This window comes from Schistocerca americana, unplaced genomic scaffold (assembly GCF_021461395.2).
Source record: "Schistocerca americana isolate TAMUIC-IGC-003095 unplaced genomic scaffold, iqSchAmer2.1 HiC_scaffold_13, whole genome shotgun sequence".
Lineage (NCBI taxonomy): Eukaryota > Metazoa > Arthropoda > Insecta > Orthoptera > Acrididae > Schistocerca > Schistocerca americana.
In genome coordinates this window covers 17,529,347-17,601,435 of record NW_025725371.1, presented here as the reverse complement: position 1 = coordinate 17,601,435, position 72,089 = coordinate 17,529,347, and positions in this window count along the sequence as shown.

The following is a 72,089-nucleotide window of genomic DNA, read 5'->3' as shown; positions in this document are numbered from 1 at the left end:
GTAGCGGACACTAATACTGGTCTCACAGGGAATGCTCAAAGCACCGACCGTAAGAAGAGTCTCTATTCTTGTACTCATGGTGGAATTGTGCCTTTTGTATTTAATTCCGATGCGATATCTGTGTTTCATCGTCAATGTGAAGGTCCAAGGAATACATTGAACCTGCAGTGGTGTATCGGAAACCAATACTGGTCTCACAGGGAATGCTCAAAGCACCGACTGTAAGAAGAGTCTCTATTCTTGTACTTAAGGCGGCATTGTGCCTTTTGTATTTAATTCCTATGCGACTTCTGTGTATCATAGTCAATTTGAAGGTCCAAGGAATACATTGAACCTGCAGTGGCGTATCGGAAACTAATACTGGTCTCACAGGGAATGTTTAAAGCACCGACTGTAGAAAGAGTCTCTATTCTTGTACTTAAGGCGGCATTGTGCCTTTTGTATTTAATTCCGATGCGATTTCTGCGTTTCATCGTCAAAGTGAAAGTCCAAGGAATAAATTAAAACTGCAGAAGTGTAGCGGAAACTAATACTGGTCTCACAGGGAATGCTCAAAGCACCGACTGTAAGAAGAGTCTGTATTCTTGTACTTAAGGCAGCATTGTGCGTTTTGGATTTAATTCCGATGCGATTTCTGTGTTTCATCGTCAATGTGAAGGTCCAAGGAATACATTGAACCTGCAGTGGTGTATCGGAAACTAATACTGGTCTCACAGGGAATGCTCAAAGCACCGACTGTAAGTAGAGTCTGTATTCTTGTACTTAAGGCAGCATTGTGCGTTTTGGATTTAATTCCGATGCGATTTCTGTGTTTCATCGTCAATGTGAAGGTCCAAGGAATACATTGAACCTGCAGTGGTGTATCGGAAACTAATACTGGTCTCACAGGGAATGCTCAAAGCACCCACTGTAAGAAGAGTCTCTATTCTTGTACTTAAGGTGGCATTGTGCCATTTGTATTTAATTGCGATGCCATTTCTATGTTTCATCGTCAATGTGAAGGTCCAAGGAATACATTGAACCTGCAGTGGTGTATCGGAATTCAATATTGGTCTCACAGGGAATGCTCAAAGCACCGACTGTAAGAAGAGTCTCTATTCTTGAACTTAAGGCGGCATTGTGCCTTTTGTATTTAATTCCTATGCGATTTCTGTGTATCATAGTCAATTTGAAGGTCCAAGGAATACATTGAACCTGCAGTGGCGCATCGGAAACTAATACTGGTCTCACACGGATTGTTTAAAGCACCGACTGTAGAAAGAGTCTCTATTCTTGTACTTAAGGCGGCATTGTGCCTTTTGTATTTAATTCCGATGCGATTTCTGCGTTTCATCGTCAATGTGAAAGTCCACGGAATAAATTAAAACTGCAGAAGTGTAGCGGAAACTAATACTGGTCTCACAGGGAATGCTCAAAGCTCCGACTGTAAGAAGAGGCTCTATTCTTGTACTTAAGGCGGCATTGTGCCTTTTGTATTTAATTCCGATGCGATCTCCGTGTTTCATCTTCAATGTGAAGGTCCAAGGAATAAACTGAACCTGCAGAGGTATAGCGGAAACTAATACTGGTCTCACAGGGAATGCTCAAAGCACCGACTGTAGGAAGAGTCTGTATTCTTGTACTTAAGGCGGCATTGTGCCTTTTGTATTTAATTCCGATGCAATTTCTATGTTTCATCGTCAATGTGAAGGTCCAAGGAATAAACTGAGCCTGCAGAGGTGTATAGGATACTATTACTAGTAGCACAGGGAATGCTCAAAGCACCGACTGTAAGAAGAGTCTCTATTCTTGTACTTAAGGCGGCATTGTGTATTTTGTATTTAATTCCGATGCCATTTCTGTGTTTCATCGTCAATGTGAAGGCCCAAGGAATAAACTGATCCTGCAGAGGTGTAGCGGAAACTAATACTGGTCTCACAGGGAATGCTCAAAGCACCGACTGTAAGAAGAGTCTCTATTCTCGTACTTAAGGCGGCATTGTGCCTTTTGTATATAATTCCGATGCCATTTCTGTGTTTCATCGCCAATGTGAAGGTCCAAGGAATACATTGGACCTGCAGTGGTGTATCGGATACTGTTACTGGTCTCACAGGGAATGCTCAAAGCACCGACTGTAAGAAGAGTCTCTATTCTTGTACTTAAGGCGGCATTGTGCATTTTGTATTTAATTCCGATGCGATTTCTGTGTATCATCGTCAATTTGAAGTTCCAAGGAATACATTGAACCTGCAGTGGTGTATCGGAAACTTATACTGGTCTCACAGGGAATGCTCAAAGCGCCGACTGTAAGAAGACTCTCTATTCTTGTACTCATGGCGGAATTGTGCCTTTTGTATTTAATTCCGATGCGATATCTGTGTTTCATCGTCAATGTGAAGGTCCAAGGAATACATTGAACCTGCAGTGGTGTATCGGAATCCAATACTGGTCTCACAGGGAATGCTCAAAGCACCGACTGTAAGAAGAGTCTCTATTCTTGTACTTAAGGCATCATTGTGCCTTTTGTATTTAATTCTTATGCGATTTCTGTGTATCATAGTCAATTTGAAGGTCCAAGGAATACATTGAACCTGCAGTGGCGTATCGGAAACTAATACTGGTCTCACAGGGAATGTTTAAAGCACCGACTGTAGAAAGAGTCTCTATTCTTGTACTTAAGGCGGCATTGTGCCTTTTGTATTTAATTCCTATGCGATTTCTGTGTATCATAGTCAATTTGAAGGTCCAAGGAATACATTGAACCTGCAGTGGCGTATCGGAAACTAATACTGGTCTCACAGGGAATGTTTAAAGCACCGACTGTAGAAAGAGTCTCTATTCTTGTGCTTAAGGCGGCATTATGCCTTTTGTATTTAATTCCGATGCGATTTCTGCGTTTCATCGTCAATGTGAAGGTCCAAGGAATAATTTAAAACTGCAGAGGTGTAGCGGAAACTAATACTGGTCTCACAGGGAATGCTCAAAGCACCGACTGTAAGAAGAGTCTCTATTCTTGTACTTAATGCGGCATTGTGCCTTTTGTATTTAATTCCGATGCGATATCCGTGTTTCATCGTCAACGTGAAGGTCCAAGGAATAAACTGAACCTGCAGAGGTGTAGCGGAAACTAATACTGGTCTCACAGGGAATGCTCAAAGCACCGACTGTAAGAAGAGTCTCTATTCTTGTACTTAAGGCGCATTGTGCCTTTTGTATTTAATTCCGATGCCATTTCTGTGTTTCATCGTCAATGTGTAGGTCCAAGGAATAAACTGAACGTGCAGAGGTGTAGCGGAAACTAATACTGGTCTCACAGGGAATGCTCAAAGCACCGACGGTAAGAAGAGCCTCTATTCTTGTACTTAAGGCGGCATTGTACCCTTTGTATTTAATTCCGATGTAATTTCAGTGTTTCATCGTCATTGTGAATGTCCAAGGAATTAATTGAACCTTCAGTGGTGTATCGGAAACTAATAATGGTCTTACAGGGAATGCTCAAAGCACCGACGGTAAGAAGAGTCTCTATTCTTGTACTTAAGGTGGCATTGTGCCATTTGTATTTAATTGCGATGCCATTTCTATGTTTCATCGTCAATGTGAAGGTCCAAGGAATTAACTGAACCTGCAGAGGTGTAGCGGACACTAATACTGGTCTCACAGGGAATGCTCAAAGCACCGACTGTAAGAAGAGTCTCTATTCTTGTACTCATGGTGGAATTGTGCCTTTTGTATTTAATTCCGATGCGATATCTGTGTTTCATCGTCAATGTGAAGGTCCAAGGAATACATTGAACCTGCAGTGGTGTATCGGAAACCAATACTGGTCTCACAGGGAATGCTCAAAGCACCGACTGTAAGAAGAGTCTCTATTCTTGTACTTAAGGCGGCATTGTGCCTTTTGTATTTAATTCCTATGCGATTTCTGTGTATCATAGTCAATTTGAAGGTCCAAGGAATACATTGAACCTGCAGTGGCGTATCGGAAACTAATACTGGTCTCACAGGGAATGTTTAAAGCACCGACTGTAGAAAGAGTCTCTATTCTTGTACTTAAGGCGGCATTGTGCCTTTTGTATTTAATTCCGATGCGATTTCTGCGTTTCATCGTCAAAGTTAAAGTCCAAGGAATAAATTAAAACTGCAGAAGTGTAGCGGAAACTAATACTGGTCTCACAGGGAATGCTCAAAGCACCGACTGTAAGAAGAGTCTCTATTCTTGTACTTAAGGCGGCATTGTGCCTTTTGTATTTCATTCCGATGCGATTTCTGTATTTCATCGTCAATGTGAAGGTCCAAGGAATACATTGAACCTGCAGTATTGTATCGGAAACTAATACTGGTCTCACAGGGAATGCTCAAAGCACCGACTGTAAGTAGAGTCTGTATTCTTGTACTTAAGGCGGCATTGTGCGTTTTGGATTTAATTCCGATGCGATTTCTGTGTTTCATCGTCAATGTGAAGGTCCAAGGAATACATTGAACCTGCAGTGGTGTATCGGAAACTAATACTGGTCTCACAGGGAATGTTTAAAGCACCGACTGTAGAAAGAGTCTCTATTCTTGTACTTAAGGCGGCATTGTGCCTTTTGTATTTAATTCCGATGAGATTTCTGCGTTTCATCGTCAATGTGAAAGTCCAAGGAATAAATTAAAACTGCAGATGTGTAGCGGAAACTAATACTGGTCTCACAGGGAATGCTCAAAGCTCCGACTGTAAGAAGAGGCTCTATTCTTGTACTTAAAGCGGCATTGTGCCTTTTGTATTTAATTCCGATGCGATCTCCGTGTTTCATCTTCAATGTGAAGGTCCAAGGAATAAACTGAACCTGCAGAGGTATAGCGGAAACTAATACTGGTCTCACAGGGAATGCTCAAAGCACCGACTGTAGGAAGAGTCTGTATTCTTGTACTTAAGGCGGCATTGTGCCTTTTGTATTTAATTCCTATGCCATTTCTGTGTTTCATCGTCAATGTGAAGGTCCAAGGAATAAACAGAGCCTGCAGAGGTGTATCGGATACTATTACTGGTCCCACAGGGAATGCTCAAAGCACCGACTGTAAGAAGAGTCTCTATTCTTGTACTTAAGGCGGCATTGTGCCTTTTGTATTTAATTCCGATGCCATTTCTGTGTTTCATCGTCAATGTGAAGGCCCAAGGAATAAACTGATCCTGCAGAGGTGTAGCGGAAACTAATACTGGTCTCACAGGGAATGCTAAAAGCACCGACTGTAAGAAGAGTCTCTATTCTCGTACTTAAGGCGGCATTGTGCCTTTTGTATATAATTCCGATGCCATTTCTGTGTTTCATCGTCAATGTGAAGGTCCAAGGAATACATTGGACCTGCAGTGGTGTATCGGATACTGTTACTGGTCTCACAGGGAATGCTCAAAGCACCGACTGTAAGAAGAGTCTCTATTCTTGTACTTAAGGCGGCATTGTGCCTTTTGTATTTAATTCCGATGCGATTTCTGTGTATCATCGTCAATTTGAAGTTCCAAGGAATACATTGAACCTGCAGTGGTGTATCGGAAACTTATACTGGTCTCACAAGGAATGCTCAAAGCACCGACTGTAAGAAGACTCTCTATTCTTGTACTCATGGCGGAATTGTGCCTTTTGTATTTAATTCCGATGCGATATCTGTGTTTCATCGTCAATGTGAAGGTCCAAGGAATACATTGAACCTGCAGTGGTGTATCGGAATCCAATACTGGTCTCACAGGGAATGCTCAAAGCACCGACTGTAAGAAGAGTCTCTATTCTTGTACTTAAGGCGGCATTGTGCCTTTTGTATTTAATTCCTATGCGATTTCTGTGTATCATAGTCAATTTGAAGGTCCAAGGAATACATTGAACCTGCAGTGGCGTATCGGAAACTAATACTGGTCTCACAGGGAATGTTTAAAGCACCGACTGTAGAAAGAGTCTCCATTCTTGTACTTAAGGCGGAATTGTGCCTTTTGTATTTAATTCCTATGCGATTTCTGTGTATCATAGTCAATTTGAAGGTCCAAGGAATACATTGAAACTGCAGTGGCGTATCGGAAACTAATACTGGTCTCACAGGGAATGTTTAAAGCACCGACTGTAGAAAGAGTCTCTATTCTTGTGCTTAAGGCGGCATTATGCCTTTTGTATTTAATTCCGATGCGATTTCTGCGTTTCATCGTCAATGTGAAAGTCCAAGGAATAAATTAAAACTGCAGAAGTGTAGCGGAAACTAATACTGGTCTCACAGGGAATGCTCAAACCACCGACTGTAAGAAGAGTCTCTATTCTTTTACTTAAGGCGGCATTGTGCCTTTTGTATTTGATTCCGATGCGATTTTTGTATTTCATCGTCAATGTGAAGGTCCAAGGAATACATTGAACCTGCAGTGTTGTATCGGAAACTAATACTGGTCTCACAGGGAATGCTCAAATCACCGTCTGTAAGTAGAGTCTGTATTCTTGTACTTAAGGCGGCATTGTGCGTTTTGGATTTAATTCCGATGCGATTTCTGTGTTTCATCGTCAATGTGAAGGTCCAAGGAATACATTGAACTTGCAGTGGTGTATCGGAAACTAATACTGGTCCCACAGGGAATGCTCAAAGCATAGACTGTAAGAAGAGTCTCTATTCTTGTACTTAAGGTGGCATTGTGCCATTTGTATTTAATTGCGATGCCATTTCTATGTTTCATCGTCAATATGAAGGTCCAAGGAATTAACTGAACCTGCAGAGGTGTAGCGGACACTAATACTGGTCTCACAGGGAATGCTCAAAGCACCGACTGTAAGAAGAGTCTCTATTCTTGTACTCATGGCGGAATTGTGCCTTTTGTATTTAATTCCGATGCGATATCTGTGTTTCATCGTCAATGTGAAGGTCCAAGGAATACATTGAACCTGCAGTGGTGTATCGCAATCCAATACTGGTCTCACAGGGAATGCTCAAAGCACCGACTGTAAGAAGAGTCTCTATTCTTGTACTTAAGGGGGCATTGTGCCTTTTGTATTTAATTCCTATGCGATTTCTGTGTATCATAGTCAATTTGAAGGTCTAAGGAATACATTGAAGCTGCAGTTGCGTATCGGAAACTAATACTGGTCTCACAGGGAATGTTTAAAGCACCGACTGTAGAAAGAGTCTCTATTCTTGTACTTAAGGCGGCATTGTGCCTTTTGTAATTAATTCCGATGCGATTTCTGCGTTTCATCGTCAATGTGAAAGTCCAAGGAATAAATTAAAACTGCAGAAGTGTAGCGGAAAATAATACTGGTCTCACAGGGAATGCTCAAAGCTCCGACTGTAAGAAGAGGCTCTATTCTTGTACTTAAGGCGGCATTGTGCCTTTTGTATTTAATTCCGATGCAATCTCCGTGTTTCATCTTCAATGTGAAGGTCCAAGGAATAAACTGAACCTGCAGATGTATAGCGGAAACTAATACTGGTCTCACAGGGAATGCTCAAAGCACCGACTGTAGGAAGAGTCTGTATTCTTGTACTTAAGGCGGCATTGTGCCTTTTGTATTTAATTCCTATGCCATTTCTGTGTTTCATCGTCAATGTGAAGGTCCAAGGAATAAACTGAGCCTGCAGAGGTGTATCGGATACTATTACTGGTCCCACAGGGAATGCTCAAAGCACCGACTGTAAGAAGAGTCTCTATTCTTGTACTTAAGGCGGCATTGTGCCTTTTGTATTTAATTCCGATGCCATTTCTGTGTTTCATCGTCAATGTGAAGGCCCAAGGAATAAACTGATCCTGCAGAGGTGTAGCGGAAACTAATACTGGTCTCACAGGGAATGCTCAAAGCACCGACTGTAAGAAGAGTCTCTATTCTCGTACTTAAGGCGGCATTGTGCCTTTTGTATATAATTCCGATGCCTTTTCTGTGTTTCATCGTCAATGCGAAGGTCCAAGGAATACATTGGACCTGCAGTGGTGTATCGGATACTGTTACTGGTCTCACAGGGAATGCTCAAAGCACCGACTGTAAGAAGAGTCTCTATTCTTGTACTTAAGGCGGCATTGTGCCTTTTTTATTTAATTCCGATGCGATTTCTGTGTATCATCGTCAATTTGAAGTTCCAAGGAATACATTGAACCTGCAGTGGTGTATCGGAAACTTATACTGGTCTCACAAGGAATGCTCAAAGCACCGACTGTAAGAAGAGTCTCTATTCTTGTACTTAAGGCGGCATTGTGCCTTTTGTATTTAATTCCTATGCGATTTCTGTGTATCATAGTCAATTTGAAGGTCCAAGGAATACATTGAACCTGCAGTGGCGTATCGGAAACTAATACTGGTCTCACAGGAAATGTTTAAAGCACCGACTGTAGAAAGAGTCTCTATTCTTGTACTTAAGGCGGCATTGTGCCTTTTGTATTTAATTCCTATGCGATTTCTGTGTATCATAGTCAATTTGAAGGTGCAAGGAATACATTGAACCTGCAGTGGCGTATCGGAAACTAATACTGGTCTCACAGGGAATGTTTAAAGCACCGACTGTAGAAAGAGTCTCTATTCTTGTGCTTAAGGCGGCATTATGCCTTTTGTATTTAATTCCGATGCGATTTCTGCGTTTCATCGTCAATGTGAAAGTCCAAGGAATAAATTAAAACTGCAGAAGTGTAGCGGAAACTAATGCTGGTCTCACAGGGAATGCTCAAACCACCGACTGTAAGAAGAGTCTCTATTCTTGTACTTAAGGCGGCATTGTTCCTTTTGTATTTGATTCCGATGCGATTTCTGTATTTCATCGTCAATGTGAAGGTCCAAGGAATACATTGAACCTGCAGTGTTGTATCGGAAACTAATACTGGTCTCACAGGGATGGCTCAAAGCACCGACTGTAAGTAGAGTCTGTATTCTTGTACTTAAGGCGGCATTGTGCGTTTTGGATTTAATTCCGATGCGATTTCTGTGTTTCATCGTCAATGTGAAGGTCCAAGGAATACATTGAACTTGCAGTGGTGTATCGGAAACTAATACTGGTCCCACAGGGAATGCTCAAAGCATAGACTGTAAGAAGAGTCTCTATTCTTGTACTTAAGGTGGCATTGTGCCATTTGTATTTAATTGCGATGCCATTTCTATGTTTCATCGTCAATGTGAAGGTCCAAGGAATTAACTGAACCTGCAGAGGTGTAGCGGACACTAATACTGGTCTCACAGGGAATGCTCAAAGCACCGACTGTAAGAAGAGTCTCTATTCTTGTACTCATGGCGGAATTGTGCCTTTTGTATTTAATTCCGATGCGATATCTGTGTTTCATCGTCAATGTGAAGGTCCAAGGAATACATTGAACCTGCAGTGGTGTATCGCAATCCAATACTGGTCTCACAGGGAATGCTCAAAGCACCGACTGTAAGAAGAGTCTCTATTCTTGTACTTATGGGGGCATTGTGCCTTTTGTATTTAATTCCTATGCGATTTCTGTGTATCATAGTCAATTTGAAGGTCTAAGGAATAAATTGAAGCTGCAGTTGCGTATCGGAAACTAATACTGGTCTCACAGGGAATGTTTAAAGCACCGACTGTAGAAAGAGTCTCTATTCTTTTACTTAAGGCGGCATTGTGCCTTTTGTAATTAATTCCGATGCGATTTCTGCGTTTTATCGTCAATGTGAAAGTCCAAGGAATAAATTGAAACTGCAGAAGTGTAGTGGAAACTAATACTGGTCTCACAGGGAATGCTCAAAGCACCGACTGTAAGAAGAGTCTCTATTCTTGTACTCATGGCGGAATTGTGCCTTTTGTATTTAATTCCGATGCGATATCTGTGTTTCATCGTCAATGTGAAGGTCAAAGGAATACATTGAACCTGCAGTGGTGTATCGCAATCCAATACTGGTCTCACAGGGAATGCTCAAAGCACCGACTGTAAGAAGAGTCTCTATTCTTGTACTTAAGGGGGCATTGTGCCTTTTGTATTTAATTCCTATGCGATTTCTGTGTATCATAGTCAATTTGAAGGTCTAAGGAATACATTGAAGCTGCAGTTGCGTATCGGAAACTAATACTGGTCTCACAGGGAATGTTTAAAGCACCGACTGTAGAAAGAGTCTCTATTCTTGTACTTAAGGCGGCATTGTGCCTTTTGTAATTAATTCCGATGCGATTTCTGCGTTTCATCGTCAATGTGAAAGTCCAAGGAATAAATTAAAACTGCAGAAGTGTAGCGGAAAATAATACTGGTCTCACAGGGAATGCTCAAAGCTCCGACTGTAAGAAGAGGCTCTATTCTTGTACTTAAGGCGGCATTGTGCCTTTTGTATTTAATTCCGATGCAATCTCCGTGTTTCATCTTCAATGTGAAGGTCCAAGGAATAAACTGAACCTGCAGATGTATAGCGGAAACTAATACTGGTCTCACAGGGAATGCTCAAAGCACCGACTGTAGGAAGAGTCTGTATTCTTGTACTTAAGGCGGCATTGTGCCTTTTGTATTTAATTCCTATGCCATTTCTGTGTTTCATCGTCAATGTGAAGGTCCAAGGAATAAACTGAGCCTGCAGAGGTGTATCGGATACTATTACTGGTCCCACAGGGAATGCTCAAAGCACCGACTGTAAGAAGAGTCTCTATTCTTGTACTTAAGGCGGCATTGTGCCTTTTGTATTTAATTCCGATGCCATTTCTGTGTTTCATCGTCAATGTGAAGGCCCAAGGAATAAACTGATCCTGCAGAGGTGTAGCGGAAACTAATACTGGTCTCACAGGGAATGCTCAAAGCACCGACTGTAAGAAGAGTCTCTATTCTCGTACTTAAGGCGGCATTGTGCCTTTTGTATATAATTCCGATGCCTTTCCTGTGTTTCATCGTCAATGTGAAGGTCCAAGGAATACATTGGACCTGCAGTGGTGTATCGGATACTGTTACTGGTCTCACAGGGAATGCTCAAAGCACCGACTGTAAGAAGAGTCTCTATTCTTGTACTGAAGGCGGCATTGTGCCTTTTTTATTTAATTCCGATGCGATTTCTGTGTATCATCGTCAATTTGAAGTTCCAAGGAATACATTGAACCTGCAGTGGTGTATCGGAAACTTATACTGGTCTCACAAGGAATGCTCAAAGCACCGACTGTAAGAAGAGTCTCTATTCTTGTACTTAAGGCGGCATTGTGCCTTTTGTATTTAATTCCTATGCGATTTCTGTGTATCATAGTCAATTTGAAGGTCCAAGGAATACATTGAACCTGCAGTGGCGTATCGGAAACTAATACTGGTCTCACAGGAAATGTTTAAAGCACCGACTGTAGAAAGAGTCTCTATTCTTGTACTTAAGGCGGCATTGTGCCTTTTGTATTTAATTCCTATGCGATTTCTGTGTATCATAGTCAATTTGAAGGTCCAAGGAATACATTGAACCTGCAGTGGCGTATCGGAAACTAATACTGGTCTCACAGGGAATGTTTAAAGCACCGACTGTAGAAAGAGTCTCTATTCTTGTGCTTAAGGCGGCATTATGCCTTTTGTATTTAATTCCGATGCGATTTGTGCGTTTCATCGTCAATGTGAAAGTCCAAGGAATAAATTAAAACTGCAGAAGTGTAGCGGAAACTAATGCTGGTCTCACAGGGAATGCTCAAACCACCGACTGTAAGAAGAGTCTCTATTCTTGTACTTAAGGCGGCATTGTTCCTTTTGTATTTGATTCCGATGCGATTTCTGTATTTCATCGTCAATGTGAAGGTCCAAGGAATACATTGAACCTGCAGTGTTGTATCGGAAACTAATACTGGTCTCACAGGGATGGCTCAAAGCACCGACTGTAAGTAGAGTCTGTATTCTTGTACTTAAGGCGGCATTGTGCGTTTTGGATTTAATTCCGATGCGATTTCTGTGTTTCATCGTCAATGTGAAGGTCCAAGGAATACATTGAACTTGCAGTGGTGTATCGGAAACTAATACTGGTCCCACAGGGAATGCTCAAAGCATAGACTGTAAGAAGAGTCTCTATTCTTGTACTTAAGGTGGCATTGTGCCATTTGTATATAATTGCGATGCCATTTCTATGTTTCATCGTCAATGTGAAGGTCCAAGGAATTAACTGAACCTGCAGAGGTGTAGCGGACACTAATACTGGTCTCACAGGGAATGCTCAAAGCACCGACTGTAAGAAGTGTCTCTATTCTTGTACTCATGGCGGAATTGTGCCTTTTGTATTTAATTCCGATGCGATATCTGTGTTTCATCGTCAATGTGAAGGTCCAAGGAATACATTGAACCTGCAGTGGTGTTACGCAATCCAATACTGGTCTCACAGGGAATGCTCAAAGCACCGACTGTAAGAAGAGTCTCCATTCTTGTACTTATGGGGGCATTGACATTTTGTATTTAATTCCTATGCGATTTCTGTGTATCATAGTCAATTTGAAGGTCTAAGGAATAAATTGAAGCTGCAGTTGCGTATCGGAAACTAATACTGGTCTCACAGGGAATGTTTAAAGCACCGACTGTAGAAAGAGTCCATATTCTTTTACTTAAGGCGGCATTGTGCCTTTTGTAATTAATTCCGATGCGATTTCTGCGTTTTATCGTCAATGTGAAAGTCCAAGGAATAAATTGAAACTGCAGAAGTGTAGTGGAAACTAATACTGGTCTCACAGGGAATGCTCAAAGCTCCGACTGTAAGAAGAGGCTCTATTCTTGTACTTAAGGCGGCATTGTTCCTTTTGTATTTAATTCCGATGCAATCTCCGTGTTTCATCTTCAATGTGAAGGTCCAAGGAATAAACTGAACCTGCAGAGGTATAGCGGAAACTAATACTGGTCTCACAGGGAATGCTCAAAGCACCGACTGTAGGAAGAGTCTGTATTCTTGTACTTAAGGCGGCATTGTGCCTTTTGTATTTAATTCCGATGCCATTTCTGTGTTTCATCGTCAATGTGAAGGTCCAAGGAATAAACTGAGCCTGCAGAGGTGTATCGGATACTATTACTGGCCCCACAGGGAATGCTCAAAGCACCGACTGTAAGAAGCGTCTCTATTCTTGTACTTAAGGCGGCATTGTGCCTTTTGTATTTAATTCCGATGCCATTTCTGTGTTTCATCGTCAATGTGAAGGTCCAAGGAATAAACTGATCCTGCAGAGGTGTAGCGGAAACTAATACTGGTCTCACAGGGAATGCTCAAAGCACCGACTGTAAGAAGAGTCTCTATTCTCGTACTTAAGGCGGCATTGTGCCTTTTGTATTTAATTCCGATGCCATTTCTGTGTTTCATCGTCAATGTGAAGGTCCAAGGAATACATTGGACCTGCAGTGGTGTATCGGATACTGTTACTGGTCTCACAGGGAATGCTCAAAGCACCGACTGTAAGAAGAGTCTCTATTCTTGTACTTAAGGCGGCATTGTGCCTTTTGTATTTAATTCCGATGCGATTTCTGTGTATCATCGTCAATTTGAAGTTCCAAGGAATACATTGAACCTGCAGTGGTGTATCGGAAACTTATACTGGTCTCACAGGAAATGCTCAAAGCACCGACTGTAAGAAGAGTCTCTATTCTTGTACTTAAGGCGGCATTGTGCCTTTTGTATTTAATTCCGATGCGACTTCTTATTTCATTGTCAATGTGAAGGTCCAAGGAATACATTGAACCTGCAGTGGTGTATCGGAATCTAATACTGGTCTCACAGGGAATGCTCAAAGCACCGACTGTAAGATGAGTCTCTATTCTTGTACTTAAGTCAGCATTGTGCCTTTTGTATTTAATTCCGATGCGATTTCTGTGTATCATCGTCAATTTGAAGGTCCAAGGAATTCATTGAACCTGCAGTGGCGAATCGGAAACTAATACTGGTCTCACAGGGAATGCTCAAAGCACCGACTGTAAAAAGAGTCTCTATTCATGTACTTAAGGCGGCATTGTGCCTATTGTATTTAATTCCGATGCGATTTCTGCGTTTCATCGTCAATGTGAAGGTCCAAGGAATACATTGAACCTGCAGTGGTGTATCGGAAACTAATACTGGTCTCACAGGGAATGCTCAAAGCACCGACTGTAAGGAGAGTCTGTATTCTTGTACTTAAGGCGGCATTGTGCCTTTTGTATTTAACCCTGCTGTTCTGTTCGGGTCTATATGACCCGAAACGAATATGAACGTTATTTTACATTATGTAAATACCAATATATATTTATGAAACTTTGTGACTTTGTCTGAAAATGGATGAGCAGCATGTGTTTTAAAAGGTTTTAAAAAAGTTTAAGAAGTTTGGGCTTCAACTGTAATAGTTGCATATGTAATGTTCGGGTCATAATGACCCGACACAAATATGTTTAGTGTAACTCGTATTTATTTCTAAAATCTGGAAATGGCGAAAATTATTTTTGTTGTGTTGTGTGGGAATAGTGACTGCATCATTCCAACTTACTCTCAACAATCACCTAAAGCTCCATGCGTTCACAACAATGGGCTTGTTTGTTGCTTTCCCCAGGAAATAATAATTGGCAGTTCTCAATAATTGGAATGCTTTGTTTCTGCCCAGTTTGACTTGTGACACCATGGCGATGAGACCATTGAATGATCGTGAGTTGGAAGAAATAGTAAATGCCTCACCAGATGAAGGATCACTTTCTGAGTTTGAAGATCACATCAGCAATGCATCTGAAAGCGAGTGTTCCGATGACAGTTACGACAGTCCACAGCCCATACAAAATAGTGTAGAGACTTTTCTTTCTAAAAATGGGAATATAGAATGGCAGTTGCATCCACCAGCACAACATGGTCGCCTACCAGCTTCGAACATCATCAAGAGTACCCCAGGAGTTACCAGGTATGCAGTCAGCAGAATATCTGATGTAAAATGTTCATTTGAAGCAGTATTTCACACAGCGCTTCAAAATGAAATAATAGAGATGACAAATATTGAAGGGCAGCGAGTTTATGGTGAACAGTGGACAGATATTGATGGTTCTGTTTTCCATGCATACTTAGGACTCTTACTCCTAGCGGGTGTATATCGATCTCATGGGGAGTCTACAAAAAGTTTGTGGGATAAAGATACTGGGCGAAACATATTTCGAGCAACCATGTCTCATGAAACATTCTGTAAGATATCACGTGTCCTGCGATTTGACAAGAAATCTACTAGAGAGGAAAGACGACGTACTGACAAACTTGCCGCAATTCGTAGTATTTGGGAGAAGTGGGTAGAGGTCCTTCCTAAACTGTATAATCCAGGAGAAAATGTTACTGTTGACGAGCAGTTAGTAGCATTTAGAGGTCGCTGTCCATTCAAGCAGTATATCCCAAGTAAACCGGCAAAATATGGGATCAAAATATGGACCATGTGTGACAGCAAAACTTCATACGTACTGAAAGCCCAAATTTATACAGGAAAGGTGAGTGGAGCGGCACCAGAAAGAAATCAGGGAATGAGGGTGGTATCTGATCTCACTTCTGAGTTACGTGGTCAGAATATCACGTGTGACAACTTTTTTACGTCGTACAATTTGGGGCAGCTGCTTCTGAAAAGGAAATTGACTATGTTGGGAACTATACGGAAAAATAAGCCGGAGCTTCCACACAAAATGACCAACAAGGAGGTACACAGCTCTTCATTTTACTTCACAAATGACACTACTGTGGTTAATTATATTCCTAAGAGACACAAGAATGTTGTACTTATGAGCACTCTCCACCATGATGCGGAAATCAGTGACAGGGCTGATAAGAAGCCAAAAATGATTTTGGACTATAATTCAACCAAAGGTGCTGTAGACACGCTTGATCAGTTATTAGGTACATATACATGCAAACGAAAAAGTAATAGGTGGCCAATGATAGTTTTCTACAATATTCTTGATGTTTCTGCTTATAATGCATACGTTTTGTGGATTTCGGTTGACCCTAATTGGAATGCAAGCAAATTGACTAGAAGGAGAATATTCTTGGAGGAACTTGGAAAGTCACTGATAAAAGAACATATTGCATCAAGAACGCATTTCCCAAGAACAGAAGATTCTTTGAGAATGGTCACAAGCATCCAAAACCCGAATGATGTGGGTGGTGTGTCAGAATCGGTAACAACAAGAAAATCTACAAAACGTGCACGCTGTAAGTTCTGTCCATCAAGTAATGACAATAAAACAAACATGGTGTGTGGAAAATGTAGTAAACATATTTGCAAGAAACATGTAACCTACTTGTGTCCACAGTGCAAGCAGTAAGAAAAGAACTGTAGTATTTTATAAGATGATTGTATTGAAAATTCTGTTGTTTCAAATTTATGTGAATACTTGTGCCTAAACTACAATCAGTAAGAAGAGAGGATTCTAAAGTTGTAGTGCTTTCTATGTTGGAATGTAATAAAAAAACTGTAGTGTGTTCTGTACTGTAGTGTGCTCTAAGATGAATATCTGTAATGACAACTGTCTGTTGTTAGAAAATGTCAATACTTACGTCTAAACTGTCAACAATAAGAATAGAAGTATGGAAAAACTGTAGTGCTTTCTAAGTTGAATGCCTGTAATGGAAACTGTCTGTTGTTTCAAATTTATGTGCATATTTAAATGAAAAATATCCCTCAATAAAGTTGTATGCATTGTTATTATTATTATTATTACCATTATTATTATTATTATTATTATTATTATTATTACTAACAAGGTACTGGAATAGAACAACAATGTCGATAGCTAAAACTGTACCAAAATTTATGTTTCTAAAGCATTTTGATATGTCGGGTCATATTGACCCGAACAGTATATATGTCAAGTAAAAGTGAACAGAACAGCAGGGTTAATTCCGATGCGATTTCTGTGTTTCATCGTCAATGTGAAGGTCCAGGGAATACATTGAACCTCCAGTGGTGTATCGGAACCTAATACTGGTCTCACAGGGAATGCTCAAAGCACCGACGGTAAGAAGAGTCTCTATTCTTGTACTTAAGGCGGCATTGTTCCTTTTGTATTTAATTCCGATGTAATTTCAGTGTTTCATCGTCAATGTGACGGTCCAAGGAATAAACTGAGCCTGCAGAGGTGTATCGGATACTATTACTGGTCCCACAGGGAATGCTCAAAGCACCGACTGTAAGAAGAGTCTCTATTCTTGTACTTAAGGCGGCATTGTGCCTTTTGTATTTAATTCCGATGCCATTTCTGTGTTTCATCGTCAATGTGAAGGCCCAAGGAATAAACTGATCCTGCAGAGGTGTAGCGGAAACTAATACTGGTCTCACAGGGAATGCTCAAAGCACCGACTGTAAGAAGAGTCTCTAATCTCGTACTTAAGGCGGCATTGTGCCTTTTGTATATAATTCCGATGCCATTTCTGTGTTTCATCGTCAATGTGAAGGTCCAAGGAATACATTGAACCTGCAGTGGTGTATCGGAATCCAATACTGGTCTCACAGGGAATGCTCAAAGCACCGACTGTAAGAAGAGTCTCTATTCTTGTACTTAAGGCGGCATTGTGCCTTTTGTATTTAATTCCGATGCGATTTCTGTGTATCATCGTCAATTTGAAGTTCCAAGGAATACATTGAACCTGCAGTGGTGTATCGGAAACTTATACTGGTCTCACAGGGATGCTCAAAGCACCGACTGTAAGAAGACTCTCTATTCTTGTACTCATGGCGGAATTGTGCCTTTTGTATTTAATTCCGATGCGATATCTGTGTTTCATCGTCAATGTGAAGGTCCAAGGAATACATTGTACCTGCAGTGGTGTATCGGAATCCAATACTGGTCTCACAGGGAATGCTCAAAGCACCGACTGTAAGAAGAGTCTCTATTCTTGTACTTAAGGCGGCATTGTGCCTTTTGTATTTAATTCCTATGCGATTTCTGTGTATCATAGTCAATTTGAAGGTCCAAGGAATACATTGAACCTGCAGTGGCGTATCGGAAACTAATACTGGTCTCACAGGGAATGTTTAAAGCACCGACTGTAGAAAGAGTCTCTATTCTTGTACTTAAGGCGGCATTGTGCCTTTTGTATTTAATTCCTATGCGATTTCTGTGTATCATAGTCAATTTGAAGGTCCAAGGAATACATTGAACCTGCAGTGGCGTATCGGAAACTAATACTGGTCTCACAGGGAATGTTTAAAGCACCGACTGTAGAAAGAGTCTCTATTCTTGTGCTTAAGGCGGCATTATGCCTTTTGTATTTAATTCCGATGCGATTTCTGCGTTTCATCGTCAATGTGAAAGTCCAAGGAATAAATTAAAACTGCAGAAGTGTAGCGGAAACTAATACTGGTCTCACAGGGAATGCTCAAAGCACCGACTGTAAGAAGAGTCTCTATTCTTGTACTTAAGGCGGCATTGTGCCTTTTGTATTTGATTCCGATGCGATTTCTGTATTTCATCGTCAATGTGAAAGTCCAAGGAATACATTGAACCTGCAGTGTTGTATCGGAAACTAATACTGGTCTCACAGGGAATGCTCAAAGCACCGACTGTAAGTAGAGTCTGTATTCTTGTACTTAAGGCGGCATTGTGCGTTTTGGATTTAATTCCGATGCGATTTCTGTGTTTCATCGTCAATGTGAAGGTCCAAGGAATACATTGAACTTGCAGTGGTGTATCGGAAACTAATACTGGTCCCACAGGGAATGCTCAAAGCATAGACTGTAAGAAGAGTCTCTATTCTTGTACGTAAGGTGGCATTGTGCCATTTGTATGTAATTGCGATGCCATTTCTATGTTTCATCGTCAATGTGAAGGTCCAAGGAATTAACTGAACCTGCAGAGGTGTAGCGGACACTAATACTGGTCTCACAGGGAATGCTCAAAGCACCGACTGTAAGAAGAGTCTCTATTCTTGTACTCATGGCGGAATTGTGCCTTTTGTATTTAATTCCGATGCGATATCTGTGTTTCATCGTCAATGTGAAGGTCCAAGGGGAACATTGAACCTGCGGTGGTGTATCGCAATCCAATACTGGTCTCACAGGGAATGCTCAAAGCACCGACTGTAAGAAGAGTCTCTATTCTTGTACTTAAGGGGGCATTGTGCCTTTTGTATTTAATTCCTATGCGATTTCTGTGTATCATAGTCAATTTGAAGGTCTAAGGAATACATTGAAGCTGCAGTTGCGTATCGGAAACTAATACTGGTCTCACAGGGAATGTTTAAAACACCGACTGTAGAAAGAGTCTCTATTCTTGTACTTAAGGCGGCATTGTGCCTTTTGTAATTAATTCCGATGCGATTTCTGAGTTTCATCGTCAATGTGAAAGTCCAAGGAATAAATTAAAACTGCAGAAGTGTAGCGGAAACTAATACTGGTCTCACAGGGAATGCTCAAAGCTCCGACTGTAAGAAGAGGCTCTATTCTTGTACTTAAGGCGGCATTGTGCCTTTTGTATTTAAATCCGATGCAATCTCCGTGTTTCATCTTCAATGTGAACGTCCAAGGAATATACTGAACCTGCAGAGGTATAGCGGAAACTAATACTGGTCTCACAGGGAATGCTCAAAGCACCGACTGTAGGAAGAGTCTGTATTCTTGTACTTAAGGCGGCATTGTGCCTTTTGTATTTAATTCCGATGCCATTTCTGTGTTTCATCGTCAATGTGAAGGTCCAAGGAATAAACTGAGCCTGCAGAGGTGTATCGGATACTATTACTGGCCCCACAGGGAATGCTCAAAGCACCGACTGTAAGAAGAGTCTCTATTCTTGTACTGAAGGCGGCATTGTGCCTTTTATATTTAATTCCGATGCCATTTCTGTGTTTCATCGTCAATGTGAAGGTCCAAGGAATAAACTGATCCTGCGGAGGTGTAGCGGAAACTAATACTGGTCTCACAGGGAATGCTCAAAGCACCGACTGTAAGAAGAGTCTCTATTCTCGTACTTAAGGCGGCATTGTGCCTTTTGTATTTAATTCCGATGATATTTCTGTGTTTCATCGTCAATGTGAAGGTCCAAGGAATACATTGGACCTGCAGTGGTGTATCGGATACTGTTACTGGTCTCACAGGGAATGCTCAAAGCACCGACTGTAAGAAGAGTCTCTATTCTTGTACTTAAGGCGGCATTGTGCCTTTTGTATTTAATTCCGATGCGATTTCTGTGTATCATTGTCAATTTGAAGTTCCAAGGAATACATTGAACCTGCAGTGGTGTATCGTAAACTTATACTGGTCTCACAGGGAATGCTCAAAGCACCGACTGTAAGAAGAGTCTCTATTCTTGTACTTAAGGCGGCATTGTGCCATTTGTATTTAATTCCGATGCGACTTCTTGTTTCATTGTCAATGTGAAGGTCCAAGGAATACATTGAACCTGCAGTGGTGTATCGGAAACTAATACTGGTCTCACAGGGAATGCTCAAAGCACCGACTGTAAAAAGAGTCTCTATTCATGTACTTAAGGCGGCATTGTGCCTTTTGTATTTAATTCCGATGCGATTTCTGCGTTTCATCGTCAATGTGAAGGTCCAAGGAATACATTGAACCTGCAGTGGTGTATCGGAAACTAATACTGGTCTCACAGGGAATGCTCAAAGCACCGACTGTAAGGAGAGTCTGTATTCTTGTACTTAAGGCGGCATTGTGCCTTTTGTATTTAATTCCGATGCGATTTCTGTGTTTCATCGTCAATGTGAAGGTCCAAGGAATACATTGAACCTCCAGTGGTGTATCGGAACCTAATACTGGTCTCACAGGGAATGCTCAAAGCACCGACGGTAAGAAGAGTCTCTATTCTTGTACTTAAGGCGGCATTGTTCCTTTTGTATTTAATTGCGATGTAATTTCAGTGTTTCATCGTCAATGTGTATGACCAAGGAATAGATTGAACCTGCAGTGGTGTATCGGATACTATTACTGGTCTCACAGGGAATGCTCAAAGCACCGACTGTAATAAGAGTCTCTATTCTTGTACTTAAGGCGGCATTGTGCATTTTGTATTTGATTCCGATGCGATTTCTGTATTTCATCGTCAATGAGAAGGTCCAAGGAATACATTGAACCTGCAGTGTTGTATCGGAAACTAACACTGGTCTCACAGGGAATGTTTAAAGCACCGACGGTAAGAAGAGTCTCTATTCTTATACTTAAGGCGGCATTGCACATTTTGTATTTAATTCCGATGTAATTTCAGTGTATCATCGTCATTGTGAATGTCCAAGGAATTAATTGAAACTTCAGTGGTGTATCGGAAACTAATAATGGTCTTACAGGGAATGCTCAAAGCACCGACGGTAAGAAGAGTCTCTATTCTTGTACTTAAGGCGGCATTGTTCCTTTTGTATTTAATTCCTATGTAATTTCAGTGTTTCATCGTCAATGTGTATGTCCAAGGAATAGATTGAACCTGCAGTGGTGTATCGGGTACTATTACTGATCACACAGGGAAAGCTCAAAGCACCGACTGTAAGAAGAGTCTCTATTCTTGTACTTTAGGCGGCATTGTGCCTTTGGTATTTGATTCCGATGCGATTTCTGTATTTCATCGTCAATGTGAAGGTCCAAGGAATACATTGAACCTGCAGTGGTGTATCGGAAACTAATACTGGTCTCACAGGGAATGCTCAAAGCACCGACTGTAAGTAGAGTCTGTATTCTTGTACTTATGCCGGCATTGTGCGTTTTGGTTTTAATTCCGATGCGATTTCTGTGTTTCATCGTCAATGTGAAGGTCCAAGGAATACATTGAACTTGCAGTGGTGTATCGGAAACTAACACTGGTCTCACAGGGAATGCTCAAAGCACCGACTGTAAGAAGAGTCTCTATTCTTGTACTTAAGGCGGCATTGTGCCTTATGTATTTCATTCCTATCCGATTTTGTGTATGATCGTCAATTTGAAGATCCAAGGAATACATTGAACCTGCAGTGGTGTATCGGAAATTAATACTGGTCTCACAGGGAATGTTTAAAGCACCGACTGTAAGAAGAGTATCTATTCTTGTACTTAGGGCGGCATTGTGCCATTTGTATTTAATTCCGATGCGATTTCTGCGTTACATAGTCAATGGGCAGGACCAAGGAATACATTGAACCAGCAGAGGTGTAGCGGAAACTATTACTGGTCTCACAGGGAATGCTCAAAGCACCGACTGTAAGAAGAGTCTCTATTCTTGTACTTATGGGGGCATTGTGCCTTGTGTATTTACTTCGGATGCCATTTCTGTGTTTCATCGTCAATGTGAAGGTCCAGGGAATACATTGAACCTGCAGTGGTGTATCGGAAACTAATACTGGTCTCACAGGGAATGCTCAAAGCACCGACTGTAAGAAGAGTCTCTATTCTTGTACTTAAGGCGGCATTGTGCCTTTTGTATTTAATTCCGATGCCATTTCTATGTTTCATCGTCAATGTGTAGGTCCAAGGAATAAACTGACCCTGCGGAGGTGTAGCGGAAACTACTACTGGTCTCACAGGCAATGCTCAAAGCACCGACTGTAAGAAGAGTCTCTATTATTGTACTTATGGCGGCATTGTGCCGTTTGTATTTAATTCCGATGTAATTTCAGTGTTTCATCGTCAATGTGAATGTCCAAGGAATTCATTGAACCTCCAGTGGTGGATCGGAAACTAATACTGGTCTCACAGGGAATGCCCAAAGCACCGACGGTAAGAAGAGTCTCTATTCTTGTACTTAAGGCGGCATTGTGCGTTTTTTATTTAATTCCGACGCCATTTCTGTGTTTCATCGTCAATGTGAAGGTCCAAGGAATACATTGAACCGGCAGTGGTGTATCGGAAACTAATACTCGTCTCACAGGGAATGCTCAAAGCACCGACTGTAAGAAGAGTCTCTATTCTTGTACTTAAGGCGGCATTGTGAGTTTTGTATTTAATTCCGATGCGATTTCTGTGTTTCATCGTCAATGTGAAGGTCCAAGGAATACATTGAACCTGCAGTGGTGTATCGGATACTATTACTGGTCTCACGGGGAATGCTTAAAGCACCGACTGTAAGAAGTGTCTCTATTCTTGTACTTACGGCGGCATTGTGCCTTTTGTATTTAATTCCGATGTAATTTCAGTGTTTCATCGTCAATGTGAAGGTCCAAGGAATTCATTGAACCTCCAGTGGTGTATCGGAAACTAATACTGGTCTCACAGGGAATGCTCAAAGCACCGACGGTAAGAAGAGTCTCTATTCTTGTACTTAAGGCGGCATTGTTCCTTTTGTATTTAATTCCGATGTAATTTCTGTGTTTCATCGTCAATGTGTATGTCCAAGGAATAGATTGAACCTGCAGTGGTGTATCGGATACTATTACTGGTCTCACAGGGAATGCTCACAGCACCGACTGTAAGAAGAGTCTCTTTCTTGTACTTAACGCGGCATTGTGCCTTTTGTATTTAATTCCGATGTAATTTCAGTGTTTCATCGACAATGTGAAGGTCCAAGGAACTCATTGAACCTCCAGTGGTCTATCGGAAACTAATACTGGTCTCACAGGGAATGCTCAAAGCACCGACGGTAAGAAGAGTCTCTATTCTTGTACTTAAGGCGGCATTGTGCCTTTTGTATTTAATTCCGATGTAATTTCAGTGTTTTATCGTCAATGTGAAGGTCCAAGGAAAACATTGAACCTGCAGTGGTGTATCGGAAGCTAATACTGGTCTCACAGGGAATGCTCAAAGCACCGACGGTAAGAAGAGTCTCTATTCTTGTACTTAAGGCGGCATTGTGCCGTTTGTATTTAATTCCGATGTAATTTCTGTGTTTCATCGTCAATGTGTATGTCCAAGGAATAGAATGAACCTGAAGTGGTGTATCGGATACTATTACTGGTCTCACAGGGAATGCTCTAACCACCGACTGTAAGAAGTGTCTCTATTCTTGTACTTAAGGCGGCATTGTGCCTTTTGTATTTAATTCCGATGCGATTTCTGTGTTTCATCGTCAATGTGAAGGTCCAAGGAATAAACTGAACCCGCAGAGGTGTAGCGGAAACTAATACTGGTCTCACAGGGAATGCTCAAAGCACCGACGGTAAGAAGTGTCTCTATTCTTGTACTTAAGGCGGCATTGTGCGTTTTGGATTTAATTCCGACGCCATTTCTGTGTTTCATCGTCAATGTGAGGGTGCAAGGAATACATTGAACCGGCAGTGGTGTATCGGAAAATAATACTCGTCTCACAGGGAATGCTCAAAGCACCGACTGTAAGAAGAGTCTCTATTCTTGTACTTAAGGCGGCATTGTGCCTTTTGTATTTAATTCCGATGCGATTTCTGTGTTTCATCGTCAATGTGAAGGTCCAAGGAATACATTGAACCTGCAGTGGTGTATCGGATACTATTACTGGTCTCACAGGGTATGCTTAAAGCACCGACTGTAAGAAGTGTCTCTATTCTTGTACTTAAGGCGGCATTGTGCCTTTTGTATTTAATTCCGATGTAATTTCAGTGTTTCATCGTCAATGTGAAGGTCCAAGGAATTCATTGAACCTCCAGTGGTGTATCGGAAACTAATACTGGTCTCACAGGGAATGCTCAAAGCACCGACGGTAAGAAGAGTCTCTATTCTTGTACTTAAGGCGGCATTGTTCCTTTTGTATTTAATTCCGATGTAATTTCTGTGTTTCATCGTCAATGTGTATGTCCAAGGAATAGATTGAACCTGCAGTGGTGTATCGGATACTATTACTGGTCTCACAGGGAATGCTCACATCACCGCCTGTAAGAAGAGTCTCTTTCTTGTACTTAAGGCGGCATTGTGCCTTTTGTATTTAATTCCGATGTAATTTCAGTGTTTCATCATCAATGTGGAGGTCCAAGGAATTCATTGTACCTCCAGTGGTCTATCGGAAATTAATACTGGTCTCACAGGGAATTCTCAAAGCACCGACGGTAAGAATGGTTTTTATTCTTGTACTTAAGGCGGCATTGTTCCTTTTGTATTTAATTCCGATGTAATCTCTGTGTTTCGTCGTCAACGTGTATGTCCAAGGAATAGATTAAACCTGCAGTGGTGTATCGGATACTATTACTGGTCTCACAGGGAATGCTCAAAGCACCGACTGTAAGAAGAGTCTCTATTCTTGTACTTAAGGCGGCATTGTGCCCTTTGGATTTAATTCCGATGCCATTTCTGTGTTTCTTCTTCAATGTGAAGGTCCAAAGAATAAACCGAATCTGCAGAGGTGTAGCGGAAACTAATACTGGTCTCACAGGGAATGCTCAAAACACCGACTGTAAGAAGAGTCTCTATTCTTGTACTTAAGGCGGCGTTGTTCCTTTTGTATTTAATTCCGATGTAATTTCTGTGTTTCATCGTCAATGTGTGTGTCCAAGGAATACATTGAACCTGCAGTGGTGTATCGGATACTATTAATGGTCTCACAGGGAATGCTCAAAGCACCGACTGTAAGAAGAGTCTCTATTCTTGTACTTAAGGCGGCATTGTGCGTTTTGGATTTAATTCCGATGACATTTCTGTGTTTCATCGTCAATGTGAAGGTTCAAGGAATACATTGAACCTGCAGTAGTGTATCGGAAACTAATACTGGTCTCACAGGGAATGCTCAAAGCACCGACTGTAAGAAGAGTCTCTATTCTTGTACTTAAGGCTGCATTGTTCCTTTTGTATTTAATTCCAATGTAACTTCTGTATTTCATCGTCAATGTGTATGTCAAAGGAATAGATTGAACCTGCAGTTATGTATCGGAAACTAATACTGGTCTCACACGGAATGCTCAAAGCACAGACGGTATGAAGAGTCTCTATTCCTGTACTTAAGGTGGCATTGTTCCTTTTGTATTTAATTACGATGTAATTTCTGTGTATCATCGTCAATGTGTATGTCCAAGGAATAGATTGAACCTGCACTGGTGTATCGGATACTATTACTGGTCTCACAGGGAATGCTCAAAGCACCGACTGTAAGGAGAGTCTGTATTCTTGTACTTAAGGCGGCATTGTGCCTTTTGTATTTAATTCCGATGCGATTTCTGTGTTTCATCGTCAATGTGAAGGTCCAAGGAATACATTGAACCTCCAGTGGTGTATCGGAACCTAATACTGGTCTCACAGGGAATGCTCAAAGCACCGACGGTAAGAAGAGTCTCTATTCTTGTACTTAAGGCGGCATTGTTCCTTTTGTATTTAATTGCGATGTAATTTCAGTGTTTCATCGTCAATGTGTATGACCAAGGAATAGATTGAACCTGCAGTGGTGTATCGGATACTATTACTGGTCTCACAGGGAATGCTCAAAGCACCGACTGTAATAAGAGTCTCTATTCTTGTACTTAAGGCGGCATTGTGCATTTTGTATTTGATTCCGATGCGATTTCTGTATTTCATCGTCAATGAGAAGGTCCAAGGAATACATTGAACCTGCAGTGTTGTATCGGAAACTAACACTGGTCTCACAGGGAATGTTTATAGCACCGACGGTAAGAAGAGTCTCTATTCTTATACTTAAGGCGGCATTGCACATTTTGTATTTAATTCCGATGTAATTTCAGTGTATCATCGTCATTGTGAATGTCCAAGGAATTAATTGAAACTTCAGTGGTGTATCGGAAACTAATAATGGTCTTACAGGGAATGCTCAAAGCACCGACGGTAAGAAGAGTCTCTATTCTTGTACTTAAGGCGGCATTGTTCCTTTTGTATTTAATTCCTATGTAATTTCAGTGTTTCATCGTCAATGTGTATGTCCGAGGAATAGATTGAACCTGCAGTGGTGTATCGGGTACTATTACTGATCACACAGGGAAAGCTCAAAGCACCGACTGTAAGAAGAGTCTCTATTCTTGTACTTTAGGCGGCATTGTGCCTTTGGTATTTGATTCCGATGCGATTTCTGTATTTCATCGTCAATGTGAAGGTCCAAGGAATACATTGAACCTGCAGTGGTGTATCGGAAACTAATACTGGTCTCACAGGGAATGCTCAAAGCACCGACTGTAAGTAGAGTCTGTATTCTTGTACTTATGCCGGCATTGTGCGTTTTGGTTTTAATTCCGATGCGATTTCTGTGTTTCATCGTCAATGTGAAGGTCCAAGGAATACATTGAACTTGCAGTGGTGTATCGGAAACTAATACTGGTCTCACAGGGAATGCTCAAAGCACCGACTGTAAGAAGAGTCTCTATTCTTGTACTTAAGGCGGCATTGTGCCTTATGTATTTCATTCCTATCCGATTTTGTGTATGATCGTCAATTTGAAGATCCAAGGAATACATTGAACCTGCAGTGGTGTATCGGAAATTAATACTGGTCTCACAGGGAATGTTTAAAGCACCGACTGTAAGAAGAGTATCTATTCTTGTACTTAGGGCGGCATTGTGCCATTTGTATTTAATTCCGATGCGATTTCTGCGTTACATAGTCAATGGGCAGGACCAAGGAATACATTGAACCAGCAGAGGTGTAGCGGAAACTATTACTGGTCTCACAGGGAATGCTCAAAGCACCGACTGTAAGAAGAGTCTCTATTCTTGTACTTATGGGGGCATTGTGCCTTGTGTATTTACTTCGGATGCCATTTCTGTGTTTCATCGTCAATGTGAAGGTCCAGGGAATACATTGAACCTGCAGTGGTGTATCGGAAACTAATACTGGTCTCACAGGGAATGCTCAAAGCACCGACTGTAAGAAGAGTCTCTATTCTTGTACTTAAGGCGGCATTGTGCCTTTTGTATTTAATTCCGATGCCATTTCTATGTTTCATCGTCAATGTGTAGGTCCAAGGAATAAACTGAACCTGCGGAGGTGTAGCGGAAACTACTACTGGTCTCACAGGCAATGCTCAAAGCACCGACTGTAAGAAGGGTCTCTATTATTGTACTTATGGCGGCATTGTGCCGTTTGTATTTAATTCCGATGTAATTTCAGTGTTTCATCGTCAATGTGAATGTCCAAGGAATTCATTGAACCTCCAGTGGTGGATCGGAAACTAATACTGGTCTCACAGGGAATGCCCAAAGCACCGACGGTAAGAAGAGTCTCTATTCTTGTACTTAAGGCGGCATTGTGCGTTTTTTATTTAATTCCGACGCCATTTCTGTGTTTCATCGTCAATGTGAAGGTCCAAGGAATACATTGAACCGGCAGTGGTGTATCGGAAACTAATACTCGTCTCACAGGGAATGCTCAAAGCACCGACTGTAAGAAGAGTCTCTATTCTTGTACTTAAGGCGGCATTGTGAGTTTTGTATTTAATTCCGATGCGATTTCTGTGTTTCATCGTCAATGTGAAGGTCCAAGGAATACATTGAACCTGCAGTGGTGTATCGGATACTATTACTGGTCTCACGGGGAATGCTTAAAGCACCGACTGTAAGAAGTGTCTCTATTCTTGTACTTACGGCGGCATTGTGCCTTTTGTATTTAATTCCGATGTAATTTCAGTGTTTCATCGTCAATGTGAAGGTCCAAGGAATTCATTGAACCTCCAGTGGTGTATCGGAAACTAATACTGGTCTCACAGGGAATGCTCAAAGCACCGACGGTAAGAAGAGTCTCTATTCTTGTACTTAAGGCGGCATTGTTCCTTTTGTATTTAATTCCGATGTAATTTCTGTGTTTCATCGTCAATGTGTATGTCCAAGGAATAGATTGAACCTGCAGTGGTGTATCGGATACTATTACTGGTCTCACAGGGAATGCTCACAGCACCGACTGTAAGAAGAGTCTCTTTCTTGTACTTAACGCAGCATTGTGCCTTTTGTATTTAATTCCGATGTAATTTCAGTGTTTCATCGACAATGTGAAGGTCCAAGGAACTCATTGAACCTCCAGTGGTCTATCGGAAACTAATACTGGTCTCACAGGGAATGCTCAAAGCACCGACGGTAAGAAGAGTCTCTATTCTTGTACTTAAGGCGGCATTGTGCCTTTTGTATTTAATTCCGATGTAATTTCAGTGTTTTATCGTCAATGTGAAGGTCCAAGGAAAACATTGAACCTGCAGTGGTGTATCGGAAGCTAATACTGGTCTCACAGGGAATGCTCAAAGCACCGACGGTAAGAAGAGTCTCTATTCTTGTACTTAAGGCGGCATTGTGCCGTTTGTATTTAATTCCGATGTAATTTCTGTGTTTCATCGTCAATGTGTATGTCCAAGGAATAGAATGAACCTGCAGTGGTGTATCGGATACTATTACTGGTCTCACAGGGAATGCTCTAACCACCGACTGTAAGAAGTGTCTCTATTCTTGTACTTAAGGCGGCATTGTGATTTTTGTATTTAATTCCGATGCGATTTCTGTGTTTCATCGTCAATGTGAAGGTCCAAGGAATAAACTGAACCCGCAGAGGTGTAGCGGAAACTAATACTGGTCTCACAGGGAATGCTCAAAGCACCGACGGTAAGAAGTGTCTCTATTCTTGTACTTAAGGCGGCATTGTGCGTTTTGGATTTAATTCCGACGCCATTTCTGTGTTTCATCGTCAATGTGAGGGTGCAAGGAATACATTGAACCGGCAGTGGTGTATCGGAAAATAATACTCGTCTCACAGGGAATGCTCAAAGCACCGACTGTAAGAAGAGTCTCTATTCTTGTACTTAAGGCGGCATTGTGCCTTTTGTATTTAATTCCGATGCGATTTCTGAGTTTCATCGTCAATGTGAAGGTCCAAGGAATACATTGAACCTGCAGTGGTGTATCGGATACTATTACTGGTCTCACGGGGTATGCTTAAAGCACCGACTGTAAGAAGTGTCTCTATTCTTGTACTTAAGGCGGCATTGTGCCTTTTGTATTTAATTCCGATGTAATTTCAGTGTTTCATCGTCAATGTGAAGGTCCAAGGAATTCATTGAACCTCCAGTGGTGTATCGGAAACTAATACTGGTCTCACAGGGAATGCTCAAAGCACCGACGGTAAGAAGAGTCTCTATTCTTGTACTTAAGGCGGCATTGTTCCTTTTGTATTTAATTCCGATGTAATTTCTGTGTTTCATCGTCAATGTGTATGTCCAAGGAATAGATTGAACCTGCAGTGGTGTATCGGATACTATTACTGGTCTCACAGGGAATGCTCACATCACCGACTGTAAGAAGAGTCTCTTTCTTGTACTTAAGGCGGCATTGTGCCTTTTGTATTTAATTCCGATGTAATTTCAGTGTTTCATCATCAATGTGGAGGTCCAAGGAATTCATTGTACCTCCAGTGGTCTATCGGAAATTAATACTGGTCTCACAGGGAATTCTCAAAGCACCGACGGTAAGAATGGTTTTTATTCTTGTACTTAAGGCGGCATTGTTCCTTTTGTATTTAATTCCGATGTAATCTCTGTGTTTCGTCGTCAATGTGTATGTCCAAGGAATAGATTAAACCTGCAGTGGTGTATCGGATACTATTACTGGTCTCACAGGGAATGCTCAAAGCACCGACTGTAAGAAGAGTCTCTATTCTTGTACTTAAGGCGGCATTGTGCCCTTTGGATTTAATTCCGATGTCATTTCTGTGTTTCTTCGTCAATGTGAAGGTCCAAAGAATAAACCGAATCTGCAGAGGTGTAGCGGAAACTAATACTGGTCTCACAGGGAATGCTCAAAGCACCGACTGTAAGAAGAGTCTCTATTCTTGTACTTAAGGCGGCGTTGTTCCTTTTGTATTTAATTCCGATGTAATTTCTGTGTTTCATCGTCAATGTGTGTGTCCAAGGAATACATTGAACCTGCAGTGGTGTATCGGATACTATTAATGGTCTCACAGGGAATGCTCAAAGCACCGACTGTAAGAAGAGTCTCTATTCTTGTACTTAAGGCGGCATTGTGCGTTTTGGATTTAATTCCGATGACATTTCTGTGTTTCATCGTCAATGTGAAGGTTCAAGGAATACATTGAACCTGCAGTAGTGTATCGGAAACTAATACTGGTCTCACAGGGAATGCTCAAAGCACCGACTGTAAGAAGAGTCTCTATTCTTGTACTTAAGGCTGCATTGTTCCTTTTGTATTTAATTCCAATGTAACTTCTGTATTTCATCGTCAATGTGTATGTCAAAGGAATAGATTGAACCTGCAGTTATGTATCGGAAACTAATACTGGTCTCACACGGAATGCTCAAAGCACAGACGGTATGAAGAGTCTCTATTCCTGTACTTAAGGTGGCATTGTTCCTTTTGTATTTAATTACGATGTAATTTCTGGTATCATCGTCAATGTGTATGTCCAAGGAATAGATTGAACCTGCACTGGTGTATCGGATACTATTACTGGTCTCACAGGGAATGCTCAAAGCACCGACTGTAAGAAGAGTCTCTATTCTTGTACTTAAGGCGGCATTGTGCCTTTTGTATTTAATTCCGATGCCAATTTTTTTTGTGTTTCATCGTCAATGTGAAGGTCCAAGGAATAAACTGAACCTGCAGGGGTGTAGCGGAAACTAATACTAGTCTCACAGGGAATTCTCAAAGCACCGACTGTAAGAATGGTCTCTATTTTTGTACTTAAGGCGGCATTGTGCCTTTTGTATTTAATTCCGATGCCATTTCTGTGTTTCATCGTCCATGTGAAGGTCAAAGGAATAAACTGAAACTGCAGAGGTGTAGCGGAGACTAATACTGGTCTCACAGGGAATACTCAAAGCACCGACAGTAAGAAGAGTCTCTATTCTTGTACTTAAGGCGGGATTGTGCCTTTTGTATTTAATTCCGATGTAATTTCAGTGTTTCATCGTCAATGTGAATGTCCAAGGAATTCATTAAACCTCCAGTGGTGTATAAGGAAACTAATACTGGTCTCACAGGGAATGCTCAAAGCACCGACGGTAAGAAGAGTCTCTATTCTTGTACTAAAGGCGGCATTGTTCCTTTTGTATTTAATTCCGATGTAATTTCTGTGTTTCATCGTCAATGTGTATGTCCAAGGAATAGATTGAACCTGCAGTGGTGTATCGGATACTATTACTGGTCTCACAGGGAATGCTCAAAGCACCAACTGTAAGAAGAGTCACTATTCTTGTACTTAAGGTGGCATTGTGCCTTTTGTATTTAATTCCGATGCAATTTCTGTGTTTCATCATCAATAAGAAGGTCAGAGGGACACAGTAAACCTGAAGTGAAGCATGTGAATCTATAACTAGTGTCATAGGAACGGTTCAAAACATAGACAGTAAGAAGAGACGGTTTTCTTGTACTTAAGTCGGCATTGTGCCTTTTGTATTTAATTCCGATGCAATTTCTGTGTTTCATCGTCAATAAGAAGGTCAGAGGGATACAGTAAACCTGAAGTGAAGCATCGGAATCTCTAACTAGTGTCACTTGAATGGTTCAAAACATAGACAGTAAGAAGAGTCAGTTATCTTGTACTTAAGTCGGCATTATGCCTTTTGTATTTAATTCCGATGCTATTTCTGTGTATGATCGTCAATGAGAAGGTCAGAGGGATACAGTAAACGTGAAGTGAGGCATCGGAATCTATTACTAGTGTCAAAGGAATGGTTCAAATTATAGACAGTAAGAAGAGTCAGTTTACTTGTACTTAAGTCGGCATTGTGCCTTTTGTATTTATTTCCGATGTAATTTCTGTGTTTCATCGTCAATAAGATGGTCAGAGGGATACAGTAAACCTGAAGTGAAGCATCGGAATCCATAACTAGTGTCACATGAATGGTTCCAAACATAGACAGTAAGAGGAGTCAGTTTTCTTGTACTTCAGTCGGCATTGGGCCTTTTGTATTTAATTCCGATGCAATTTCTGTGTTTCATCGTCAATAAGAAGGTCAGAGGGATACAGTGAACCTGAAGTGAAGCATCAGGATCTATAACTAGTGTCGCAGGAATGTTTCAAATCATAGACAGTACAAAGAGTCAGTTTTCTTGTACTTAAGTCAGCATTGTGCCTTTTGTATTTAATTCCGGTACAATTTCTGTGTTTGTTCGTCAATTAGACGGTCAGAGGGATACAGTAAACCTGAAGTGAAGCATCGGAATCTATAACTAGTGTCACAGGAATGGTTAAAAACATAGACAGTAAGAAGAGTCAGTTTTTTTGTACATAAGTCGCCGTTGTGCCTTTTATATTTCATTCCGATGCAATTTCTGTGTATCATCGTCAATAAGAAGGTCAGAGGGATGCAGTGAAACTGAAGTGAAGCATCGGAATCTGTATCTAGTGTCAAAGGAATGTTTCAAAACATAGACAGTAAGAAGAGTCAGTTTTCTTGTACTTAAGTCGGCATTGTGCCATATGTATTTAATTGCGATGCAATTTCTGTGTTTCATCGTCAATAAGAAGATCAGTGGGATACAGTAAACCTGAGGTGAAGCATCAGAATCTATAACTAGTGTCACAGGAATGGTTCAAAACATAGACAGTAAGAAGAGTCAGTTTTCTTGTACTTAAGTCGGCATTGTGCCTTTTGTATTTAATTCCTATGAAATTTCTGTGTTTCATCGTCAATAAGAAGGTCAGAGGGATACAGTAAACCTGAAGTGAAGCATCGCAATCTATAACTAGTGTCACAGGAATGGTTCAAACATAGACAGTAAGAAGAGTCAGTTTTCTTGTACATAAGTCGGCATTGTGCATTTTGTATTTAATTCCGAAGCAATTTCTGTGATTCATCGTCAATAAGAAGGTCGGAGGGATGCAGTAAACTTGGAGTGAAGCATCGGAGTCTACAACTAGTGTCACATGAATGGTTCAAATCATAGACAGTTAGGAGAGTCAGTTTTCTTGTACTTAAGTCGGCATTGTGCCTTTTGTATTTAATTCCGATGCAATTTCTGTGTTTCATCGTCAATAAGATGGCCAGAGGGATACAGTAAACCTGAAGTGAAGCATCGGAATCTATAACTAGTGTCACAGGAATGCTTCAAATCATAGACATTAAGAAGAGTCTGTTTTCTTAAACTTAAGTCGGCATTGTTATTTTTGTATTTAATTCCGATGCAATTTCTGTGTTTCATCGTCGATAAGAAGGTCAGAGGAATACAGTGAACCTGAAGTGAAGCATCGGAATCTATAACTAGTGTCACAGGAATGTTTCAATACATAGACAGTAAGAAGAGTCAGTTTTCTTGTACTTAAGTCGGCATTGTGCCCTTTGTATTTAATTCCGATGCAATTTCTGTGTTTCATCGTCAATAAGAAGGTCAGAGGGATACAGTAAACCTGAAGTGAAGCATCGGAATCTATTACTAGTGTCACAGGAAAGGATCAAAACATAGACAGTAAGAAGAGACAGTTATCTTGTACTTAAGTCGGCATTGTGCCTTTTGTATTTAATTCCGATGCTATTTCTGTGTTTCATCGTGAATAAAAAGGTCAGAGGGATACAGTAAACCTGAAGTGAAGCATCGAAATCTATAACTAGTGTCACTGGAATGGTTCAAACATAGACAGTAAGAAGAGTCAGTTTTCTTGCACTTAAGTCAGCATTGTTCCTTTTGTGTTTAATTCTGATGCATTTTCTGTGTTTCATCGTCAATAAGAAGGTCAGAGGAATACAGTAAATCTTAAGTGAAGCATCGGAATCGATAACTAGTGTCACTTGAGTGGTTCAAAACATAGACAGTAAGAAGAGTCAGTTATCTTGTACTTAAGCAGGCATTGTGCCTTTTGTGTTTAATTCCGATGCTATTTCTGTGTTTCATCGTCAATAAGAAGGTCAGAGGGATACAGTAAACCTGAAGTGATGCATCGGAATCTATAAATAGTGTCACAGGAATGGTTCAAAACGTAGACAGTAAGGAGAGTCAGTTTTCTTGTACTTAAGTCGGCATTGTGCCTTTTGTACTTAATTCCGATGCAATTTCTGTGTTTCATCGTCAATAAGATGGTCAGAGGGCTACAGTAAACCTGAAGTGAAGCATCGGAATCTATAACTAGTGTCACATGATTGGTTCAAAACATAGACGGTAAGAAGAGTCAGTTTTCTTGTACTTAAGTCGGCATTGTGTTTTTTGTATTTAATTCCAATGCAATTTCAGTGTTTCATCGTCAATAAGAAGGACAGAGGGATACAGGAAACCTGAAGTGAAGCATCGGAATCTATAACTAGTGTCACAGGAGTGGTTCAAAACATAGACAGTAAGAAGAGTCAGTTTTCTTGTACTTTAGTCGGCATTGGGCCTTTTGTATTTAATTCCGATGCAATTTCTGTGTTTCATCGTCAATAAGAAGGTCAGAGGGATACAGTGAACCTGAAGTGAAGCATCAGGATCTATAACTAGTGTCGCAGGAATGTTTCAAATCATAGACAGTACAAAGAGTCAGTTTTCTTGTACTTAAGTCAGCATTGTGCCTTTTGTATTTAATTCCGATGCAATTTCTGTGTTTCATCGTCAATAAGATGGCCAGAGGGATACAGTAAACCTGAAGTGAAGCATCGGAATCTATACCTAGTGTCACAGGAATGTTTCAATACATAGACAGTAAGAAGAGTCAGTTTTCTTGTAGTTAAGTCAGCATTGTGCCTTTCGAAATTTAATTCCGGTGCAGTTTCTGTGTTTGATCGTCAATAAGAAGGTCAGAGGGATACAGTAAACCTGAAGTGAAGCATCGAAGTCTATAACTAGTGTCACAGGAATGGTTCAAAACATAGACAGTAAGAAGAGTCAGTTTTTTTGTACTTAAGTCGCCGTTGTGCCTTTTGTATTTCATTCCGATGCAATTTCTGTGTTTCATCGTCAATAAGAAGGTCAGAGGGATACAGTGAACCTGAAGTGAAGCATCGGAATCTATAACTAGTGTCACAGGAATGTTTCAAATCATAGACAGTAAGAAGAGTCAGTTTTTCTTGTACTTAAGTCGGCACTGTGCCATTTGTATTTAATTCCTATGAAATTTCTGTGTTTCATCGTCAATAAGAAGGTCAGAGGGATACAGTAAACCTGAAGAGAAGCATCGGAATCTATAACTAGTGTCACAGGAATGGTTCAAACATAGTAAGAAGAGTCAGTTTTCTTGTACTTAAGTCGGCATTGTGCCCTTTGTATTTAATTCCGATGCAATTTCTGTGTTTCATCGTCAATAAGAAGGTCAGGGGGATACAGTAAACCTGAAGTGAAGCATCGGAATCTATAACTAGTGTCACAGGAATAGTTCAAACATAGACAGTAAGAAGAGTCAGTTTTCTTGTACTTAAGTCGGCATTGCGCTTTTTGTATTTAATTCCGATGCAATTTCTGTGTTTCATCGTCAATAAGAAGGTCAGAGGAATACAGTAAACCTGAAGTGAAGCATCGGAATCTATAACTAGTGTCACTTGAATGGTTCAAAACATAGACAGTAAGAAGAGTCAGTTATCTTGTACTTAAGTCGGCATTGTGCCTTTTGTATTTAATTCCGATGCTATTTCTGTGTATGATCGTCAATGAGAAGGTCAGAGGGATATAGTAAACGTGAAGTGAGGCATCGGAATCTATTACTAGTGTCAAAGGAATGGTTCAAATTATAGACAGTAAGAAGAGTCAGTTTACTTGTACTTAAGTCGGCATTGTGCCTTTTGTATTTATTTCCGATGTAATTTCTGTGTTTCATCGTCAATAAGATGGTCAGAGGGATACAGTAAACCTGAAGTGAAGCATCGGAATCCATAACTAGTGTCACATGAATGGTTCCAAACATAGACAGTAAGAGGAGTCAGTTTTCTTGTACTTCAGTCGGCATTGGGCCTTTTGTATTTAATTCCGATGCAATTTCTGTGTTTCATCGTCAATAAGAAGGTCAGAGGGATACAGTGAACCTGAAGTGAAGCATCAGGATCTATAACTAGTGTCGCAGGAATGTTTCAAATCATAGACAGTACAAAGAGTCAGTTTTCTTGTACTTAAGTCAGCATTGTGCCTTTTGTATTTAATTCCGGTACAATTTCTGTGTTTGTTCGTCAATAAGACGGTCAGAGGGATACAGTAAACCTGAAGTGAAGCATCGGAATCTATAACTAGTGTCACAGGAATGGTTAAAAACATAGACAGTAAGAAGAGTCAGTTTTTTTGTACTTAAGTCGCCGTTGTGCCTTTTATATTTCATTCCGATGCAATTTCTGTGTTTCATCGTCAATAAGAAGGTCAGAGGGATGCAGTGAAACTGAAGTGAAGCATCGGAATCTGTATCTAGTGTCAAAGGAATGTTTCAAAACATAGACAGTAAGAAGAGTCAGTTTTCTTGTACTTAAGTCGGCATTGTGCCATATGTATTTAATTGCGATGCAATTTCTGTGTTTCATCGTCAATAAGAAGATCAGTGGGATACAGTAAACCTGAGGTGAAGCATCAGAATCTATAACTAGTGTCACAGGAATGGTTCAAAACATAGACAGTAAGAAGAGTCAGTTTTCTTGTACTTAAGTCGGCATTGTGCCTTTTGTATTTAATTCCTATGAAATTTCTGTGTTTCATCGTCAATAAGAAGGTCAGAGGGATACAGTAAACCTGAAGTGAAGCATCGCAATCTATAACTAGTGTCACAGGAATGGTTCAAACATAGACAGTAAGAAGAGTCAGTTTTCTTGTACATAAGTCGGCATTGTGCATTTTGTATTTAATTCCGAAGCAATTTCTGTGATTCATCGTCAATAAGAAGGTCGGAGGGATGCAGTAAACTTGGAGTAAAGCATCGGAGTCTACAACTAGTGTCACATGAATGGTTCAAATCATAGACAGTTAGGAGAGTCAGTTTTCTTGTACTTAAGTCGGCATTGTGCCTTTTGTATTTAATTCCGATGCAATTTCTGAGTTTCATCGTCAATAAGATGGCCAGAGGGATACAGTAAACCTGAAGTGAAGCATCGGAATCTATAACTAGTGTCACAGGAATGCTTCAAATCATAGACATTAAGAAGAGTCTGTTTTCTTAAACTTAAGTCGGCATTGTTATTTTTGTATTTAATTCCGATGCAATTTCTGTGTTTCATCGTCGATAAGAAGGTCAGAGGAATACAGTGAACCTGAAGTGAAGCATCGGACTCTATAACTAGTGTCACAGGAATGTTTCAATACATAGACAGTAAGAAGAGTCAGTTTTCTTGTACTTAAGTCGGCATTGTGCCTTTTGTATTTAATTCCGATGCAATTTCTGTGTTTCATCGTGAATAAGAAGGTCAGAGGGATACAGTAAACCTGAAGTGAAGCATCGGAAACTATAACTAGTGTCACAGGAATGTTTCAAATCATAGACAGTAAGAAGAGTCAGTTTTTCTTGTACTTAAGTCGGCATTGTGCCCTTTGTATTTAATTCCGATGCAATTTCTGTGTTTCATCGTCAAGAAGAAGGTCAGAGGGATACAGTAAACCTGAAGTGAAGCATCGGAATCTATAACTAGTGTCACAGGAATGGTTCAAAACATAGACAGTAAGAAGAGACTGTTATCTTGTACTTAAGTCGGCATTGTGCCTTTTGTATTTAATTCCGATGCTATTTCTGTGTTTCATCGTGAATAAGAAGGTCAGAGGGATACAGTAAACCTGAAATGAAGCATCGAAATCTATAACTAGTGTCACTGGAATGGTTCAAACATAGACAGTAAGAAGAGTCAGTTTTCTTGCACTTAAGTCGGCATTGTTCCTTTTGTATTTAATTCTGATGCATTTTCTGTGTTTCATCTTCAATAAGAAGGTCAGAGGAATACAGTAAATCTTAAGTGAAGCATCGGAATCGATAACTAGTGTCACTTGAGTGGTTTAAAACATAGACAGTAAGAAGAGTCAGTTATCTTGTACTTAAGCAGGCATTGTGCCTTTTGTGTTTAATTCCGATGCTATTTCTGTGTTTCATCGTCAATAGGAAGGTCAGAGGGATACAGTAAACCTGAAGTGATGCATCGGAATCTATAAATAGTGTCACAGGAATGGTTCAAAACATAGACAGTAAGGAGAGTCAGTTTTCTTGTACTTAAGTCGGCATTGTGCCTTTTGTACTTAATTCCGATGCAATTTCTGTGTTTCATCGTCAATAGGATGGTCAGAGGGCTACAGTAAACCTGAAGTGAAGCATCGGAATCTATAACTAGTGTCACATGATTGGTTCAAAACATAGACGGTAAGAAGAGTCAGTTTTCTTGTACTTAAGTCGGCATTGTGTTTTTTGTATTTAATTCCAATGCAATTTCAGTGTTTCATCGTCAATAAGAAGGTCAGAGGGATACAGGAAACCTAAAGTGAAGCATCGGAATCTATAACTAGTGTCACAGGAGTGGTTCAAAACATAGACAGTAATAAGAGTCAGTTTTCTTGTACTTTAGTCGGCATTGGGCCTTTTGTATTTAATTCCGATGCAATTTCTGTGTTTCATCGTCAATAAGAAGGTCAGAGGGATACAGTGAACCTGAAGTGAAGCATCAGGATCTATAACTAGTGTCGCAGGAATGTTTCAAATCATAGACAGTACAAAGAGTCAGTTTTCTTGTACTTAAGTCAGCATTGTGCCTTTTGTATTTAATTCCGGTACATTTTCTGTGTTTGTTCGTCAATAAGAAGGTCAGAGGGATACAGTAAACCTGAAGTGAAGCATCGGAATCTATAACTAGTGTCACAGGAATGGTTCAAAACATAGACAGTAAGAAGAGTCAGTTTTCTTGTACTTAAGTCGGCATTGTGCCTTTTGTATTTAATTCCGATGCAATTTCTGTGTTTCATCGTCAATAAGATGGCCAGAGGGATACAGTAAACCTGAAGTGAAGCATCGGAATCTATACCTAGTGTCACAGGAATGTTTCAATACATAGACAGTAAGAAGAGTCAATTTTCTTGTAGTTAAGTCAGCATTGTGCCTTTCGAAATTTAATTCCGGTGCAGTTTCTGTGTTTGATCGTCAATAAGAAGGTCAGAGGGATACAGTAAACCTGAAGTGAAGCATCGGAATGTATAACTAGTGTCACAGGAATGGTTCAAAACATAGACAGTAAGAAGAGTCAGTTTTCTTGTACTTAAGTCGCCGTTGTGCCTTTTGTATTTCATTCCGATGCAATTTCTGTGTTTCATCGTCAATAAGAAGGTCAGAGGGATACAGTGAACCTGAAGTGAAGCATCGGAATCTATAACTAGTGTCACAGGAATGTTTCAAATCATAGACAGTAAGAAGAGTCAGTTTTTCTTGTACTTAAGTCGGCATTGTGCCATTTGTATTTAATTCCTATGAAATTTCTGTGTTTCATCGTCAATAAGAAGGTCAGAGGGATACAGTAAACCTGAAGAGAAGCATCGGAATCTATAACTAGTGTCACAGGAATGGTTCAAAACATAGTAAGAAGAGTCAGTTTTCTTGTACTTAAGTCGGCATTGTGCCCTTTGTATTTCATTCCGATGCAATTTCTGTGTTTCATCGTCAATAAGAAGGTCAGAGGGATACAGTAAACCTGAAATGAAGCATCGGAATCTATAACTAGTGTCACAGGAATGGTTCAAATCATAGACAGTAAGAAGAGACTGTTATCTTGTACTTAAGTCGGCATTGTGCCTTTTGTATTTAATTCCGATGCTATTTCTGTGTTTCATCGTGAATAAGAAGGTCAGAGGGATACAGTAAACCTGAAGTGAAGCATCGAAATCTATAACTAGTGTCACTGGAATGGTTCAAACACAGACAGTAAGAAGAGTCAGTTTTCTTGCACTTAAGTCGGCATTGTTCCTTTTGTATTTAATTCCGATGCATTTTCTGTGTTTCATCGTCTGTAAGAAGGTCAGAGGAATACAGTAAATCTGAAGTGAAGCATCGGAATCTATAACTAGTGTCACAGGAATGGTTCAAATCATAGACATTAAGAAGAGTCTGTTTTCTTATACTTAAGTCGGCATTGTTATTTTTGTATTTAATTCCGATGCAATTTCTGTGTTTCATCGTCGATAAGAAGGTCAGAGGAATACAGTGAACCTGAAGTGAAGCATCGGAATCTATAACTAGTGTCACAGGAATGTTTCAATACATAGACAGTAAGAAGAGTCAGTTTTCTTGTACTTAAGTCGGCATTGTGCCTTTTGTATTTAATTCCGATGCAATTTCTGTGTTTCATCGTCAATAAGAAGGTCAGAGGGATACAGTAAACCTGAAGTGAAGCATCGGAATCTATAACTAGTGTCACAGGAATGTTTCAAATCATAGACAGTAAGAAGAGTCAGTTTTTCTTGTACTTAAGTCGGCATTGTGCCCTTTTGTATTTAATTCCGATGCAATTTCTGTGTTTCATCTTCAATAAGAAGGTCAGAGGGATACAGTAAACCTGAAGTGAAGCATCGGAATCTATAACTAGTGTCACAGGAATGGTTCAAAACATAGACAGTAAGAAGAGACTGTTATCTTGTACTTAAGTCGGCATTGTGCCTTTTGTATTTAATTCCGATGCTATTTCTGTGTTTCATCGTGAATAAGAAGGTCAGAGGGATACAGTAAACCTGAAGTGAAGCATCGAAATCTATAACTAGTGTCACTGGAATGGTTCAAACATAGACAGTAAGAAGAGTCCGTTTTCTTGCACTTAAGTCGGCATTGTTCCTTTTGTATTTAATTCCGATGCATTTTCTGTGTTTCATCGTCAATAAGAAGGTCAGAGGAATACAGTAAATCTTAAGTGAAGCATCGGAATCGATAACTAGTGTCACTTGAGTGGTCCAAAACATAGACAGTAAGAAGAGTCAGTTATCTTGTACTTAAGCAGGCATTGTGCTTTTTGTGTTTAATTCCGATGCTATTTCTGTGTTTCATCGTCAATAAGATGGTCAGAGGGATACAGTAAACCTGAAGTGAAGCATCGGAATCTATAAATAGTGTCACAGGAATGGTTCAAAACATAGACAGTAAGGAGAGTCAGTTTTCTTGTACCTAAGTCGGCATTGTGCCTTTTGTATTTAATTCCGATGCAATTTTTGTGTTTCATCGTCAGTAAGATGGTCAGAGGGATACAGTAAACCTGAAGTGAAGCATCGGAATCTATAACTAGTGTCACATGAATGGTTCAAAACATAGACGGTAAGAAGAGTCAGTTTTCTTGTACTTAAGTCGGCATTGTGTTTTTTGTATTTAATTCCAATGCAATGTCAGTGTTTCATCGTCAATAAGAAGGTCAGAGGGATACAGGAAACCTGAAGTGAAGCATCGGAATCTATAACTAGTGTCACAGGAATGGTTCAAAACATAGACAGTAAGAAGAGTCAGTTTTCTTGTACTTTAGTCGGCATTGGGCCTTTTGTATTTAATTCCGATGCAATTTCTGTGTTTCATCGTCAATAAGAAGGTCAGAGGGATACAGTGAACCTGAAGTGAAGCATCAGGATCTATAACTAGTGTCGCAGGAATGTTTCAAATCATAGACAGTACAAAGAGTCAGTTTCTTGTACTTAAGTCAGCATTGTGCCTTTTGTATTTAATTCCGGTACAATTTCTGTGTTTGTTCGTCAATAAGAAGGTCAGAGGGATACAGTAAACCTGAAGTGAAGCATCGGAATCTATAACTAGTGTCACAGGAATGGTTCAAAACATAGACAGTAAGAAGAGTCAGTTTTCTTGTACTTAAGTCGGCATTGTGCCTTTTGTATTTAATTCCGATGCAATTTCTGTGTTTCATCGTCAATAAGATGGCCAGAGGGATACAGTAAACCTGAAGTGAAGCATCGGAATCTATAACTAGTGTCACAGGAATGTTTCAATACATAGACAGTAAGAAGAGTCAGTTTTCTTGTAGTTAAGTCAGCATTGTGCCTTTCGAAATTTAATTCCGGTGCAGTTTATGTGTTTGATCGTCAATAAGATGGTCAGAGGGATACAGTAAACCTGAAGAGAAGCATCGGAATCTATAACTAGTGTCACAGGAATGGTTCAAAACATAGTAAGAAGAGTCAGTTTTCTTGTACTTAAGTCGGCATTGTGCCCTTTGTATTTAATTCCGATGCAATTTCTGTGTTTCATCTTCAATAAGAAGGTCAGAGGGATACAGTAAACCTGAAGTGAAGCATCGGAATCTATAACTAGTGTCACAGGAATGGTTCAAAACATAGACAGTAAGAAGAGTCAGTTTTCTTGTACTTAAGTCGGCATTGTGTTTTTTGTATTTAATTCCAATGCAATTTCAGTGTTTCAACGTCAATAAGAAGGTCAGAGGGATACAGGAAACCTGAAGTGAAGCATCGGAATCTATAACTAGTGTCACAGGAATGGTTCAAAACATAGACAGTAAGAAGAGTCAGTTTTCTTGTACTTTAGTCGGCATTGTGCCTTTTGTATTTAATTCCGATGCAATTTCTGTGTTTCATCGTCAATAAGAAGGTCAGAGGGATACAGTGAACCTGAAGTGAAGCATCGGGATCTATAACTAGTGTCACAGGAATGTTACAAATCATAGACAGTACAAAGAGTCAGTTTTCTTGTACTTAAGTCAGCATTGTGCCTTTTGTATTTAATTCCGGTACAATTTCTGTGTTTGATCGTCAATAAGAAGGTCAGAGGGATACAGTAAACTTGAAGTGAAGCATCGGAATCTATAACTAGTGTCACAGGAATGGTTCAAAACATAGACAGTAAGAAGAGTCAGTTTTCTTGTACTTAACTCGGCATTGTGCCTTTTGTACTTATTTCCGATGCTATTTCTGTGTTTTATCGTCAATAAGAAGGTCAGAGTGATAACGTAAACCTGAAGCGAAACATCGGAATCTATAACTAGTGTCACAGGAATGGTTCAAAACATAGACACTAAGAAGAGTCAGTTTTCTTGTACTTAAGTCGGTATTGTGCCTTTTGTATTTAATTCCAATGCAATTTCTGTGTTTCATCGTCAATAAGAAGGTCAGAGGGATACAGTAAACCTGAAGTGAAGCATCGGAAACTATAACTAGTGTCACAGGAATGGTTCAAAACATAGACTGTAAGAAGAGTCAGTTTTCTTGTACTTAAGTCGGCATTGTGCCTTTTGTACTTAATTCCGATGCTATTTCTGTGTTTCATCGTCAATAAGAAGGTCAGAGGGATACAGTAAACCTGAAGTGAAGCATCGGAATCTATAACTAGTGTCACAGGAATGTTTCAATACATAGACAGTAAGAAGAGTCAGTTTTCTTGTAGTTAAGTCAGCATTGTGCCTTTCGAAATTTAATTCCGGTGCAGTTTCTGTGTTTGATCGTCAATAAGATGGTCAGAGGGATACAGTAAACCTGAAGTGAAGCATCGGAATGTATAACTAGTGTTACAGGAATGGTTCAAAACATAGACAGTAAGAAGAGTCAGTTTTCTTGTACTTAAGTCGGCAATGTGCCTTTTGTATTTAATTCCGATGCAATTTCTGTGTTTCATCGTCAATAAGAAGGTCAGAGGGATACAGTAAACCTGAAGTGAAGCATCGAAATCTATAACTAGTGTCACAGGAATGGTTCAAAACATAGACAGTAAGAAGAGTCAGTTTTCTTGTACTTAAGTCGGCATTGTGCCTTTTGTATTTAATTCCTATGAAATTTCTGTGTTTCATCGTCAATAAGAAGGTCAGAGGGATACAGTAAACCTGAAGAGAAGCATCGGAATCTATAACTAGTGTCACAGGAATGGTTCAAAACATAGTAAGAAGAGTCAGTTTTCTTGTACTTAAGTCGGCATTGTGCCCTTTGTATTTAATTCCGATGCAATTTCTGTGTTTCATCTTCAATAAGAAGGTCAGAGGGATACAGTAAACCTGAAGTGAAGCATCGGAATCTATAACTAGTGTCACAGGAATGGTTCAAAACATAGACAGTAAGAAGAGTCAGTTTTCTTGTACTTAAGTCGGCATTGTGTTTTTTGTATTTAATTCCAATGCAATTTCAGTGTTTCAACGTCAATAAGAAGGTCAGAGGGATACAGGAAACCTGAAGTGAAGCATCGGAATCTATAACTAGTGTCACAGGAATGGTTCAAAACATAGACAGTAAGAAGAGTCAGTTTTCTTGTACTTTAGTCGGCATTGTGCCTTTTGTATTTAATTCCGATGCAATTTCTGTGTTTCATCGTCAATAAGAAGGTCAGAGGGATACAGTGAACCTGAAGTGAAGCATCGGGATCTATAACTAGTGTCACAGGAATGTTACAAATCATAGACAGTACAAAGAGTCAGTTTTCTTGTACTTAAGTCAGCATTGTGCCTTTTGTATTTAATTCCGGTACAATTTCTGTGTTTGATCGTCAATAAGAAGGTCAGAGGGATACAGTAAACCTGAAGTGAAGCAACGGAATCTATAACTAGTGTCACAGGAATGGTTCAAAACATAGACAGTAAGAAGAGTCAGTTTTCTTGTACTTAAGTCGGCATTGTGCCTTTTGTACTTATTTCCGATGCTATTTCTGTGTTTTATCGTCAATAAGAAGGTCAGAGTGATAAAGTAAACCTGAAGCGAAAAATCGGAATCTATAACTAGTGTCACAGGAATGGTTCAAAACATAGACACTAAGACGGGTCAGTTTTCTTGTACTTAAGTCGGTATTGTGCCTTTTGTATTTAATTCCGATGCAATTTCTGTGTTTCATCGTCAATAAGAAGGTCAGAGGGATACAGTAAACCTGAAGTGAAGCATCGGAAACTATAACTAGTGTCACAGGAATGGTTCAAAACATAGACTGTAAGAAGAGTCAGTTTTCTTGTACTTAAGTCGGCATTGTGCCTTTTGAACTTAATTCCGATGCTATTTCTGTGTTTCATCGTCAATAAGAAGGTCAGAGGGATACAGTAAACCTGAAGTGAAGCATCGGAATCTATAACTAGTGTCACAGAAATGGTTCAAAACATAGACAGTAAGAAGAGTCAGTTTTCTTGTACTTAAGCCGGCATTGGGCCTTTTGTATTTAATTCCGATGCTATTTCTGTGTTTCATCGTCAATAAGACGGTCAGAGGGATACAGTAAACCTGAAGTGAACCATCGAAATCTATAACTAGTGTCACAGGAATGGTTCAAAACATAGAAAGTAAGAAGAGTAAGTTTCCATGTACTTAAGTCGGCATTGTGCCTTTTTTATTTAATTCCAATGCAATTTCTGTGATTCATCGTCAATAAGAAGGTCGGAGGGATACAGTAAACTTGGAGTAAAGTATTGGTGTCTATAACAAGTGTCACATGAATGGTTCAAAACATAGACAGTTAGATGTGTCAGTTTTATTGTACTTTAGCCGGCATTGTGTTTTTTTTATTTAATTCCGATGCAATTTCTGTGTTTCATCGTCAATAAGGAGGCCAGAGGGATACAGTAAACCTGAAGTGAAGCATCGGAATCTATAACTAGTGTCACAGGAATGGTTAAAAACATAGACATTAAGAAGAGTCAGTTTTCTTGTACTTAAGTCGGCATTGTTATTTTTGTATTTAATTCCGATGCAATTTCTGTGCTTCATCGTCGATAAGAGGGTCAGAGGGATACAGTGAACCTGAAGTGAAGCATCGGAATCTATAACTAGTGTCACAGGAATGTTTCAAGACATAGACAGTAAGAAGAGTCAGTTTTCTTGCACTTAAGTCGGCATTGTTCCTTTTGTATTTAATTCCGATGCATTTTCTGTGTTTCATCGTCAATAAGAATGTCAGAGGAATACAGTAAATCTGAAGTGCAGCATCGGAATCTATAACTAGTGTCACAGGAATGGTTCAAATCATAGACATTAAGAAGAGTCTGTTTTCTTATACTTAAGTCGGCAGTGTTATTTTTGTATTTAATTCCGATGCAATTTCTGTGTTTCATCGTCGATAAGGTCAGAGGAATACAGTGAACCTGAAGTGAAGCATCGGAATCTATAACTAGTGTCACAGGAATGTTTCAATACATAGACAGTAAGAAGAGTCAGTTTCCTTGTACTTAAGTCGGCATTGTGCCATTTGTATTTAATTCCGATGCAATTTCTGTGTTTCATCGTCAATAAGAAGGTCAGAGGGATACAGAAAACCTGAAGTGAAGCATCGGAATCTATAACTAGTGTCACAGGAATGGTTCAAATCATAGACAGTAAGAAGAGTCAGTTTTCTTGTACTTAAGTCGGCATTGTGCCCTTTGTATTTAATTCCGATGCAATTTCTGTGTTTCATCTTCAATAAGAAGGTCAGAGGGATACAGTAAACCTGAAGTGAAGCATCGGAATCTATAACTAGTGCCACAGGAATGGTTCAAAACATAGACAGTAAGAAGAGACTGTTATCTTGTACTGAAGTCGGTATTGTGCCTTTTGTATTTAATTCCGATGCTATTTCTGTGTTTCATCGTGAATAAGAAGGTCAGAGGGATACAGTAAACCTGAAGTGAAGCATCGAAATCTATAACTAGTGTCACTGGAATGGTTCAAACATAGCCAGTAAGAAGAGTCAGTTTTCTTGCACTTAAGTCGGCATTGTTCCTTTTGTATTTAATTCCGATGCATTTTCTGTGTTTCATCGTCAATAAGGAGGTCAGAGGAATACAGTAAATCTTAAGTGAAGCATCGGAATCGATAACTAGTGTCACTTGAGTGGTTGAAAACATAGACAGTAAGAAGAGTCAGTTATCTTGAACTTAAGCAGGCATTGTGCCTTTTGTGTTTAATTCCGATGCTATTTCTGTGTTTCATCGTCAATAAGAAGGTCAGAGGGATACAGTAAACCTGAAGTGAAGCATCGGAATCTATAAATAGTGTCACAGAATTAGTTCAAAACATAGACAGTAAGGAGAGTCAGTTTTCTTGTACTTAAGTCGGCATTGTGTCTTTTGTATTTAATTCCGATGCAATTTCTGTGTTTCATCGTCAATAAGATGGGCAGAGGGATACAGTAAACCTGAAGTGAAGCATCGGAATCTATAACTAGTGTCACATGAATGGTTCAAAACATAGACGGTAAGAAGAGTCAGTTCTCTTGTACTTAAGTCGGCATTGTGTTTTTTGTATTTAATTCCAATGCAATTTCAGTGTTTCATCGTCAATAAGAAGGTCAGAGGGATACAGGAAACCTGAAGTGAAGCATCGGAATCTATAACTAGTGTCACAGGAATGGTTCAAAACATAGACAGTAAGAAGAGTCAGTTTTCTTGTACTTTAGTCGGCATTGGGCCTTTTGTATTTAATTCCGATGCAATTTCTGTGTTTCATCGTCAATAAGAAGGTCAGAGGGATACAGTGAACCTGAAGTGAAGCACCAGGATCTATAACTAGTGTCACAGGAATGTTTCAAATCATAGACAGTACAAAGAGTCAGTTTTCTTGTACTTGAGTCAGCATTGTGCCTTTTGTATTTAATTCCGGTACAATTTCTGTGTTTGTTCGTCAATAAGAAGGTCAGAGGGATACAGTATACCTGAAGTGAAGCGTCGGAATCTATAACTAGTGTCACAGGAATGGTTCAAAACATAGACAGTAAGAAGAATCAGTTTTCTTGTACTTAAATCGGCATTGTGACTTTTGTATTTAATTCCGATGCAATTTCTGTGTTTCATCGTCAATAAGATGGCCAGAGGGATACAGTAAACCTGAAGTGAAGCATCGGCATCTATAACTAGTGTCACAGGAATGTTTCAATACATAGACAGTAAGAAGAGTCAGTTTTCTTGTAGTTAAGTCAGCATTGTGCCTTTCGAAATTTAATTCCGGTGCAGTTTCTGTGTTTGATCGTCAATAAGAAGGTCAGAGGGATACAGTAAACCTGAAGTGAAGCATCGGAATGTATAACTAGTGTCACAGGAATGGTTCAAAACATAGACAGTAAGAAGAGTCAGTTTTCTTGTACTTAAGTCGGCAATGTGCCATTTGTATTTAATTCCGATGAAATGTCTGTGTTTCATCGTCAATAAGAAGGTCAGAGGGATACAGTAAACCTGAAGTGAAGCATCGAAATCTATAACTAGTGTCACAGGAATGGTTCAAAACATAGACTGTAAGAAGAGTCAGTTTTCTTGTACTTAAGTCGGCATTGTGCCTTATGTATTTAATTCCTATGAAATTTCTGTGTTTCATCGTCAATAAGAAGGTAGAGGGATACAGAAAACCTGAAGAGAAGCATCGGGATCTATAACTAGTGTCACAGGAATGGTTCAAAACATAGACAGTAAGAAGAGACTGTTGTCTTGTACTTAAGTCGGCATTGTGCCTTTTGTATTTAATTCCGATGCTATTTCTGTGTTTCATCGTGAATAAGAAGGTCAGAGGGATACAGTAAACCTGAAGTGAAGCATCGAAATCTATAACTAGTGTCACTGGAATGGTTCAAACATAGACAGTAAGAAAAGTCAGTTTTCTTGCACTTAAGTCGGCATTGTTCCTTTTGTATTTAATTCCGATGCATTTTCTGTGTTTCATCGTCAATACTAAGGTCAGAGGAATACAGTAAATCTGAAGTGAAGCATCGGAATCGATAACTAGTATCACTTGAGTGGTTCAAAACATAGACAGTAAGAAGAGTCAGTTATCTTGTACTTAGGTAGGCATTGTGCCTTTTGTATTTATTTCCGATGGTATTTCTGTGTTTCATCGTCAATAAGAAGATCAAAGGGATACAGTAAACCTGATGTGAAGCATCGGAATCTATAAATAGTGTCACAGGAATGGTTCAAAACATAAACAGTAAAGAGAGTCAGTTTTCTTGTACGTAAGTCGGCATTGTGCCTTTTGTATTTAATTCCGATGCAATTTCTGTATTTCATCGTCAATAAGATGGTCAGAGGGATACAGTAAACCTGAAGTGAAGCATCGGAATCTGTAACTAGAGTCACATGAATGGTTCAAAACATAGAAGGTATGAAGAGTCAGTTTTCTTGTACTTAAGTCGGCATTGTGTTTTTTGTATTTAATTCCAATGCAATTTCAGTGTTTCAACGTCAATAAGAAGGTCAGAGGGATACAGGAAACCTGAAGTGAAGCATCGGAATCTATAACTAGTATCACAGGAATGGTTCAAAACATAGACAGTAAGAAGAGTCAGTTTTCTTGTACTTTAGTCGGCATTGTGCCTTTTGTATTTAATTCCGATGCAATTTCTGTGTTTCATCGTCAATAAGAAGGTCAGAGGGATACAGTGAACCTGAAGTGAAGCATCGGGATCTATAACTAGTGTCACAGGAATGTTACAAATCATAGACAGTACAAAGAGTCAGTTTTCTTGTACTTAAGTCAGCATTGTGCCTTTTGTATTTAATTCCGGTTCAATTTCTGTGTTTGATCGTCAATAAGAAGGTCAGAGGGATACAGTAAACCTGAAGTGAAGCATCGGAATCTATAACTAGTGTCACAGGAATGGTTCAAAACATAGACAGTAAGAAGAGTCAGTTTTCTTGTACTTAAGTCGGCATTGTGCCTTTTGTATTTATTTCCGATGCTATTTCTGTGTTTTATCGTCAATAAGAAGGTCAGAGTGATAAAGTAAACCTGAAGCGAAACATCGGAATCTATAACTAGTGTCACAGGAATGGTTCAAAACATAGACACTAAGAAGAGTCAGTTTTCTTGTACTTAAGTCGGTATTGTGCCTTTTGTATTTAATTCCGATGCAATTTCTGTGTGTCATCGACAATAAGAAGGTCAGAGGGATACAGTAAACCTGAAGTGAAGCATCGGAAACTATAACTAGTGTCACAGGAATGGTTCAAAACATAGACTGTAAGAAGAGTCAGTTTTCTTGTACTTAAGTCGGCATTGTGCCTTTTGTATTTAATTCCGATGCAATTTCTGTGTTTCATCGTCAATAAGAAGGTCAGAGGGATACAGTAAACCTGAAGTGAAGCATCGGAATCTATAACTAGTGTCACAGAAATGGTTCAAAACATAGACAGTAAGAAGAGTCAGTTTTCTTGTACTTAAGCCGGCATTGTGCCTTTTGTATTTAATTCCGATGCTATTTCTGTGTTTCATCGTCAATAAGACGGTCAGAGGGATACAGTAAACCTGAAGTGAACCATCGAAATCTATAACTAGTGTCACAGGAATGGTTCAAAACATAGAAAGTAAGAAGAGTAAGTTTCCATGTACTTAAGTCGGCATTGTGCCTTTTTTATTTAATTCCAATGCAATTGCTGTGATTCATCGTCAATAAGAAGGTCGGAGGGATACAGTAAACTTGGAGTAAAGTATTGGTGTCTATAACAAGTATCACATGAATGGTTCAAAACATAGGCAGTTAGATGTGTCAGTTTTCTTGTACTTTAGCCGGCATTGTGTTTTTTTTATTTAATTCCGATGCAATTTCTGTGTTTCATCGTCAATAAGGAGGCCAGAGGGATACAGTAAACCTGAAGTAAAGCATCGGAATCTATAACTAGTGTCACAGGAATGGTTCAAAACATAGACATTAAGAAGAGTCAGTTTTCTTGTACTTAAGTCGGCATTGTTATTTTTGTATTTAATTCCGATGCAATTTCTGTGCTTCATCGTCGGTAAGAGGGTCAGAGGGATACAGTGAACCTGAAGTGAAGCATCGGAATCTATAACTAGTGTCACAGGAATGTTTCAATACATAGACAGTAAGAAGAGTCAGTTTTCTTGTACTTAAGTCGGCATTGTGTCTTTTGTATTTAATTCCGATGCAATTTCTGTGTTTCATCGTCAATAAGATGGGCAGAGGGATACAGTAAACCTGAAGTGAAGCATCGGAATCTATAACTAGTGTCACATGAATGGTTCAAAACATAGACGGTAAGAAGAGTCAGTTCTCTTGTACTTAAGTCGGCATTGTGTTTTTTGTATTTAATTCCAATGCAATTTCAGTGTTTCATCGTCAATAAGAAGGTCAGAGGGATACAGGAAACCTGAAGTGAAGCATCGGAATCTATAACTAGTGTCACAGGAATGGTTCAAAACATAGACAGTAAGAAGAGTCAGTTTTCTTGTACTTTAGTCGGCATTGGGCCTTTTGTATTTAATTCCGATGAAATTTCTGTGTTTCATCGTCAATAAGAAGGTCAGAGGGATACAGTGAACCTGAAGTGAAGCACCATGATCTATAACTAGTGTCACAGGAATGTTTCAAATCATAGACAGTTCAAAGAGTCAGTTTTCTTGTACTTGAGTCAGCATTGTGCCTTTTGTATTTAATTCCGGTACAATTTCTGTGTTTGTTCGTCAATAAGAAGGTCAGAGGGATACAGTATACCTGAAGTGAAGCATCGGAATCTATAACTAGTGTCACAGGAATGGTTCAAAACATAGACAGTAAGAAGAGTCAGTTTTCTTGTACTTAAATCGGCATTGTGACTTTTGTATTTAATTCCGATGCAATTTCTGTGTTTCATCGTCAATAAGATGGCCAGAGGGATACAGTAAACCTGAAGTGAAGCATCGGAATCTATAACTAGTGTCACAGGAATCGTTCAAATCATTGACATTAAGAAGAGTCTGTTTTCTTATACTTAAGTCGGCATTGTTATTTTTGTATTTAATTCCGATGCAATTTCTGTGTTTCATCGTCGATAAGAAGGTCAGATTAATACAGTGAACCTGAGGTGAAGCATCGGAATCTATAAGTAGTGTCACAGGAATGTTTCAATACATACACAGTAAGAAGAGTCAGTTTTCTTGTAGTTAAGTCAGCATTGTGCCTTTCGAAACTTAATTCCGGTGCAGTTTCTGTGTTTGATCGTCAATAAGAAGGTCAGAGGGATACAGTAAACCTGAAGTGAAGCATCCGAATGTATAACTAGTGTCACAGGAATGGTTCAAAACATAGACAGTAAGAAGAGTCAGTTTTCTTGTACTTAAGTCGGCAATGTGCCATTTGTATTTATTTCCGATGAAATGTCTGTGTTTCATCGTCAATAAGAAGGTCAGAGGGATACAGTAAACCTGAAGTGAAGCATCGAAATCTATAACTAGTGTCACAGGAATGGTTCAAAACATATACAGTAAGAAGAGTCAGTTTTCTTGTACTTAAGTCGGCATTGTGCCTTATGTATTTAATTCCTATGAAATTTCTGTGTTTCATCGTCAATAAGAAGGTAGAGGGATACAGTAAACCTGAAGAGAAGCATCGGGATCTATAACTAGTGTCACAGGAATGGTTCAAAACATAGACAGTAAGAAGAGACTGTTATCTTGTACTTAAGTCGGCATTGTGCCTTTTGTATTTAATTCCGATGCTATTTCTGTGTTTCATCGTGAATAAGAAGGTCAGAGGGATACAGTAAACCTGAAGTGAAGCATCGAAATCTATAACTAGTGTCACTGGAATGGTTCAAACATAGACAGTAAGAAGAGTCAGTTTTCTTGCACTTAAGTCGGCATTATTCCTTTTGTATTTAATTCCGATGCATTTTCTGTGTTTCATCGTCAATACTAAGGTCAGAGGTATACAGTAAATCTGAAGTGAAGCATCGGAATCGATAACTAGTATCACTTGAGTGGTTCAAAACATAGACAGTAAGAAGAGTCAGTTATCTTGTACTTAGGTAGGCATTGTGCCTTTTGTATTTATTTCCGATGGTATCTCTGTGTTTCATCGTCAATAAGAAGGTCAGAGGGATACAGTAAACCTGATGTGAAGCATCGGAATCTATAAATAGTGTCACAGGAATGGTTCAAAACATAAACAGTAAAGAGAGTCAGTTTTCTTGTACGTAAGTCGGCATTGTGCCTTTTGTATTTAATTCCGATGCAATTTCTGTGTTTCATCGTCAATAAGATGGTCAGAGGGATACAGTAAACCTGCAGTGAAGCATCGGAATCTGTAACTAGTGTCACATAAATGGTTCAAAACATAGAAGGTATGAAGAGTCAGTTTTCTTGTACTTAAGTCGGCATTGTGTTTTTTGTATTTAATTCCAATGCAATTTCAGTGTTTCATCGTCAATAAGAAGGTCAGAGGGATACAGTGAACCTGAAGTGAAGCATCGGGATCTATAACTAGTGTCACAGGAATGTTACAAATCATAGACAGTACAAAGAGTCAGTTTTCTTGTACTTAAGTCAGCATTGTGCCTTTTGTATTTAATTCCGGTACAATTTCTGTGTTTGATCGTCAATAAGAAGGTCAGAGGGATACAGTAAACCTGAAGTGAAGCATCGGAATCTATAACTAGTGTCACAGGAATGGTTCAAAACATAGACAGTAAGAAGAGTCAGTTTTCTTGTACTTAAGTCGGCATTGTGCCTTTTGTATTTATTTCCGATGCTATTTCTTTGTTTTATCGTCAATAAGAAGGTCAGAGTGATAAAGTAAACCTGAAGCGAAACATCGGAATCTATAACTAGTGTCACAGGAATGGTTCAAAACATAGACACTAAGAAGAGTCAGTTTTCTTGTACTTAAGTCGGTATTGTGCCTTTTGTATTTAATTCCGATGCAATTTCTGTGTGTCATCGTCAATAAGAAGGTCAGAGGGATACAGTAAACCTGAAGTGAAGCATCGGAAACTATAACTAGTGTCACAGGAATGGTTCAAAACATAGACTGTAAGAAGAGTCAGTTTTCTTGTACTTAAGTCGGCATTGTGCCTTTTGTATTTAATTCCGATGCTATTTCTGTGTTTCATCGTCAATAAGAAGGTCAGAGGGATACAGTAAACCTGAAGTGAAGCATCGGAATCTATAACTAGTGTCACAGGAATGGTTCAAAACATAGACAGTAAGAAGAGTCAGTTTTCTTGTACTTAAGCCGGCATTGTGCCTTTTGTATTTAATTCCGATGCTATTTCTGTGTTTCATCGTCAATAAGACGGTCAGAGGGATACAGTAAACCTGAAGTGAACCATAGAAATCTATAACTAGTGTCACAGGAATGGTTCAAAACATAGACAGTAAGAAGAGTAAGTTTCCATGTACTTAAGTCGGCATTGTGCCTTTTCTATTTAATTCCAATGCAATTTCTGTGATTCATCGTCAATTAGAAGGTCGGAGGGATACAGTAAACTTGGAGTAAAGTATTGGAGTCTATAACAAGTGTCACATGAATGGTTCAAAACATAGACAGTTAGAAGTGTCAGTTTTCTTGTACTTTAGCCGGCATTGTGTTTTTTTTATTTAATTCCGATGCAATTTCTGTGTTTCATCGTCAATAAGAAGGTCAGAGGGATACAGTAAGCTTGAAGTGAAGCATCGGAATCTATAACTAGTGTCACAGGAATGGTTCAAAACATAGACAGTAAGAAGAGTCAGTTTTCTTGTACTTAAGTCGGCATTGTGCCTTTTGTATTTAATTCCGATGCGATTTCTGTGCTTCATTGTCAATAAGAAGGTCAGAGGGATACAGTAAACCTGAAGTGAAGCATCGGAATCCATAACTAGTGTCACAGGAATGGTTCAAACATAGACAGTAAGTAGAGTCAGTTTTCTTGTACTTAAGTCGGCATTGTGCCTTTTGTATTTAATTCCGATGCAATTTCTGTGTTTCATCGTCAATAAGATGGTCAGAGGGATACAGTAAACCTGAAGTGAAGGATCGGAATCTATAACTAGTGTCAAAGGAATGGTTCAAAACATAGACAGTAAGAAGAGTCAGTATTCTTGTACTTAAGTCGGCATTGTGCCTGTTGTATTTAATCCCATGCAATTTCTGTGTTTAATCGTCAATAAGAAGGTCAGAGGGATACAGTAGACCTGAAGTGAAGCATCGGAACCTATAACTAGTGCCACATGAATGGTTCAAAACATAGACAGTTAGAAGAGTCAGTTTTCTTGAACTTAAGTCGGCATTGTGCCTTTTGTATTTAATTCCGATGCAATTTCTGTGTTTGAACGTCAATAAGAAGGTCAGTGGGATACAGTAAACCTGAAGTGAAGCATCGGAATTTGTAACTAGTGTCACATAAGTGGTTCAAATCATAGACAGTAAGAAGAGTCAGTTATCTTGTACTTAAGTAGGCATTGTGCCTTTTGTATTTAATTCCGATGCTATTTCTGTGTTTCATCGTCAATAAGAAGGTCAGAGGGATACAGTAAACCTGAAGTGATGCATCGGAATCTATAAATAGTGTCACAGGAATGGTTCAAAATTTAGACAGTAAGGAGAGTCAGTTTTCTTGTACTTAAGTCGGCATTGTGCCTTTTGTATTTAATTCCGATGCAATTTCTGTGTTTCATCGTCAATAAGATGGTCAGAGGGATACAGTAAACCTGAAGTGAAGCATCGGAATATATAACTAGTGTCACATGAATGGTTCAAAACATAGACAATAAGGAGAGTCTGTTTTCTTGTACTTTAGTCGGCATTGTGCCTTTTGTATTTAATTCCGATGCAATTTCTGTGTTTCATCGTCAATAGGAAGGTCAGAGGGATACAGTAAACCTGAAGTGAAGCATCGGAATCTATAACTAGTGTCACAGGAATGGTTCAAACATAGACAGTAAGAAGAGTCAGATTTCTTGTACTTAAGTCGGCATTGTGCCTTTTGTATTTAATTCCGATGCAATTTCTGTGTTTCATCGTCAATAAGAAGGTCAGAGGGATACAGTAAACCTGAATTGAAGAATCGGAAACTACAACTAGCATCACAGGAATGTATCAAAACATAGACTGTAAGAAGAGTCAGTTTTCTTGTACTTAAGTCGGCATTGTGCCTTTTGTATTTAATTCCGATGCTATTTCTGTGTTTCATCGTCAATAAGAAGGACAGAGGGATACAGTAAACCTGATGTGAAGCATCGGAATCTATAAATAGTGTCACAGGAATGGTTCAAAACATAGACATTAAGAAGAGTCAGTATTCTTGTACTTAAGTCGGCATTGTTATTTTTGCATTTAATTCCGATGCCGTTTCTGTGCTTCATCGTCAATAAGATGGTCAGAGGGATACAGTAAACCTGAAGTGAAGCATCGGAATCTGTAACTAGTGTCACACGAATGGTTCAAAACATAGAAGGTATGAAGAGTCAGTTTTCTTGTACTTAAGTCGGCATTGTGTTTTTTGTATTTAATTCCAATGCAATTTCAGTGTTTCAACGTCAATAAGAAGGTCAGAGGGATACAGGAAACCTGAAGTGAAGCATCGGAATCTATAACTAGTGTCACAGGAATGGTTCAAAACATAGACAGTAAGAAGAGTCGGTTTTCTTGTACTTTAGTCGGCATTGTGCCTTTTGTATTTAATTCCGATGCAATTTCTGTGTTTCATCGTCAATAAGAAGGTCAGAGGGATACAGTGAACCTGAAGTGAAGCATCGGGATCTATAACTAGTGTCACAGGAATGTTACAAATCATAGACAGTACAAAGAGTCAGTTTTCTTGTACTTAAGTCAGCATTGTGCCTTTTGTATTTAATTCCGGTACAATTTCTGTGTTTGATCGTCAATAAGAAGGTCAGAGGGATACAGTAAACCTGAAGTGAAGCATCGGAATCTATAACTAGTGTCTCAGGAATGGTTCAAAACATAGACAGTAAGAAGAGTCAGTTTTCTTGTACTTAAGTCGGCATTGTGCCTTTTGTATTTATTTCCGATGCTATTTCTGTGTTTTATCGTCAATAAGAAGGTCAGAGTGATAAAGTAAACCTGAAGCGAAATATCGGAATCTATAACTAGTGTCACAGGAATGGTTCAAAACATAGACACTAAGAAGAGTCAGTTTTCTTGTACTTAAGTCGGTATTGTGCCTTTTGTATTTAATTCCGATGCAATTTCTGTGATTCATCGTCAATTAGAAGGTCGGAGGGATACAGTAAACTTGGAGTAAAGTATTGGAGTCTATAACAAGTGTCACATGAATGGTTCAAAACATAGACAGTTAGAAGTGTCAGTTTTCTTGTACTTTAGCCGGCATTGTGTTTTTTTTTATTTAATTCCGATGCAATTTCTGTGTTTCATCGTCAATAAGAAGGTCAGAGGGATACAGTAAGCTTGAAGTGAAGCATCGGAATCTATAACTAGTGTCACAGGAATGGTTCAAAACATAGAGAGTAAGAAGAGTCAGCTTTCTTGTACATAAGTCGGCGTTGTGCCTTTTGTATTTAATTCCGATGCAATTTCTGTGTTTCATCGTCAATAAGGAGGCCAGAGGGATACAGTAAACCTGAAGTGAAGCATCGGAATCTATAACTAGTGTCACAGGAATGGTTCAAAACATAGACATTAAGAAGAGTCAGTTTTCTTGTACTTAAGTCGGCATTGTTATTTTTGTATGTAATTCCGATGCAATTTCTGTGCTTCATCGTCAATAAGAAGGTCAGTGGGATACAGTAAACTTGAAGTGAAGCAACGGAATCTATAACTAGTGTCACAGGAATGGTTCAAAACATAGACAGTAAGAAGAGTCAGTTTTCTTGTACTTAAGTCGGCATTGTGCCTTTTGTATTTAATTCCGATGCGATTTCTGTGCTTCATTGTCAATAAGAAGGTCAGAGGGATACAGTAAACCTGAAGTGAAGCATCGGAATCTATAACTAGTGTCAAAGGAATGGTTCAAACATAGACAGTAAGTAGAGTCAGTTTTCTTGTACTTAAGTCGGCATTGTGCCTTTTGTATTTAATTCCGATGCAATTTCTGTGTTTCATCGTCAATAAGAAGGTCAGAGGGATACAGTAAACCAGAAGTGAAGGATCGGAATCTATAACTAGTGTCAAAGGAATGGTTCAAAACATAGACAGTAAGAAGAGTCAGTATTCTTGTACTTAAGTCGGCATTGTGCCTGTTGTATTTAATCCCATGCAATTTCTGTGTTTAATCGTCAATAAGAAGGTCAGAGGGATACAGTAGACCTGAAGTGAAGCATCGGAACCTATAACTAGTGCCACATGAATGGTTCAAAACATAGACAGTTAGAAGAGTCAGTTTTCTTGAACTTAAGTCGGCATTGTGCCTTTTGTATTTAATTCCGATGCAATTTCTGTGTTTGAACGTCAATAAGAAGGTCAGTGGGATACAGTAAACCTGAAGTGAAGCATCGGAATTTGTAACTAGTGTCACATAAGTGGTTCAAATCATAGACAGTAAGAAGAGTCAGTTATCTTGTACTTAAGTAGGCATTGTGCCTTTTGTATTTAATTCCGATGCTATTTCTGTGTTTCATCGTCAATAAGTAGGTCAGAGGGATACAGTAAACCTGAAGTGAAGCATCGGAATCTATAAATAGTGTCACAGGAATGGTTCAAAATTTAGACAGTAAGGAGAGTCAGTTTTCTTGTACTTAAGTCGGCATTGTGCCTTTTGTATTTAATTCCGATGCAATTTCTGTGTTTCATCGTCAATAAGATGGTCAGAGGGATACAGTAAACCTGAAGTGAAGCATCGGAATATATAACTAGTGTCACATGAATGGTTCAAAACATAGACGGTAAGAAGAGTCAGTTTTCTTGTACTTAAGTCTGCATTGTGTTTCTTGTATTTAATTCCAATGCAATTTCAGTGTTTCAACGTCAATAAGAAGGTCAGAGGGATACAGAAAACCTGAAGTGAAGCATCGGAATCTATAACTAGTGTCACAGGAATGGTTCAAAACATAGACAATAAGAAGAGTCTGTTTTCTTGTACTTAAGTAGGCATTGTGCCTTTTGTATTTAATTCCGATGCTATTTCTGTGTTTCATCGTCAATAAGAAGGTCAGAGGGATACAGTAAACCTGCAGTGAAGCATCGGAATCTATAAATAGTGTCACAGGAATGGTTCAAAATTTAGACAGTAAGGAGAGTCAGTTTTCTTGCACTTAAGTCGGCATTGTGCCTTTTGTATTTAATTCCGATGCAATTTCTGTGTTTCATCGTCAATAAGATGGTCAGAGGGATACAGTAAACCTGAAGTGAAGCATCGGAATATATAACTAGTGTCACATGAATGGTTCAAAACATAGACGGTAAGAAGAGTCAGTTTTCTTGTACTTAAGTCTGCATTGTGTTTCTTGTATTTAATTCCAATGCAATTTCAGTGTTTCAACGTCAATAAGAAGGTCAGAGGGATACAGAAAACCTGAAGTGAAGCATCGGAATCTATAACTAGTGTCACAGGAATGGTTCAAAACATAGACAATAAGAAGAGTCTGTTTTCTTGTACTTTAGTCGGCATTGTGCCTTTTGTATTTAATTCCGATGCAATTTCTGTGTTTCATCGTCAATAAGAAGGTCAGAGGGATACAGTAAACCTGAATTGAAGAATCGGAAACTATAACTAGTGTCACAGGAATGTTTCAAAACATAGACTGTAAGAAGAGTCAGTTTTCTTGTACTTAAGTCGGCATTGTGCCTTTTGTATTTAATTCCGATGCTATTTCTGTGTTTCATCGTCAATAAGAAGGACAGAGGGATACAGGGAACCTGAAGTGAAGCTTCGGAATCTATAACTAGTGTCACAGGAATGGTTCAAATCATAGACAGTAAGAAGAGTCAGTTTTCTTGTACTTAAGTCGGCATTGTGCATTTTGTATTTAATTCCGATGCAATTTCTGTGTTTCATCGTCAATAGGAAGGTCAGAGGGATACAGTAAACCAGAAGTGACGCTTCGGAAACTATAACTAGTGTCACAGGAATGGTTCAAAATATAGACAGTAAGAAGAGTCAGTTTTCTTGTACTTAAGACGGCATTGTGCCATTTGTATTTAATTCCGATGCAATATCTGTGTTTCATCGTCAATAAGAAGGTCAGAGGGATACAGTAAACCTGAAGTGAAGCATCGGAATCTATAACTAGTATCAGAGGAATGGTTCAAAACATAGACTGTAAGAAGAGTCAGTTTTCTTGTACTTAAGTCGGCATTGTGCCTTTTGTATTTAACTCCGATTCAATTTCTGTGGTTCATCGGCAATAAAAAGGTCAGAGGGATACAGTAAACCAGAAGTAAAGCATCGGAATCTATAACTAGTGTCACAGGAATGGATCAAAACATAGACAGTAAGAAGAGTCAGTTTTCTTGTACTTAAGTCGGCATTGTGCCTTTTGTATTTAATTCCGATGCAATTTCTGTGTTTCATCGTCAATAAGAAGGTCAGAGTGATAAAGTAAACCTGAAGCGAAACATCGGAATCTATAACTAGTGTCACAGGAATGGTTCAAAACATAGACACTAAGAACAGTCAGTTTTCTTGTACTTAAGTCGGTATTGTGCCTTTTGTATTTAATTCCGATGCAATTTCTGTGTTTCATCGTCAGTAAGAAGGTCAGAGGGATACAGTAAACCTGAAGTGAAGCATCGGAAACTATAACTAGTGTCACAGGAATGGTTCAAACATAGACTGTAAGAAGAGTCAGTTTTCTTGTACTTAAGTCGGCATTGTGCCTTTTGTATTTAATTCCGATGCAATTTCTGTGTTTCATCGTCAATAAGAAGGTCAGAGGGATACAGTAAACCTGAAGTGAAGCATCGGAATCTGTAACTAGTGTCACAGGAATGGTTCAAAACATAGACAGTAAGAAGAGTCAGTTTTCTTGTACTTAAGCAGGCATTGTGCCTTTTGTATTTAATTCCGATGCTATTTCTGTGTTTCATCTTCAATAAGAAGGTCAGAGGGATACAGTAAACCCGAAGTGAAGCATCGAAATCTATGACTAGTGTCACAGGAATGATTCAAAACATAGAAAGTTAGAAGAGTCTGTTTCCATGTACTTAAGTCGGCATTGTGCCTTTCGTATTTAATTCCAATGCAATTTCTGTGATTCATCGTCAATAAGAAGGTCGGAGGGATACAGTAAACTTGGAGTAAAGCATCGGAGTCTGTAACTAGTGTCACATGAATTGTTCAAAACATAGACAGTTAGAAGTGTCAGTTTTCTTGTACTTAAGCCGGCATTGTGTTTTTTTTATTTAATTCCGATGCAATTTCTGTGTTTCATCGTCAATAAGAAGGTCAGAGAGATACAGTAAACTTGAAGTGAAGGATCGGAATCCATAACTAGTGTCACAGGAATGGTTCAAAACATAGACAGTAAGAAGAGTCAGCTTTCTTGTACATAAGTCGGAGTTGTGCCTTTTGTATTTAATTCCGATGCAATTTCTGTGTTTCATCGTCAATAAGGGGGCCAGAGGGATACAGTAAACCTGAAGTGAAGCATCGGAATCTATAACTAGTGTCACAGGAATGGTTCAAAACATAGACAGTAAGAAGAGTCAGTTTTCTTGTACTTAAGTCGGCATTGTGCATTTTGTATTTAATTCCGATGCAATTTCTGTGTTTCATCGTCAATAAGAAGGTCAGAGGGATACAGTAAACCTGAAGTGAAGCATCGGAAACTATAACTAGTGTCACAGGAATGGTTCAAAATATAGACAGTAAGAAGAGTCAGTTTTCTTGTACTTAAGACGGCATTGTGCCATTTGTACTTAATTCCGATGCAATATCTGTGTTTCATCGTCAATAAGAAGTTCAGAGGGATACAGTAAACCTGAAGTGAAGCATCGGAATCTATAACTAGTGTCACAGGAATGGTTCAAACATAGACAGTAAGTAGAGTCAGTTTTCTTGAACTTAAGTCGGCATTGTGCCTTTTGTATTTAATTCCGATGCAATTTCTGTGTTTCATCGTCAATAAGAAGGTCAGAGGGATACAGTAAACCTGAAGTGAAGGATCGGAATCTATAACTAGTGTCAAAGGAATGGTTCAAAACATTGACAGTAAGAAGAGTCAGTATTCTTGTACTTAAGTGGGCATTGTGCCTTTTGTATTTAATTCCGATGCAATTTCTGTGTTTCATCGTCAATAAGAAGGTCAGAGGGATACAGTAGACCTGAAGTGAAGCATCGGAACCTATAACTAGTGCCACATGAATGGTTCAAAACATAGACAGTTAGAAGAGTCAGTTTTCTTGAACTTAAGTCGGCATTGTGCCTTTTGTATTTAATTCCGATGCAATTTCTGTGTTTGAACGTCAATAAGAAGGTCAGTGGGATACAGTAAACCTGAAGTGAAGCATCAGAATTTGTAACTAGTGTCACATAAGTGGTTCAAATCATAGACAGTAAGAAGTGTCAGTTATCTTGTACTTAAGTAGGCATTGTGCCTTTTGTATTTAATTCCGATGCTATTTCTGTGTTTCATCGTCAATAAGAAGGTCAGAGGGATACAGTAAACCTGAATTGAAGAATCGGAATCTATAAGTAGTGTCACAGGAATGGTTCAAAACATAGACAATAAGAAGAGTCAGTTTTCTTGTACTTAAGTCGGCATTGTGCCTTTTGTATTTAATTCCGATGCAATTTCTGTGTTCCATCGTCAATAAGAAGGTCAGAGGGATACAGAAAACCTGAAGTGAAGCATCGGAATATATAACTAGTGTCACATGAATGGTTCAAAACATAGACGGTAAGAAGAGTCAGTTTTCTTGTACTTAAGTCGGCATTGTGTTTTTTGTATTTAATTCCAATGCAATTTCAGCGTTTCAACGTCAATAAGAAGGTCAGAGGGATACAGAAAACCTGAAGTGAAGCATCGGAATCTATAACTAGTGTCACAGGAATGGTTCAAAACATAGACAATAAGAAGAGTCTGTTTTCTTGTACTTTAGTCGGCATTGTGCCTTTTGTATTTAATTCCGATGCAATTTCTATGTTTCATCGTCAATAAGAAGGTCAGAGGGATACAGTAAACCTGAAGTGAAGCATCGGAATCTATAACTAGTGTCACAGGAATGGTTCAAACATAGACAGTAAGAAGAGTCAGATTTCTTGTACTTAAGTCGGCATTGTTCCTTTTGTATTTAATTCCGATGCAATTTCTGTGTTTCATCGTCAATAAGAAGGTCAGAGGGATACAGAAAACCTGAATTGAAGAATCGGAATCTATAACTAGTGTCACAGGAATGGTTCAAATCATAGACAGTAAGAAGAGTCAGTTTTCTTGTACTTAGGTCGGTATTGTGCCTTTTGTATTTAATTCCGATGCAATTTCTGTGTTTCATCGTCAATAAGAAGGTAAGAGGGATACAGTAAACCTGAAGTGAAGCATCGGAATCTATAACTAGTGTCACATGAATGGTTAAAAACATAGACAGTTAGAAGAGTCAGTTTCCTTGAACTTAAGTCGGCATTGTGACTTTTTTATTTAATTCCGATGCAATTTCTGTGTTTCATCGTCAATAAGAAGGTCAGAGGGATACAGTAAACCTGAAGTGAAGCATCGGAATCTGTAACTAGTGTCACATGAGTGGTTCAAATCATAGACAGTAAGAAGAGTCAGTTATTTTGTACTTAAGTCGGCATAGTGCCTTTTGTATTTAATTCCGATGCAATTTCTGTGTTTCATCGGCAATAAGAAGGTCAGAGGGATACAGTTTACCTGAAGTGAAGCATCGGAAACTATAACTAGTGTCACATGAATAGTTCAAAGCATAGACAGTAAGAAGAGTCAGTTTTCTTGTACTTAAGTCGGCATTGTGCCTTTTGTATTTAATTCTGATGCAATTTCTGTGTTTCATCGTCAATAAGAAGGTCAGAGGGATACAGTAAACCTGAAGTGAAGGATCGGAATCTATAACTAGTGTCAAAGGAATGGTTGAAAACATAGACAGTAAGAAGAGTCAGTATTCTTGTACTTAAGTCGGCATTGTGCCTGTTGTATTTAATTCCCATGCAATTTCTGTGTTTCATCGGCATTAAGAAGGTCAGAGGGTTAGAGTAAATCTGAAGTGAAGCATCGGAATCTATAACTAGTGTCACAGGAATAGTTCATAACATAGACAGAAAGAAGAGTCAGTTTTCTTGTACTTAAGTCGGCATTGCGCCTTTTGTATTTAATTCCGATGCAATTTTTGTGTTTCGTCGTCAATAAGGAGGCCAGAGGCATACTGTAAAGCTGAAGTGAAGCATCGGAATCTATAACTAGTGTCACAGGAATGGTTCAAATCTTAGATAGTAAGAAGAGTCAGTTTTCTTGTACTTAAGTCGGCATTGTGCCTTTTGTATTTAATTCCGATGCAATTTCTGTGTTTCATCGTCAACAAGAAGGTCAGAGGGATACAGTAAACCTGAAGTGAAGCATCGGAATCTATAACTAGTGTCACAGGAATGGTTCAAAACTTAGATAGTAAGAAGAGTCAATTTTCTTGTACTTATGTCGGCATTGTGCCTTTTGTATTTAATTCCGATGCAATTTCTGTGTTTCATCGTCAATAGGAAGGACAGAGGGATACAGTAAACTTGAAGTGAAGCATCGGAATCTATAACTAGTGTCACAGGAATAGTTCAAAACATAGACAGTAAGAAGAGTAAGTTTTCTTGTACTTAAGTCGGCATTGCGCCTTTTGTATTTAATTCCGATACAATTTCCGTGTTTCATCGTCAATAAGAAGGTCTGAGGCATACTGTAAAGCTAAAGTAAAGCATCGGAATCTATAACTAATGTCACAGGAATGGTTCAAAACTAAGATAGTAAGAAGAGTCAGTTTTCTTGTACTTAAGTCAGCATTGTGCCTTTTGTATTTAATTGCGATGCAATGTCTGTGCTTCATCGTCAATAAGAAGATCAGAGGGATACAGTAAACCTGAAGTGAAGCATCGGAATCTATAACTAGTGTCACAGGAATGGTTCAAAACATAGACAATAAGAAGAGTCAGTTTCTTGTACTTAAGTCGGCATTGTGCCTTTTGTATTTAATTCCGTTGCAATTTCTGTGTTTCATCGTCAATAAGAAGGTCAGAGGGATACAGTAAAACTGAAGTGAAGCATCGGAATCTATAACTAGTGTCACAGGAATGGTTCAAAACATATACAGTAAGAAGAGTCAGTTTTCTTGTACTTAAGTCGGCATTGTACCTTTTGTATTTAATTCCGTTGCAATTTCTGTGTTTCATCGTCAACAAAAAGGTCAGAGGGATACAGTAAAATTGAAGTGAAGCATCGGAATCTATAACTAGTGTCACAGGAATGGTTCAATGCTTAGACAGTAAGAAGAGTCAGTTATCTTGTACTTAAGTCGGCATTGTGCCTTTTGTATTTAATTCCGAAGCAATTTCTGTGATCCATCGTCAAAAAGAAGGTCAGAGGGATACAGTAAACATGGAGTAAAGCATTGGAGTCTATAACTAGTGTCACATGAATGGTTCAAAACATAGACAGTAAGAGGAGTCAGTTTTCTTGTACTTAAGTCGGCATTGTGTTTTTTGTATTTAATTCCGATGCAATTCTGTGTTTAATCGTCAATGAGAAGGTCAGAGGGATACAGTAAACCTGAAGTGAAGCGCCGGAATCTATAACTAGTGTCACAGGAATGGTTCAAAACATATACAGTAAGAAGAGTCAGTTTTCATATACTTAAGTCGTTATTGTGCTTTTTTATTTAATTCCGATGCAATTTCTGTGTTTCATCGTCAATAAGAAGGTCAGAGGGATACAGTAAACCTGCAGTGAAGCATCAGAATCTATAACTAGTGTCACAGGAATGGTTCAAGACATAGACAATAAGAAGAGACAGTTATCTTGTACTAAAGTCGGCATTGTGCCTTTTGTATTTAATTACGATGCAATTTCTGTGTTTGATCGTCAATAAGAAGGTCAGAGGGATACAGTAAACCTGAAGTGAAGCATCGGAATCCATAACTAGTGTCACATGAGCGGTTCAAAACATAGACAGTAAGAAGAGTCAGTTATCTTGTACTTAAGTCGGCATTGTGCATTTTGTATTTACTTCCGATGCTATTTCTGTGTTTCATCGTCAATAAGAAGGTTAGAGGGATACAGTAAACCTGAAGTGAAGCATCGGAATCTATAACTAGTGTCACAGGAATGGTTCAAACATAGACAGTAAGAAGAGTCAGTTTTCTTGCACTTAAGTCGGCATTGTTCCTTTTGTATGTAATTCCGATGCATTTTCTGTGTTTCATCGTCAATAAGAAGGTCAGAGGAAACAGTAAACCTGAAGTGAAGCATCGGAATCTATAACTAGTGTCACTTGAATAATTCAAAACATAGACACTAAGAAGAGTCTGTTATCTTGTACTTAAGTAGGGATTGTGCCTTATGTATTTATTTCCGATGCTATATCTGTGTTTCATCGTCAATAAGATGGTCAGAGGGATACAGTAAACCTGAAGTGAAGCATCGGAATCTATAACTAGTGTCACAGGAATGGTTCAAAACATAGACAGTAAGAAGAGTAAGTTTTCTTGTACCTTTGTCGGCATTGTGCCTTTTGTATTTAATTCCGATGCAATTTCTGTGTTTCATCGTCAATAAGATGGTCAGAGGGATACAGTAAACTTGAAGTGAAGCATCGGAATCTATAACTAATGTCACATGAATGGATCAAAACATACACAGTAAGAAGAGTCAGTTTTCTTGTACTTCAGTTGGCATTGTGCCATTTGTATTGAATTCCGATGCTATTTCTGTGTTTCATCGTCAATAAGAAGGTCAGAGGGATACAGTAAACCTTAAGTGAAGCATCGGAATCTATAACTAGTGTCACAGGAATGGTTCAAAACATAGACAGCAAGAAGAGTCAGTTTTCTTGTACTTAATTCGGCATTGTGCCTTTTGTATTTAATTCCGATGCCATTTCTGTGTTTCATCAACAATAAGAAGGTCAGAGGGATATAGTAAACCTGAAGTGAAGCATCGGAATCTATAACTAGTGTCACAGGAATGGTTCAAAACTTAGACAGTAAGAAGAGTCAGTTTTGTTGTACTTAAGTCGGCATTGTGCCTTTTGTATCTAATTCCGAAGCAATTTCTGTGATTCATCGTCCTATAAGAAGGTCAGAGGGATACAGTAAACCTAAAGTGAAGCATCGGAATCTATAACTAATGTCACAGGAATGGTTCAAAACTTGGACAGTAAGAAGAGTCAGTTATCTTGTACTTAAGGCGGCATTGTGCCTTTTGTATTTAATTCCGATGCTATTTCTGTGTTTCATCGGCAATAAGAATGTCTGAGGGATACAGTTAACCTGAGGTGAAGCATCGGAATCTATAACTAGTGTCACAGGAATGGTTCAAAACATGAACAGTAAGAAGAGTCAGTTATCTTGTACTTAAGGCGGCATAGTGCCTTTTGTATTTATTTCCGATGCAATTTCTGTGTTTCATCGGCAATAAGAATGTCTGAGGGATACAGTTAACCTGAGGTGAAGCATCGGAATCTATAACTAGTGTCACAGGAATAGTTCAAAACATAGACAGTAAGAAGAGTCAGTTTTCTTGTACTTAAGTCGGCATTGCGCCTTTTGTATTTAATTCCGATACAATTTCCGTGTTTCATCGTCAATAAGAAGGTCTGAGGCATACTGTAAAGCTAAAGTGAAGCATCGGAATCTATAACTAGTGTCACAGGAATGGTTCAAAACTAAGATAGTAAGAAGAGTCAGTTTTCTTGTACTTAAGTCAGCATTGTGCCTTTTGTATTTAATTGCGATGCAATGTCTGTGCTTCATCGTCAATAAGAAGGTCAGAGGGATACAGTAAACCTGAAGTGAAGCATCGGAATCTATAACTAGTGTCACAGGAATGGTTCAAAACATAGACAATAAGAAGAGTCAGTTTCTTGTACTTAAGTCGGCATTGTGCCTTTTGTATTTAATTCCGTTGCAATTTCTGTGTTTCATCGTCAATAAGAAGGTCAGAGGGATACAGTAAACCTGAAGTGAAGCATCGGAATCTATAACTAGTGTCACAGGAATGGTTCAAAACATATACAGTAAGAAGAGTCAGTTTTCTTGTACTTAAGTCGGCATTGTACCTTTTGTATTTAATTCCGTTGCAATTTCTGTGTTTCATCGTCAATAAAAAGGTCAGAGGGATACAGTAAACCTGAAGTGAAGCATCGGAATCTATAACTAGTGTCACTTGAATGGTTCAAAACATAGACACTAAGAAGAGTCTGTTATCTTGTACTTAAGTAGGGATTGTGCCTTATGTATTTAATTCCGATGCTATATCTGTGTTTCATCGTCAATAAGATGGTCAGAGGGATACAGTAAACCTGAAGTGAAGCATCGGAATCTATAACTAGTGTCACAGGAATGGTTCAAACATAGACAGTAAGGAGAGTCAGTTTTCTTGTACTTAAGTCGGCATTGTGTCTTTTGTGTTTAATTCCGATGCAATTTCTGTGTTTCATCGTCAATAAGAAGGTCAGAGGAATACAGTAAACCTGAAGTGAAGCATCGGAATCTATAACTAGTGTCACTTGAATGGTTCAAAACATAGACAGTAAGAAGAGTCAGTTACCTTGTACTTAAATCGGCATTGTGCCTTTTGTATTTAATTCCGATGCTGTTTCTGTTTTTCAACGTCAATAAGAAGGTCAGAGTGATAAAGTAAACCTGAAGCGAAACATCGGAATCTATAACTAGTGTCACAGGAATGGTTCAAAATATAGACAGTAAGAAGAGTCAGTTTTCTTGTACTTATGTCGGCATTGTGCCTTTTGTATTTAATTCCGATGTAATTGCTGTGTTTCATCGTCAATAAGATGGTCAGAGGGATACAGTAAACTTGAAGTGAAGCATCGGAATCTATAACTAGTGTCACATGAATGGATCAAAACATACACAGTAAGAAGAGTCAGTTTTCTTGTACTTCAGTTGGCATTGTGCCATTTGTATTGAATTCCGATGCTATTTCTGTGTTTCATCGTCAATAAGAAGGTCAGAGGGATACAGTAAACCTTAAGTGAAGCATCGGAATCTATAACTAGTGTCACAGGAATGGTGCAAAACATAGACAGCAAGAAGAGTCAGTTTTCTTGTACTTAAGTCGGCATTGTGCCTTTTGTATTTAATTCCGATGCCATTTCTGTGTTTCATCAACAATAAGAAGGTCAGAGGGATATAGTAAACCTGAAGTGAAGCATCGGAATCTATAACTAGTGTCACAGGAATGGTTCAAAACTTAGACAGTTAGAAGAGTCAGTTTTGTTGTACTTAAGTCGGCATTGTGCCTTTTGTATCTAATTCCGAAGGAATTTCTGTGATTCATCGTCCTATAAGAAGGTCAGAGGGATACAGTAAACCTGAAGTGAAGCATCGGAATCTATAACTAGTGTCACAGGAATGGTTCAAAACATAGACAGTAAGAAGAGTCAGTTTTCTTGTACTTAAGTCGGCATTGTGCATTTTGTATTTAATTCCGATGCAATTTCTGTGTTTCATCGTCAATAAGAAGGTCAGAGGGATACAGTAAACCTGAAGTGAAGCATCGGAAACTATAACTAGTGTCACAGGAATGTTTCAATACATAGACAGTAAGAAGAGTCAGTTTTCTTGTAGTTAAGTCGGCATTGTGCCTTTTGTATTTAATTCCGGTGCAATTTCTGTGTTTGGTCGTCAATAAGAAGGTCAGAGGGATGCAGGAAACCTGAAGTGAAGCATCGGAATCTATAACTAGTGTCACAGGAATGGTTCAAAACATAGACAGTAAGAAGAGTCAGTTTTCTTGTACTTAAGTCGGCATTGTGCATTTTGTATTTAATTCCGATGCAATTTCTGTGTTTCATCGTCAATAAGAAGGTCAGAGGGATACAGTAAACCTGAAGTGAAGCATCGGAAACTATAACTAGTGTCACAGGAATGGTTCAAAATATAGACAGTAAGAAGAGTCAGTTTTCTTGTACTTAAGACGGCATTGTGCCATTTGTATTTAATTCCGATGCAATATCTGTGTTTCATCGTCAATAAGAAGGTCAGAGGGATACAGTAAACCTGAAGTGAAGCATCGGAATCTATAACTAGTGTCACAGGAATGGTTCAAACATAGACAGTAAGTAGAGTCAGTTTTCTTGAACTTAAGTCGGCATTGTGCCTTTTGTATTTAATTCCGATGCAATTTCTGTGTTTCATCGTCAATAAGAAGGTCAGAGGGATACAGTAAACCTGAAGTGAAGGATCGGAATCTATAACTAGTGTCAAAGGAATGGTTCAAAACATAGACAGTAAGAAGATTCAGTATTATTGTACTTAAGTCGTCATTGTGCCTTTTGTATTTAATTCCGATGCAATTTCTGTGTTTCATCGTCAATAGGAAGGTCAGAGGGATACAGTAGACCTGAAGTGAAGCATCGGAACCTATAACTAGTGCCACATGAATGGTTTAAAACATAGACAGTTAGATGAGTCAGTTTTCTTGAACTTAAGTCGGCATTGTGCCTTTTGTATTTAATTCCGATGCAATTTCTGTGTTTGAACGTCAATAAGAAGGTCAGTGGGATACAGTAAACCTGAAGTGAAGCATCAGAATTTGTAACTAGTGTCACATAAGTGGTTCAAATCATAGACAGTAAGAAGTGTCAGTTATCTTGTACTTAAGTAGGCATTGTGCCTTTTGTATTTAATTCCGATGCTATTTCTGTGTTTCATCGTCAATAAGAAGGTCAGAGGGATACAGTAAACCTGAATTGAAGAATCGGAATCTATAACTAGTGTCACAGGAATGGTTCAAAACATAGGCAATAAGAAGAGTCAGTTTTCTTGTACTTAAGTCGGCATTGTGCCTTCTGTATTTAATTCCGATGCAATTTCTGTGTTTCATCGTCAATAAGAAGGTCAGAGGGATACAGAAAACCTGAAGTGAAGCATCGGAATATATAACTAGTGTCACATGAATGGTTCAAAACATAGACGGTAAGAAGAGTCAGTTTTCTTGTACTTAAGTCGGCATTGTGTTTTTTGTATTTAATTCCAATGCAATTTCAGCGTTTCAACGTCAATAAGAAGGTCAGAGGGATACAGTAAACCTGAAGTGAAGCATCGGAATCTATAACTAGTGTCACAGGAATGGTTCAAACATAGACAGTAAGAAGAGTCAGATTTCTTGTACTTAAGTCGGCATTGTTCCTTTTGTATTTAATTCCGATGCAATTTCTGTGTTTCATCGTCAATAAGAAGGTCAGAGGGATACAGTAAACCTGAATTGAAGAATCGGAATCTATAACTAGTGTCACAGGAATGGTTCAAAACATAGACAGTAAGAAGAGTCAGTTTTCTTGTACTTAAGTCGGTATTGTGCATTTTGTATTTAATTCCGATGCAATTTCTGTGTTTCATCGTCAATAAGAAGGTAAGAGGGATACAGTAAACCTGAAGTGAAGCATCGGAATCTGTAACTAGTGTCACATGAATGGTTAAAAACATAGACAGTTAGAAGAGTCAGTTTCCTTGAACTTAAGTCGGCATTGTGACTTTTTTATTTAATTCCGATGCAATTTCTGTGTTTCATCGTCAATAAGAAGGTCAGAGGGATACAGTAAACCTGAAGTGAAGCATCGGAATCTGTAACTAGTGTCACATGAGTGGTTCAAATCATAGACAGTAAGAAGAGTCAGTTATTTTGTACTTAAGTCGGCATAGTGCCTTTTGTATTTAATTCCGATGCAATTTCTGTGTTTCATCGGCAATAAGAAGGTCAGAGGGATACAGTTGACCTGAAGTGAAGCATCGGAAACTATAACTAGTGTCACAGGAATAGTTCAAAGCATAGACAGTAAGAAGAGTCAGTTTTCTTGTACTTAAGTCGGCATTGTGCCTTTTGTATTTAATTCTGATGCAATTTCTGTGTTTC